Here is a 72089-nt window from a genome sequence, read left to right as displayed (position 1 = left end):
ACAGAGAACATATAGAAGATACTTGAAACACATAATGATGGGTCAGACGCACTTAAAACTGCCAATAGTCAATTTTGTTCTGATGTCCACAGCAGATATCATAAACAGTGCTCTGGTCCCGGAGTTTATTATTAGTTTGGGTGGAAAAAACTGAAGAGAATTGTTCTTCAGGGCAGACTGATAGCAATGTGACTTAGCACAGATATGAAGCTGTGGTTTATAAATCATTAGAAATAAATTTCCTATATATCTCAGACATATATGACTTCATCAGTCACTGAAGTAACAATGATGGAAAGGCATTTTATAGCCGACCATGGTCATATTCTCTGAATGTACATCCTGCTCAGTGTTTTATCTCCCCACCCCCAATCAGGTAGATTTGACTTTTCTCAATAAAGAGAAAGTTTTGATACTTTCTGGCTCAGTAGCTGTTGATTATAATGCACCACGTTTCATACCATGCATCAAAAACATTTTTCAGCATTTCTTTTGTCCAAAAATGTGCAAAGTTGCAGTTTGTAAAAGAAGAAGCATGTAATTTGTCATTGTACATGGGGTCACCTCACAGGGTCCAAAGGTTTTGCTGGAGGGCATTTACTTTTTCACACAAAAATACCCGATGCCAGTGCTTAAAGAAACAGTAATAACAGTGGATGAGTAACACGGAAACATTAGAGAATGAATATAACAGCAACACTCTAATTAACAATATAACATTGTAAGTTTTCATTTTTAATTGCTGTGCATTTAACAGTGAAACGTTCCAGAATGAATGTAATTACAAAAAAGATTCTGGAATTAACATTATAGCACAGTAACATTCTAGTACTGACAGGATAGTAACAATTGAGGATAGATACTGAAACACTGTGACCTTCCCAAATAAATATTGTAACATTCCAGAAAAAACATGACAGTTACATTCCTGAATGGATACAAAACTGCAACATTCCAAAAAATGACTATTATAAAACTGTAAAATTACAGAATAAATATGACAACAGCATTCTACAATAAATATACCTAATTTACACCTTTAGATCAGTTGTACTGTGGCAGTCTGCTATTTAGCACTAATTAGCAGGAAAGCTTGCAGATGTAGTTTGTTATCCAACCTTGCTAATGTTAGCTAATAACTTAGCACTTTACCCTCTTACCCTTTATCCTCCAAACATGTTCTCTTCAGCTATACTCATCTTTTACACACAGTTTATGGTCAGTTAACTACAAAAGAAATTATAAATACAAACAAATCCAAGTTTTTCAGTGTACTGTGGTTATTCTCTGCTGCCTAAGTGCTGTACTGATGTTTTTGGTTCTTTAAAAAAATATACAGTTTATTGGTGTTAAACATTTTCATTCATACATTAATAATCTAATTAGCATGTCTAGGTTAATTATTCTGAAGTAATTAAACCACAGTTTCCACATCAGTCAAAGCTGTTAAATTATGAAGGATCAAAATCTGACTTTGTATCCGACCTCTCCACATCAAAGCAAATGGGAAAAGTTACATCAGATGTTTTGCTAAATATTCGTGCAAAAAAAAAAAAACTCTCAGAATTCTCACACTGCATATCTTGTGTATAATCAAGAATCGGTTCTTCGTGCCACCGTTTAGCTGTGCAACTGCGTGGTGACCCATTTGGAAAACCTCGAGTTAGATCAGATTGGAGTTCCCCGAATGCCATTCCCCTTCCACCGCCTTGACTGGTGTAATGTCCTACTCCTGAACAGCTTCTGTTTGTTGTTGATATATGTTTTTTTTCTTCTCTCCTTTCTGCTGTGTATTTTGCTGAAGCTTTAGACTCTCATTAAATCAACTGAGCAACTGCAAGCCTCTATAAACATCAAATCTATAAATTGCACGGATGGTCTTACGCTAGGTCTCAGACAGCGCTACCCTTTGATGAAAACTTCTGGGACAAAAACAGAAAAATAACTAGAGATTCTGAAGCAAGAAGAGAAAGTCTTGTTTTGACACTAAGATTAATTTACAAGTTTTCCCTCACTGGCAAAAAAAAAAGGGATGCGTTTGTGTGTGAGGGGGGTGAGTGGAAAAAGAGAGATGAGAGGAGCTTTTGATATTTATTAGGCCTGGACCTCACCAAAGACCTCTCCTAGGACTGCCGATGTGACAATTAAGCCAGGTTGTGCTTTGACACTGTTTCCATAGGCAAGTGGCCAAAGTATATCTCCAGTCAAAATATCCATGCCAGCTAACAAGCTTGTTCCCTCTCCATAGAGCTGAGAAGAAAGAGAGGCTGCAGCCTTGAGACATGAACAAAAGCGGGGGGGGCGGGGGGTGAGGGGAGTGTTGGAGGAGAGTATAAGACAAAAAAAATAAAATAAAAAAAGGCGATCCCCTCCCAAAATAGAGCCGCTGGAGTTTGCTGAAGAAAACGGTGTCAGCAAGTAGACGTGATCAAGGTGTTGTGTTCAGCTCCCCCGTCTGAAAACGTCCAACGCCGTCAAGGCCTGACACAATGCCAGATAGGAACCAGGCCCCTGGGTACGCTCTCACTCGCTTTTGTTCCGCTTTAATGACCCTGCCTTGATTCCTCCCATAATGCTCACAGCTCTCGCTACACCTTGCCTATTTAGCCCACAGTCATGTCAGCTCGCTTCTCCCAGTGCTCAATCTTCGCCCTCATTTCTTTTATTTTGCGTGTGTGGATGTGTGTGCGTGTATGCGTTTTCGTGAATGTGTGTGTTTGCTTGGAAATGCTGTTGTCTTAGAGGAGATCCCTGCTACACAATGGCCATCTAAACTCATTAAGAAAATTCCGTAAAGAGCCATTAACAAACGGGTTCTCTTTGGCCAGAGATATCAGGTCTAATTAGGTGACCGTTCTTGACAGGGTTGCAAAAACAAAAGGCGCACTCACATTTGAAAAGGTTCAGGTCCCGCAAAGGGCCTCACGTTTTTTTTTTTGTTTTCCCCCTCTTCCTCCTCCCTTTTCTTCATCTCCCTCCACTGTAGCTGACTAATGACTGTGGGTTTAATAACAAAAAAGACAGAAAAAAAAATACCTTTCTTCCCTGGGAAGGCGACGGGGAGAGGTTCGCCATTCGCCAAACAAAAGCCTTTCCACTTCGGGACCTTTTTCCCCCTCGCCAGGTGATTCGCTGTCCTCATTTACGAGACAATGAAGCCACAGACAGACTTATTGTAAACACTTTGCATGGGCTGTTAAATGGACTGCCATGCCAAGCCAGCAATCCAGGCTTGAGCGCCCATCTCCCGCCCTTCTCAGTCCTTCTCCCAGTTTTCAGTACAGTGTCGACTGCTGCCTTTTTTTTTCTTGTAAAGGAATTTGCTGTGGTGAATTTGGAGCAGCAATGTGGTTAGATAAGTCTATCCTGGTACAACAGCATCTGATATAGTACAAGTAATAACTCTTTTGCATAGATATCCTTTTAGGACTTTTAAAGCAAGGACCTTGCTTTTCATTTTTTTAGAGTAACACTGTGAATTAGCTTTACAATTTGCCAAGTTAAGCTTTATTATAAATCTCCACCTGTTTCTGGACATGGATGTCATGCAGTATAATCTGACCTGTCATTTGTCCATCAACAAAAGCTCAAGAGAAGTCATTCAGACTGTCCAACCAGCAGCCTAACACCCAGATCAGTTCACTATTATTATATTAACAGTTTCAATGTTTGAAACAGGCTGAACACTGATGGTTTTGGTGATTTCTGGTCGCTATCCAGAAAGTGAGAATTCTCGGAGATTTAGAAGTTTTTCGATTGTGCACAATGAGCTGACATTGTCCTAGATTTCAAACTGGAAACAACAAACGTAATCAAATCCATTCATTTTCAGAAGGTTATTCAGGTCCCGGTCACCAGTCTAAACAGAGAAGCTCAGACTTCCTTCTCCCTAACCATCTCCTTCAGCTCTTCTGGGTGATACTGAGGCATTCCCAAACTAGCCAAATCTCTCTAGTGTGTGCTGGTTCTGCCCTGTGTCCTCTTCCGAGCTGGGCATGCCTGAAATGCCTCACCAAGGAGACATCCAGGAGGCACCCTAGTCAGATGAACTATTTCGGCTGGTTCCTTTCAATGTAAAGGAGCAGCGGCTCTAGTCTGAGCTCCTCCCACAATGAGTTTCTGAAAGCTACTAAAAACAGACAGTTGGTGAACTGGTCTTTAAGTCTCAGTGGACACCTCTCTTCACCTAGACTTCAGCTTCTTGCAAATAACTTTTGCAACTCCAATTTTAGTCCCTGTTGCTTAAAATCCAATGTTACATGAAAGCAGTGCAAGACACTAAACAGACAGGAGTAGTCTGAGTGGTGAAAGTCAAAGAACAACTTCAGTGGTGCTTCTCATGACGGGACAAACTGCTCGTGATAATGTAAGCATGACATTTACATAGATTTATGAACTACTGCACAATGTGGCCTTCAAATCATGCTACTTTATCAGTACTGCAGTTCATTCTTCTCTGCGTGGGTAAAACAGGAAGGTTTTTTTCTTTCTGAGCAGAGGACAGATTCAGAAGTCGGGTTAAACCTGAGAAACTGTACCTGTGTAGGGAGAGAGGGTTTAAGTTGCATGTGGCCACCCTCTTCCCTTGCTCTTCTCCTATTGGCTGTCGCCACCTCATCCCTTCAAACGAGCCCCAGCATCAAGTTTGTTTCCTCCCGCCGTCCACGTCCGAATCTATTTACAGTCGGGACCTTTTGCAGCCTGAGCAATCAATTCACGTTTGAATGAAAAGATCTTTCACCGTAATGTGCTACGTACCAAAGACAGATGACCGTGACCTTTGTTCTGCTTTACATTGTATGTGACGGCGTAAAATATATCACCTCTATTTTCAGTGAGTAGCACAGCATAAATAAGACACAAAAAACTTTGACATGCTCTTTAATTTACCCGGACATTAATGGCTTTTTTTGAGGGGGGGGCTTGGTGTTCTGTACTATGATATACGTAGCGATCGCACCATGGGAAAAAAGGCTCGGTGTCTTTCACAGTGTTTGGATGTTTTGGGTTTTTTTCAGGAACTGCTGCAAACACTGTAAAAGGAGCTCCACTAACACTGAGTTTATAAAGTATACCACTCTGGGAAATTGCATTTTCTCTCACATGCTGAGTGTGTGTGTGTGTGTGTGTTCCTATCTAGCTATCTTTGTGAGGACCAAAATCTGCATTCTACTATACTTGTGAGAACCAACAGTCACTTGTGAGGACACACAACCCGGTCCTCACAAATATGAAGGTATTTAAAGGCATTTTTGAGGCTCAAAATGTGGTTTTAGTGTCAGGGTTACAATTAGGTTATGGTTAGGTTTAGGGTTAGGCATTCATTTTTAATGGTTAGGGTTAGGGTAAGGGGCTAGGTAAAGCATTATGTCAGTGAAGGTCCTCACTAAGATAGCTGAACGGGGTTGTGTGTGTGTGTGTGTGTGTGTGTGTGTGTGTGTGTGTGTGTGTGTGTGTGTGTGTGTGTGTCTTCTCAACCTTAAATTTTTCTTTATTCGTTTTCAGTTTTTACACCCAGCAGTCCTTTAACTGCATATTCTTCACTTATTTTTTTTGTCTTTTCCCATTTTAATCTCTCTTGTTTCACACCAGACTGCTTTAGATTAACATCTTTTAAGCTTCAGGTTGGCTTTACTTCCAGACAAAAGAATTTTCCCATGTTTACAACGGAGAAAGCAGCTACATTTAAATGCACACCAGCAATACAAGAGTAACATGATTAAGGAAATGGCCCGTGAAAAACTTTGATTATTCCACTGCCATTTTGCTCTTATCTAAAGTAAAGCTGCAATCACACCTATAGTTTGTTTTTGTTGGTCCAAACCGGAGTGGAAAACTTAATTTGAGTTTAGTTTCACACTGTCCAATAACAAGGCAACCACGAGTTGTAAATAAAAGCCATGTAGGTTCGAAATGTTGGCAGCGGAGGTGGAAATTAATGGCTGATATTTTTCTCCCTGGCTTTGCGAGCAGGCAGAGTGGCTTCTGCCTCCTTCTTCCCATAATCCCTCGAGTTGTTTCCTGTCGTTGGTTTGGATTACATTTTCTACTTCTAACGAACCACATCACAGTTCTCTCTGTAGAGGACTGGGAATTTGTCAGCCATCGTGGTGCCGTTTTTCTGTTTTATTTGGGTTTGAGCATTTTTCTCACCTAACATTAAAAACACAGCAGAGTTCATGAGCAAGCTCTGACCGCCCTTAAAGACCAGACGGCTTTCTCATATAGGCCATTCTCCCAAAAAGCCAGGATCCTACAAAAGAGCAGTTTTTGGTCTGATCTTCTTTGCACATGCAGGAGTGTTGAGAACTGAAAAGAAACTGAAGTATAAGTAGAAATAACTGCAGTTCATTTAATCTCCACTTGAGACTCTTACCACAACTGAGTCAGTCCCCATAGGGGAATGGCTGAGTCCTCCTCTTACAACAACTTCTGAATTATTTTTTATGAAACTCAACAATTTAAATTGTGTAAAGATGTAAACGTTGCCTTATTTGGTGCAGGGCTTCTTACACTTTATCAAAATCCTTCTAGAAGCAAGTCTCGCAAACATCTTGAAACCCCTCCAGGCATTTGTTTTAAACCATAGTCTCAATTTCAGCAGCCAGCAAGACATAAAAAATGGAATGCAAAAATGGATGCACACAGTCACCAGTCAAACCTCTTTAAAACTACTTAACAAGTCTGAATTCTCCTGCATGTGACTTCTACCAACATCATGGCTTTTAAGGAATGCCCACTGTGTTGGTGCCCTTTGGAGAATTTTTGATAAAATTATCTACCAAAAATTGTAAACTGGTGACCTGCACAGTGCGTACCCTGCTTCTTGCTCTATGACAGCTAGGATAGGATAGGTTCCAGCTCAACCACAACCCCGAATTGGATAAGTGGACAAAAATGGATGAATGGACGGATTACTGTGCAGTCAATTGAGCAAACAGCTTGTCCATACATACATCCTGTATGTTTCAGCTTTTGTGAAGATAAATGACATGTGAAATGACAGGATGTTTTCGTAAGGTGTTGTAGGTAACATGAGGACATCATAATATTTGGTATAATCAAATCAAATCAAATCAAATCACTTTTATTGTCACATCACATGTGCAGGTACATTGGTACAGCACATGTGAGTGAAATTCTTGTGTGCGAGCTTCACAAGCAACAGAGTTGTGCAAAATACAATAATGTAAACAAGCAAAATACAAGAATGGCTACATCTGAAACTAATAAATATATGTACAATATATAATAGTATATGCATTTCTGGATGTGTATACTAAATATTTTTCTACGTGTGTGTGTGTGTGTGTGTGTGTGTGTGTACACATATTTTACAAATTAAATAGAGTAAACAATAAATAAAATATATAAAATAAATAAAATAAAATATACAGAGTGAGACATGTGCAAAACAGTGGCATTACTGTACAGTATGGAGTGCATAATGTTAAAGTTCCAGTAGTGAAGCTGAGGTGTCTATGAAGTGTTCAGCAGTCTGATGGCCTGGTGGAAGAAGCTGTCTCTCAGTCTGCTGGTACGGGACCAGATGCTGCAGAACCTCCTTCCTGATGGAAGTAGTCTGAACAGTTTATGGCTGGGGTGACTGGAGTCCTTGATGATCCTCCCCGCTTTCCTCAGGCACCGCTTCCTGTAGATGTCTTGGAGGGAGGGAAGCTCACCTCCAATTATCCGTATAGACAAGGAACCTCAGGGACCTAAGATGCCAATTTTGGTTATTAAACTCGTCGTCTAGGAGAAGGTGGCAGACAAGGAAGCAAACACACAGGCATGATTAGATTTGCAGTAAGGTGCTACTCTGCATTTACTCAGCATTTGCTTTTATAACGTCTAGATTTTTATGTTAATTTAAAGTAATTCATTAACTTCCATCGGACTCACATTATATCTTAATCTTACTCTTATTTTGATGTTGCACTTGAGTCTTGCGTGGCCTATTTTGATTATTTTATGATTTTTTTCCTCTGTTATTTATGTTACACAAATAAAATAAAATAAAACACGGCATAATGTCCAGTAAGATATTTGGATCCAATGTTTGTGAATCTGTGATGCACATAATCTAATTCTGTCCAGAAATTCCTGGATCCAGATCCAGACAAACCTAAAGTGACTCACTTTTATGCCAAGGTGTTCACTACTTTTTGTTCAGGTTCATCAGTAGTGGTTTGATTAATCACATAACCTTCTTGGAGAAGGTAATGAGACACCACAGTGATGTCAGCAGGAATTGTTTTCCCAGAATATTCCAGACACAGGAGATATGACGCCTTTCTGTTTACCAGCTGAGTCCTGACTAGTAAACTAACCTTGATGTGTGAAATTGGTGGAGTTTCCCTCAGATTCCTTTGTGCTACTTTATTTATGGACTTTAAATTGATTATATACACCGATAAAAACAAAATGCTTTAGTCCCATTCCACATCCTGAAGCAAACAGAGTCTCAAAAACGGTGTGTTAGTTTTCTTTTGTTGTGCAAAATATTCATACATAAAACATGCATTCGGGCACACTATACATAACAAAAGCTTGACTGTAGAGGAGCACAGAAAGTACTGTAAATAAGGGGGATGTGATGTCAATGTGATGGCATATGAGATGAATACGAGTGTCAAATCTGTCCAGACAGTGACAATGATCTGACCACCACAGCCATTCATGATACAAACGCACACACACAAACGCTTCTTTGATGAGATAAAATGACTGCTGCCACACACACTTTTACTCCAGGAGATTACGGCTGCTTTAAAATTATGATTTATTTGGAGTTTATATTTCAATGCCTTTAAATAAGCAACATTTAGTTGCCGTGTTCTTTAAAAACCTGTTTTATTGGTTTAACGGTTGTTAATGTAGTGACGTTAAAGCTGGCCATCAGAAGCACATGACAGTAAACAACCCTGAGGTTAGCCAAAGGGAGCCATAAAAATATAAACCAGATTGTCTGTTGCATCATCCATCACAGTTTACAGACCCCCTGCAATTTCGGCGCACAGTTTTTCTGTGCAATGAAGGGATTGTCCCAATATTTTATGGCCCACTGGGTGGTTAGTCTTCAGCTTGATTAGTTTGATATTTGACTGATTTCCTGTCACTTGATCAATAAAAGTGTGTTAAGAACTGGAGGTAAGGAGTGTATGAAAAGTAAGAGACTTGCAACAATGTAGAAGCCAGAGAACACTGAGTGTCAATAAAATCGAGCAACTAAGAATGAAGAATGATGTTCCTTGACATTTGATGAGGTGGCCAAGAGTTTAGAGGATTATTTAGACAGCTAAAGCTTGTCCATTAGCTGTCATTAACTGCCGGCTACAATGCGATGTAAGGCAAGCGAATTGCTTTTTGTTTTTCTTTGAAGCCGTCTGGGATGTAGCAAGTAAAAAGTGAAGCTAATGTGGAAGTGACTTAAATCTGCTTTACTTTTAATGGCCAGCACAGTTGCAAAACCAAGTCAAGTAGACTATGAAAAAAAGTTCCCTCAGTTCCCCGAATTTGTGACTACAGTAATCATTTTCCAGATAAACTTAGTGTTACTGAACACAACATAGTGTTCATTTAGTAAATTATGGAGCCCAGGGTATGCTTTAGGGTGAAGCCCTTTTCCTGTTTCTCAGTCAAATCCACCTTTCACTTGTCTTGTCTGATTTCAAAATAACAAGATGGCAACAATTCACTAATTGGTCTGTCACACTACAGTAAAACAGTAACCTCATTGCCTGATTGACTGTTTGCAATTGTCAACCTATTGCAAATAGTTTTGACGACCAACTGATTGGCCAGAGACATAGCATGCAACACCTTCAACCTCTGAGGATCCAATTTCAATTAGACAGGTTGCCTCATGGGAGGCCAATTTGTGTGGGTTAGACAGGAATGTTTTTAGACCATGTAGACTCTCCAGACACTTGAGTAGATAGACCTGTTTTGCTTCTCATTTAATATCTAATCAGCCAGTCACTCAATGCGTTCAAGTATATATACATGGTCAAGATGACCTGATGAAGTTCAAACTGAGCATCAGAGTGAAGAAGAAAGGCGATCTGAGTGACACTGAAGTGGGATGTTTGTTGTTCTGAGTATTTCAGGAACAGCTGATCTATTGAAATTTTCCGAAAACCCTCTCTAGGGTTCACAGTCAATGGTCGGCAACTCTCTGAGTGAAAGTGCCTTGTTGATGGATAAGAACAGGGAGTCAAATAACCACTCATTACACCTAGGTATGGAGAAGAGTATCTCTGAAGAAATGACATGTTCAACCTTGAGCAGCAGCAGAAGACCAATGGATCCACATTGCCTTGTACCAGCGGTTTAGGCTGGTGGGCACTTTGGGCCCCTTAGTACCAAATCGACATTGTTTAAACACAACAGCATACCTGAGTATTGTTACTGACCATGTCCATCCCTTTATGACCACAATGTACCATCTTCCGATGGCAGCTTCAGCAGGATAACACACCATGTCACAAAGCTAAGATCATCTCAAACTGGTTTCTTGAACATGACAATGAGTTCACTGTACTCACATGGCCACAGTCACCACATCTCAGTCCTTTAAGACTGAAATCTGGTTGGCTGCACATCCATGATATGCAGCCAACAAATCTGCAGTAACTGTGTGATGTTGATGTCAATATGGACCAAAACCTCTGAGGAATGTTTCCAGCACCTTGTTGAATCCGTGCCATGAAGAATTAAGACAGCTCTGAAGGAGGTCCAACCCCATACTAACAAGTATGATCTGTAAGTATATGCATGTTTTGATTTTATTACTCTACTTATGTCTTGATACTTTGATATGTAATTGCACTTGATAGCTTATTTAATATTGTGTTCTCCTTCCAGTCACTGCAGATGGTGTTTTTAAGCATGGTCCATGACTAACACATGATTTAATATGTTGGAAATACTAGATTTTTCTAAATGTTACTCATTTAGACAACTAAGGCTGCAAAAAGAGTTCTCTAGCTGTAATCCTGCTGATTTTATTGATCTATAGATTTACATTTGCTTAATTAATTGATGTAAGGGTAAGCACGAGACATCATTAAAAAGCTTACAACAATATGCCAATTTATGGACATTTCTACAAAATAATATATGAATAATCTAGTTTTTGTGAAGATTAAATAACTTGATGTTAAATTGCATAATTCCACCTTTAAAATAAGTATATCATAGTCTAAACGCATAGAGTGCTGAATTATTCACATATTTTAATAGTCCAGCCTTGAGCTCAAATCATTGACGCCACATTCATGTTTAACAGGTGCAGTAAAACTTTATCAGTGAGAAAAAAAGGGAGAGACATAAATGTCTAGAGGCCCATATGACGATGATTCACACCAGATTTGCCCATACTGACAATGACTAATAGCTCCACTCAAAGCTCAAACCAGCAGCAGGAGTGTGTCTGTGACAAGTTCTTGGGTTGCTCAACAGGTGCCAGGTGAAACCTCTCCAGCTGTCTTCTCTCCCTGAGCTCCCATTGGTCAGGAATCTTTGGTGTACATTCCTACTAGCTACAAGAGCCGCGTGCGTCTCTCACTACCTTGGCTGAAAAGGTTAATGACCAACAGGTGCCAGTTTATGTGCTGCTAGCTCAGCTGTTTACCTTCATGGAAAATGTGTTGCAGGAGCAGAGCTTTGTCACGGTGGGACTTTTGACATGTGGATATGTGACCACACACTGTACACAGATTTATCTATTTTCATGAACATAAGTGGCCAGTACAGACCTCCAACCTTTTCTTGGTCAATTAAAGGGATACCTGACTAAAAACTGTCTGGGTATATCGCAGTAAATGTTCTTCACTTACAATTTAAAAAATATATATCATACATGCAATGTTGCAAGTCTTCTTTTAGTCATAGCCAAATCTTCAAATAATGAGATCAGGGCATCTAGATGTCATCCCTCAGGCTTTACTCCTTTATATAGTTAGTTTGAGACACTTTCTTTCCACACTTGGATTTTTATAATGTCATAGAGATTTGCAATCTGGGGCAAATGAGACCGGCTAAAGGTTACCCATATGTTGCTCTGTTTTTGATGGGCAGACAATCAAAAGAAAGCTAGCTCAAAGAAGGAGTAGCCTGTTTCAAACAGTGCCAATAATACCATAATGGTACTTCATATCATCATAATATGTCCACTTTTTTTCTATTTAGATTAAGTTTTTGCATCTTGAGCTATTTAGAGATCAGTACAAACGTTTCGTCACTCATCCAATTAACTATATATATATATATATATATATATGTGTGTGTGTGTGTGTGTGTGTGTGTGTATACATATCTATTTATATTTATATAGATAGATGTATATACCTGCTGTTCCTCTTTATTAGGACCAGTGTTCTTCTCCACAGCTATCCATGTTCCTGCTGCTCTGACTGCTGTACATGGAACATCAAATCTGATATATAAAATATACCTGAAATGTAAAATCTGTCATTCTGTGTTTCTGTGAACCTGCAGCCAACATGATATGACTGCGTGTGTGTGCAGTGTAACCCACCTACCTTCAACACACACACAATTCTTTCAGCATTTATTACTCTCCTGGATTCGTGAAACTCTGTTTGCAATTTAAGGCCACAAATTAGAAGCGTAAGTCATCTGTTTCCCATAATCCCCCCCCCCCGCCATCAGACCAGGAGCTGGATGACCCCCCATTTGCACATGCATGCACAGAGCCACACGTGGATTCATGTGGACATTCATACATATGCATTGAGCACTTTAACCGTGTATTTTTCTTCTCTTTTATACCTACACGTCTCTTAATCGAAAAAGAAACAGTTTAGTGAAGAAAAGAAAAAAAGGGTGGTTCATCATCGATTCATCTGTCTGCTTGTTTACTGCGTGACATAACACCCAATAGATGCCTTGTGTAAACACTTGTGATTCTTAATACACTGAGTGACTCTTTAAACTGTCAGGCTTCCAATTTAACATATTACAGACAAGCGCAGTAATCTGCAGAGGTTAATACTCTGTGTTTATCTGTGCCATGTGACTCTGAATGTGTGTGTGTGTGTGTGTGTGTGTGTGTGCGTCAGTTTAAATGTGTGTCTTTTGTTTGTCTTGACTGTTCTCATGTGCATACCTTTCTGCATGTGTAACAGTGGCTTTTTCAGGGTATGTGTGATAATGCAGCAGCTCTACATCTGTGTGTGTGAGAAACCCCGGCAAAGGTGACGTGTCCTACATGTTCACTGACAGCTTTATAGGCTCTGTGGCTCATGAGGGGAACAGGATTATGGGAAAGGAAGCACACACACATATAGAGACACACTCGAGCTGGCTATTGTCCCAGACAGTGCCGTCAGGTGAGGTCCAAGGTTCAGTGCTCATATTATTAACAGGAACAAGCTGGTGCCCAGTAAACACACCTACAACTTACTCAAGCGGAAAGCTGAATTGTTGAGGGTCAAGCAGGGCCGAAGGGGTTGAGTTTACCACTGTAATTATCGGAGTGGGCAACTATGTGATCTGAAGGGTCCAGAGAGGTTGACAGAGTGTGTTTGGCAGAAAGATTTCATGGGATGTCTAAGAGTGAGTGTCCAGAGGGGTTTTACTTTTTTAATTTCTTAGCTCTGTGTTTAGTTCATTTTTCCAGATGGGACATTTTATTCAGATCAGAATATGTCACGAGGACAGTCGAATGTGATATTCTTCATGCAAGATGGTATAAAAACATGCACCCAATCAACATCATTTGCACCTATATATGTGTGTTTCAGCCTTCAGAGCAAATTCAGCTAACGTTTCTTTCTTTTCCTTTTTCACTAATGAACTGCAGCTTAAAGTTAAATGTGATATTTTTGCATAATTATACATTTCAAATGTGTTTTGCTCAGTTCGATTCAACTACAGCTAACACATGATCTTATTTTTCCTCAGCTCTATAGTTCTCTTTTCAGCCAATGTGAACAAACCTTTAAGACAAGTATTGTGTTAGCAGTTTATGCAATTCAAGAGAAAGGGATACAATAATCCATGAGCAGAGATGGAGATCGATTCAGTTCATCCATCCATCTTCATCCGCTTTATCTGGGGCCGGGTCGCGGGGGCAGCAGCCTAAGCAGAGATGCCCATACCTCCCTCTCCCCAGCCACCTCCTCCAGCTTATCCGGGGGAACACCAAGGCAGGCCGAGAGATATAATCTCTCCAGTGTGTCCTGGGTCTGCCCCGGGGCCTCCTCCCGGTGGGACATGCCCAGAACACCTCACCCAGGAGGCGCCCAGGAGGCATCTTTGTCAGATGCCCGAATCACCTCAGCTGGCTCCTTTCGATGTGGAGGAGCAGCGGCTCTACTCTGAGCGCCTCCCAGATGGCCGAACTTCTCATCCTATCTCTAAGGGAGAGGCCAGCTGCCCTTCGGAGGAAGCTCATTTCCGCCGCTTGTATCCGCGATCTCGTTCTTTCGGTCACTACCCACAGCTCGTGGCCATAGGTGAGGGTAGGGACGTAGATCGACCGGTAAATTGAGAGCTTTGCTTTTACACTCAGCTCCCTCTTCACCACGACGGACCGGTACAGATACTTGAACTCCTCCACTTGGGGCAGGAACTCATCCCCAACCCAGAGTGGGCACTCCACCCTTTTCCGGCTGAGAACCATGGCCTCAAATTTGGAGGTGCTGATCCTCATTCCCACTGCTTCACACTCGGCTGCGAACCGTTCCAGTACGAGCTGGAGGCCTTCACTCGATAAAGCCAACAGAACCACATCATCCGCGAAAAGCAGAGATGAGATTCCGAGGGCACCGAAGTGAAAGCCTTCCGCCACTTGGCTGCGCCTAGAAATCCTGTCCATAAAAATTATGAACAGAATCTGTGACAAAGGGCAGCCCTGGCGGAGCCCATCACCCACCAGGAACGAGTCCGACTTATTGCCGGCCATGCGGACCAAGCTCTTGCAACGGTTGTATAGGGATCGAATGGCCGTAGCAATGGGCCAGACACCCCAAACTCCTGCAGCACCTCCCACAGGACACCCCGTGTCGAATGCCTTCTCCATGTCCACAAAACACATGTAGACTGGTTGGGCAAACTCCCATTCGCCCTCAAGTATCCTTGAGAGGATAAAGAGCTGGTCCAGTGTTCCTCGACCAGGACGAAAACCGCATTGTTCCTCCTGTATCTGAGGTTCGACTAGCGGACAAACTCTCCTTTCTAGCACCCTGGCATAGACTTTCCCAGGGAGGCTGAGGAGTGTGATCCCCCTGTAGTTGGAACACACCCTCCGGTCCTCCTTCTTAAAGATGGGGACCACCACCCCGGTCTGCCAGTACAGGGGTACTGCCCCTGATCTCTACGCAACATTGTAGAGGCATGTCAACTAGGACAGCCATACAACGTCCAGAGCCTTCAGGAACTCGGGGCGGACCTCATCAACACCAGGTGCTCTGCCACCAAGGAGCTGTTTAACTGCCTCAGTGACCTCACCTCCGGAAATTGGCGGGTCATTCCCCTCATCCCCAGACTCTGCTTCCTCCTCGGAAGACGTGTCACTGGGATTAAGGAGGTCCTTGAAGTATTCCTTTTACCGCCTGACAATTTTCTCAGTTGAAGTCAGCAGCGCTCCGCCAGCACTATACACAGTGCAGGTAGAGCACCACTTTCCCCTCCTGAGACGCCTGACGGTTTGCCAGAATCTCTTCGAGGCAGTCCGAAAGTCTTTTTCCATGGCCTCTCCGAACTCCTCCCACACCCGAGTTTTTGCTTCAGCCACTGCCTGAGCCGCATTCCGCTTGGCCTATCGATACCTGTTCAAGGTTCTTCAAGGTTCAAGGTTCTTTATTATTTGTCACATGTATAGTTATACAAGTATAACACACAGTGAAATGTAGCCTGACACGCTCCTCGACATGTGCAAAAATTGGGGGGGGGGGTGTGTAGAGGAAGAACATTATATATATATATATATATATATATATATATATATATATATATATATATATATATATATATATATATATATATATACACACACACATAGTATATACACTGGGTGAATGTGCAGTAGTAGCAGCAAGCAGGTGAATTCTGTACATTAATATGAATAGATATCTGACTATTTTACAGGATAGACAATATAAACATATTTAAAATTAAAGGAATTGAAATGTACATTGTGCCTTGGTTTAGTGTCTGGAAGAGTCCTGTCTCAGTCAATTATAGATGATGTGAGAGGGCGGGTGTGTGTGTTTAGGGCACGGATGGCTTGGGGACAGAAGCTCCTCTTGAGTCTCTCTGTCCTTGCCCGGAAGATGCGGAACCTTCTACCAGATTGCAGAAGTTGGAACAGTTTGTTGCCAGGATGGGACGGGTCCTTCAGTATCTGCGCTGCTCTAGTCCGGCATCTCCTGGTGTAGGTGTCCTGAAGCGGGGGGAGAGCAATCCTGCAGCAGCGTTCTGCTGTACGGATCACTCTCTGGAGAGCTTTTTGGTCCTTCACACAGCTGTTCCCGAACCACGATGTCATGTTCTGTGTGAGGATGCTCTCCACAGCGCCTGTAAAATCCTGAGGATCTTTGGAGAGACCCTGAACTTCTTCAGTTGTCGTAGGTGATACAGGCGCTGCCTAGCCTTTTTGGTCTGGACCTGAATGTGGGCAGCCCATGTCAGGTCTGAGGAGATGTGGACACCAAGATACTTGAAGGACTGCACCCTCTCCACTGGAGCTCCATTGATGATAATGGGCTTGTAGTCTCTGTGCTGACCCCTTCTGAAGTCCACCACCAGCTCCTTGGTCTTGCTGACGTTCAGCTGGAGGTGGTTGTCCTGGCACCACGATGCCAGATTCTTCACTTCATCCATGTAGGCCGCCTCATCGTTGTTGGAGATGGCACCCAACACCACTGTGTCGTCAGCAAACTTCACAATGGTGTTGGAGCCATGGGTGGCCACACAGTCTGAAGTGTAGAGGGAGTAGAGCAGTGGCGAGAGGACACATCCCTGAGGTGCTCCTGTGTTGATGGTGATGCTGTTGGAGAAGCACCTGCCCACCCTCACCACCTGAGTTCTGCCAGTGAGGAAGTCCAACACCCATGCACACAGACGGCTGTTAAGTCCCAGATCCCTCAGCTTTGTGAACAGTCTGCAGGGCACTATTGTGTTAAACGCTGAACTGTAATCAACAAACAGCATTCGCACATAGTTACCCTGTTTCTTGTCCACGTGGCTGAGAGTGGTGTGTAGGACGTGGGCGATGGCATCCTCTGTGGATCTGTTGGATCTGTAGGCGAACTGCAGCGGATCTGTGGTGTCTGGGATGGAGGAGGAGATGATGTTCTTCAGCAGCCTCTCAAACACCTTCATTACTACCGAGGTCAGTGCAACTGGCCAGTAATCGTTCAGGGATGAGGGTTTGCTGTTCTTGGGCACAGGGATGATGGTGGATCTTTTGAAGCATGTGGGGACCACAGACTTTGCCAGGGACGCTAGCTGGTCAGCACAGCAGCGCAGCAGACGGCCGGTGATACCGTCTGGCCCCGCCGCTTTCCTTGTGTTCACTCTCCTCAGTGCCGCTCGGACGTCATGCTCCGCGATGCTGGTCACCGGTCTCTCGCTGATGACATCACTGTCCTCGGTAGTCAGGCGGTAGATAGCATTAGCCGCCTGGCTAACCTCGAAACGGGCTGCCTCCGGAGTCCCACAGGCTAACCAAGCCAGATAGGACTCCTTCAGCCTGGTGGCTTCCTTCACCTCTGGCGTCCACCATTTGGTTCGGGGATTACCACCACGGCAGGCACCAACCACCTTGCGGCCGCAGCTCATCTCTGGCGTCCACCATTTGGTTCGGGGATTACCACCATGGCAGGCACCAACCACCTTGCGGCTGCAGCTGGTGGACTTCTATCGTTGCCATCGAGAGCATCCTGACCAATTGTATAACAGTCTGGTATGGGAACTGCTCTGCCTCGGACCGGAAGGCGTTGCAGAGGGTCGTGAAAACTGCCCAGCGCATCGCCGGAGCACCACTTCCTGCCATAAAAGACATCTACAGGAAGCGGTGTCTGAAAAGGGCTGGGGAAATCATCAAAGACCCCAGTCACTCATCACATGGACTCTTCACCCTCCTGCCCTCTGGGAGGCGCCACAGGAGCCTCCGGACTAAGACCACCAGGTACTGGAACAGCTTCTTCCCCACAGCTGTCAGACTCCTGAACTCTGCCTCCTGACATCTGACCCACGTTAAACTCATGGACTGAACATACACACACCCACAATGGACAACTGTACCCTCAAACACACAATAATAACATGGACTGAACCACCACTCACAACCACTAGCACTTTATATAGCCTCTGTAGAAACTATCTACACCCTCACTTATCTTAACTGCACTACTGTATAGCTCTGTGTAAATAATCATTCTGTACATTCGATAATCTTTAATCCTACAACTGTTTACAACTTGCATAGTTCCCATTTCTGTATAGCTGTATATCTCAGATTCTGTAAAGTTATTTATTTCATATTCTGTATAGTTTTTCATATTTATATCCTGTTCATAGCCTGTACATAGCTTGTACTCACTACAGCCTGTACATACTTATAGTTATAGAATATTCACAACATACTTCATACCGTGTACATTATAACATACCATAATAGACCCATTTCTGTAATATACTCACATATCTATATTATTGCTAATATATATTGTTATATATCTATATCACTAAAGCACTTCTGGATGGATGCAAATGCATTTCGTTGCCCTGTACCTGTGCATGTGCAATGACAATAAAGTTGAATTCTATTCTATTCTATTCAATGCAGCAGCTTCGGCAATGGAGATGCTGAACATGGTCCATTCAGACTCAATGTCCCCAGTCTCCCTCAGAATGCTGTTGAAGCTCTGCCGGAGGTGTGCGTTAAGGATCTCGCGGACTGGGGCCTCTGCTAGATGTTCCCAGCACAACCTCACTACGCGCTTAGGTGCACCGGGTCTGTCCAGCGTCCTCCCCCGCCACCTGATCCAACTCACCACCAGGTGGTGATCAGTTGACAGCTCAGCCCCTCTCTTTACCCGAGTGTCCAGAACACATGGTCACAGGTCTGGTGATACGATTACAAAATCGATCATCGACCTGCAGCCTAGAGCGTCCTGGTGCCACGTGCACTTATGGACACTCTTATGTTCGAACAAGGTGTTCGTTATGGCCAAACTGTGATTTGCACAAAAGTCCAATAGCAAAACACTGCTCGGGTTCAGATCAGGGAGGCCATTCCTCCCAATCACCCCACCCAGGGACTCTAAGAAGGCTGGTTACTCTGAACTGCCACTCGGCACATAAGCGCAGATGATAGTCAGGACCCGTTCCACGACCCTAAGGCGCAGGGAACAAACCCTCTCATCCGCCAGGAAAAACCCCAACGTACCGGCAGCAAGCCGAGGGGATATTAGAATACCCACCCCAGCCCGCCGCCTCTCACCAGGGGCAACTCCAGACTGAAACAGAGTCCAGCCCCTCTCCAGGAGACTGGTTCCAGGGCCCAAGCTATGTGTAGAGGTGAGCCCAACTATATCTAGCCAGTACCTCTCAACCTCACGCACTAACTCAGGCTCCTTCCCCACCAGAGAGGTAACATTCCATGTCCCGATTGCCAGTCTTGGCAGCCAGGGATCAGTCCACCAGGGCCTCCACTCCTAACAATACAGAGAAAACCCAACAAAACAGACACCCACCGGCTGTGGGTGATGGGAAGAAGACAGGACAAAAGACAGGCTGTGGAAAAAAGCCACTTCCTAGACCAGTTTCTAGTACTTAAAAAGATGAACAGGTCTCCAGTTGGGCCTCCTTTGGGTAGGACATGGCTGGAACGCCTCAACTAGTTGGCAGCATGCTGGTCAGTTACATGACCAAGCCACACCGGGGTTTTTTTGATATGGAAAAGTAGTGGCTGTACTCCCAAATAACTGAGCTCATCACCCTGTCTTTGAGACAGCTTCACTTTCACACTCAGCTCTTATGGCAAAGATACATCCATCGATCCATACATTACAACACCTATTATAGTGAAAAGAGAGCTGAACATCCATATACTTCAAAATGAATTTATGAAATATCTTATGAAATATGTTTATATATAGACATTGATAGAAAATCTATGCTGACTGTTTGGATTAATGCAAATCCAAACTTTAAATGTATCAGAAGTACATTTAGGTTTTGGACAGTTGATCTGTGATCTTTTCACTTTCCATTGTTGCTGTTTTATAATTAAAATTGGCCATTTTTACTGTTCCATATGTCTTAAATTCACTTTGCAAAACTGTCAAATAAATGTGGGAACTGTAAATTTGATTTGCAGATGTCTGGAAAAAAGTGGGAATCCCCAAATGCTTCCCATTTTCTTCTCAGTATTTAATAGAGTCCAAGAGGGAGCGCATACAATATTTCTAACCAGGTGCTTGATACAACTGGTAAGACTATTAAACAGACACAGTGTGGATCTGCGGTCCTGGGTGGATTATTCAGGGACATTTGGGGCTCAGCTGTTCATCCAACAACATACCAAAGGAGGAAGAACAGGTTGTCTTCTCTTTTTACTGTTGTAATTTTCATTTTGAGTGCCAGATCTGCAGATGTAAATGTAAGCTGATCTGGGGAACAAAAAAAAGCAAAAAGCCCCACATTATCTGACTAACAACATTCTCGCCATCAACGTGGTAACTTCACACCACACACTTCTGAGTACTGTAGACCATTACCGTAGTACTTGGGCATCAGTGATATCTGTCACCGATTCGACATAATGGCTTTAGACCCTGTCTTGTGGAAATCTACATCTCACCACTGTTAACCCCACAAGAAACAAGAAAAGCATTTGACTGCAGCAGTTGGAACCCTTAATTAGGTTGAAGTAGGTCTCTTTGAACCAACGGTGTTGGAGAAAAAGCAAAATGTGAAACATTTTCGGCCTCATTATAAGTTATCTAAAAGGCAAGGGCTCGTGATAATGAGGGCCATCCAGTGGGATGCGATGCGGTGGGAAGAGAGCGCCTAATTGTGTCAAATGGCTGGAAGTATTTCACTTTGAAATACGGGAGAAAGGGGGAGAAAATAAAGCAGAGATGCACAACACGGGCACAGAATGTAGCATTAGTGTCAGGAAATAAATGAGGGACCACAAAAGCTATAAGAGCGTGAATATATCCGGGTAATATTAAAGCTGATGTGTGTCGTACACTTTGTCAGAGTCCCACCTCTTAAGTTTAGTTGCAGCATTGCCAAACAACATACATCTAATTTAGTCCACAGTCCAGAGGCAAAAACAGGTCTCAGTGTTTTAAATGGAAACACCAACCTGGTATTTTTGTTTTCTTGTCTGGATTTAACAAAAGTTCATCATAATTCCAAGCAGTTTTGTTTTTCTAAGCAACCAGTAAAGGAAATAATAAAAAGTATTTCTTATAGGCTCATTTGATCAAATCAGTCATAGCAGGTTTTTCTTTTTTGTGGTTTTAATAAATAATTAATTTTTTCCCAACTTGCATTCATTATTGGTGAAAAGCTTAAAATCAACAACTTCTCCATGTTCTACTGGAGAACATAACGAATTTAAGTTCATTTCATGGCTAGTTTCTAGCCTGTACAGGCCAGTAGTCCTGCATTGAGAATACAAAGCAACGGGCTACGGGATGTTTTTTAGCTCAACCTTGTGACATACACCTGGTAGTTTGTTGGGATCGGGGTCATATCACATTCACACCATAAACGGACTGTTTATGGAGTTCATTTGAAAGTGTACTGAGACCACCTCCTCCAAAGAGTCTCAATGTGGTTGTGTTGGTCCGCACCCAGGTGTGATTACTGTGTCCGCTCCAGCACAAATGAACTGCGTGGGAAAACTAAACTAAACACTGCATGTGTAAAACCCCCTCAATCTTCACTGCTGGAGTTAACTACCAAGGAATTTGTGTGGCCACCCTGACAAAACTCCTCAGTTACTCATTGTCTATGAAGTACTAGTACTAGTAATCTTGGAAACCAATGGCTAGTCTGCGACTTAATCTCTGGAGACAACATCCAGGTTTTTTGGCACTCTCAGTGCTGTTTTCTCTGCCAGTCTTTGCATATGAAATCCTATATTGCTTTCCACATTTACTTTTACCTGTATCAGCCGAAGCATGCTCAAATATGATTGGTTAGTAGAACCCATTACCAGAACTATTCTGGTAAAATATTTTGATCATGACAATACCAATTCATATAGATTATCACAATGCAAATGTGTCCTTGAGGATTTATTTGATGTATTTCTGTGAGGCAGTGTTGGGCTGGAATCATTTTTTGGCAAATATGTTGTAAAATGTCTGTATTGCAAACATGCAATATAAAATCACAATTGCTCAAAAAGCAGCAGTCTATATGGAAGCAAATACAATGGCTGGCAATGACCTCCCCTCATTGGCGGTAACAGTAGCAGGCTGCACTAGTAAACCATGCCTTTGAACAGTAATTCCAAATCAAGACAAGAGGTTAAGAGGGATGGTGATGGGAGAGGGAAGAGAGGTGGGGGCTCATTGGTGAGATGAGAGAGGAGATGTCGCTCTGACAAAGGATGAATACCTTGTTTTCACTAGCTGACAGCCAGAATAGAGCAATCATCACCAATCTGCCTCGTCGGCTGATACACATCACAATGTGCCTCTTGAAAAGGCTCATTTCAGCGACAGGAGTTAAAGTGCTTCATACAGGTGACAGTCGATAGGCCTCGCCATCTGCATTTCAAAGCTTCCCTGTCTCGTCAGCACGAGTGTGGCCTCTCAGAGTCTTTGGAGGCTGCTGAATGTGATGGGACTGGCGAAGTTGGCAAAATCCTACTGTATTTTGTTTTATTTTACCCAGATAAGAACAACTGGGACCACCTGAGCTGTCGTAGCACAGTTTACGATTAGATGCTCTCAGAGAACTTAGCTATATGTGTTTTTTACAGGCTTGAAGTGAAAGAACTGAATTCACTCGTAAATATAATTGAATGTATCGTAACATAAAACAATCTGAGCATAAAACTGGCCATGCCTAAATGAATGGGGGTAGGGGCTTTTTGCCTATAATTGTCTGAGGAGGCACCTCATTATCATCCACCTGTTGTCCCAGTAATTCAAACAGACAGCAGCTGCAGAAAAATGTGTAAAAGTGTACTTGCTCTCATATTGAACCTACTGCTCAGCCTGCCGTTGATACAGATAATAAAGTTTATTTTTTGGTAGGCATTTTAGTAGCTATTCATAAAAATAAAAAATAAAAACACATTGCATTTGCAGAAGCTAGTCATTTTCTGAAATGAGCTACTTTGTTTGAGAAATCTGCCCAAGAAATCATTTAGTCATTGATATTGATCAACTTCTCTTACACCTTTTTCAGTTTGTGCAGTAAGGCCATGGTTGCCAGCCCCTCTGGTAATAATGCTCGAAGGAAAAAGGCGCTTAAATAAAGGATTAAGAGCTTGCTATTTTACCTCGCTTGCATACTGAACACGCTCAGAAGTCCACATGTGGCTCTGCTACGTATACAGAGCATAGTGAGTGATCTGCGTCCCAACTCTGCGAATTCCCTTTAGTTTGACATGAATCAAGCCTTATGTAAATATTCATTAAATGTATTCCTTTATTGGGAGGTGTTTCGCTCATGGAATATATTTCTTTGGATGGCCTATCAGCCTGTATAGCCTGTGTTAAATCTAAAGTAGCTTTCCACAGCCAATCCAAACACATTTGGTCATGGCTTTGAAAAACATTACCTCTCGCAGATATATAGTATTCCAGACCTTTGGGGAATACGGGTAAACATTAAACTGTGCAGCTCTGAGAAGAATGCAGCCGTGCCAGCGATGCTCTGGTGGAATTACTCTCAAATCCATGCGGTGGTTTGTTGAGGCTTTGGGATATTGAGCTTTGCTTGCTGTTTCAAATGCACACAGGTACTCATCGTGAATTTGGTGAAATCCTAGCCACTGGATTGTCGACAAGGCGGTTTCATTTGCATGACATACTGCACAGTGTTGTGAAAATTCAGGGTTTTATTTTTCATTTTGTCATTTTTTAGGAGGATTACACCTGGTGCAATGAGGAAAAGTAGCTATTTTGTGTTGCTACCAGTGGAAAACCGTAGCTGTTTAGAAGCAAAAAAGTTAAAATTTAAAGAAAGGACTGCTTTGCCAAAATTATATGAACTATTAACTCTTTAAGGTCCATGTTTTCATAGCAAGTAACTCTTTCAAACTTTTATTTCGAATAACAAAACAGACTTTGAAGGGGAAAATGTGAGGAGTTTTTGATGTATGTCATTTGGAATGGCTACCTTCTTTATTCCCTGATTGACAACACTTACTGTAGAAGAACAATCTAATTTAAAGAAAATATACATACTCTTATTACTAGAGTGACCATTGGGGTCATTTAGACAGGATTCATTTTAAAAGTGGGGAGGCCAAAAAGTTGTTGTTGGGTTTTTTTTTAATTACTATCTGAAACAGCAAAGACTGGGCACTGAACAATGGGTGAGATGATGTTTAAGCAGCCACTACTGATGGATCTAGTCATATCTCTTCACAGTTAGGGAAAAGAGCCATGAAAGTGTGCTTGTATTACACTCAAAATATCATTACAAATAATTTACTATGATTTAAAGTGGCACTTTTTTGTTGGTTAACAGTCTAGACGTGATCATTAATTAAGTCATCAGCTAATACAGGCTGACTTGGTACAAATAGGACAGCAAAGTTCTTGAAAACAGGAAAAATTGGTGGTTGCCTGATGATTGTGCCAACATTTCTTTGCTGTCTGCGACTGACTGCGAGTAGTTGCAGTGACTAACTAGCTGCTGAAAGGTTGAGCATACAACACCTTCAACCTCTGAGCAACCATTTTTAGGTAACTGCACAGGTTGCCTGATCTGGGCGAGACCTGTCTCCATATAGTCAGAGTGAGAGTCAGACTGATTGTAATCACTCTCAGAGAGTTTAGCGAAAGTTTGCATGTAATTGCAAAGTTTCTCATTTATAAACACAGACAGATTTCCAACATCTTCCAGTCTTTTTGAGTCAGTATGTTCTGATGAGTGCAACTCATGTCTATCTGCAATAGGAGACTCAACTCAATTGGTTGCCAGATCGTTGTATTCCTATTTGAAAGCAGGGATGTTGATTGCGTACATCATTTTGCAGCAGCTATGTGACTATTTGTGGGGGAATTTCTGTTTCAAATCTATGAAGCTCCGGCTGTCAGTATTAAATGTAAATTTCTGTGTGACAGATTTGCAACAGATAACCAATTTATCACAAGGAAACTTCATTTAACTGCCGACTTGACTCCATTAAATTGCAAACTAATAGCAGACTGACTTCATCTTACCAAAGTTGCTATAAAGATGGCAAGTGGCTGTGAGTGGTTGCAGAACTGGTTTGAAAGTTCTTTCAAACAGCAGCAATAATTTTGTTCATGTCACAGTCTCCAGCCACTGTTTTCCCCAGTGTGACTGTAGCACAACATCTCCTAGTTTCTGTGAATTTTCCTAGTTTGCTTGTGGTTAAATAAAACCCAACTCTAACCCTAAGTTGATCTTTGGTGACCTGGTGAACGTTAAGATGTGTGGAAATTTAAATATTTACCTTGTTTGTTTTGTTTGTTTTTTTCCCTTTCCTTGTCAGAAATGATCATTTCAAATTGTAATACTGCAATTCACAACTTAACGCTGAGATTAAAGATCAAAGGTCATACTGACCCTAACTCTGTATGATAATACTAGAACATGTTACATTTATTAAATTCTCCAAAATACAGGGTTAGGATTTGGGTCATCACTGATGATGACTTGGCAATCACAGGGTTAAATGTATTGCGTAGCAGGGGTGTACAGAGGCCTCTTACATCCGACGCCCTTGGTTAAACAAGCCAAAGAACGATCCAGCAGTTGCTGAAAGTTTCACTGAGATAACAAAAATATGAAATTTTTCAGTTCCACTTCTCACTCCACCTGGAATAGTTGTTAACCAGTCTAATACGGTTTGATAGCCCAAAACAAACACCACTAAATTACATTGTTGAATATCTCGTTCCACAGCCCCTCTGGTTGGATTGTCAGGTCTGGTTTGCTGTTGACGTTCTGGTTCATCCCAAAGGTTTAAGATGGAGTTGAAGTCAGAATCAGTCAGATTTTTCCACAAAAAGCTAGGCTAAAGTTTTTTTGTTGTTGTTTTTTATGGGCCCAGCTTTGGTCACAGGGGCATTGTTAAGCTGAAACAAACTGTAGTCACAAAGTTGGAAGAGCACCACTGCCCAGAATCTCACTACATTACGTTTTCACCTAATTGTGGTGTCTAGATTTTTGGCCGCTTTGGCCGATAGCTCCATATTTCACTGAAGTAAATTGCCCGTCTCCGTCAATAAAGTGGAAATAAATCAGAAATGTATGAGACATCACCTTCACTTTAAAATCCCAAGGAAAAACAAAACATCACATTTTGGCCCGGCGGCGATGAGCTTGGATTTATCCGAGACACCCAACAACTGTATAAATCTGAGGTCACACAGCAATCCCAACAGCAGTAAAACCCTTTTTTTTTTCTTAAACAGTTGCTTTCTGTGCTCTGGTTTGAGAGCAAACATGTGCAATAAAAGGGAAGAAAAAACAAACTCGTGCTCTTTTTTTGGTCCCCTGTCCGTTCTCCACCTGCAGCTCACAGAGCTGACATCATGGATTACCTCACCATGAGAACATGTTCACCAGGGACATGGCCTAGATGCCGACACTGGACGCCATCCCAGGTCGCCCTGGATGAATGCAGCTTGTCGCATCACAGTCCCTCCTTGCAGGAACCCTCCGGGTTTAAATCAAATGCAGCAAGCCGACTCTGTATAACTGACCATCATAAAGCGCTTTCACAAACGCGCCGGATATGTTGTCCTCCTGTGCTGCATTAATTCACAGCCAGGAGAGCTTTTTACAGTCCTCTTGTAAATGTAGTGAACTGATGTTTTCAATTAAAGCCAGCTCAGAGGTGAGTTTCTACCCTTGATGCATAAAACAACCTTAATAAGTTTTCATCGAGTCGTATCTCTCGAGTTGTTGGGAAGAAATATGTCCTGTGAGGTGAAGGCGCTGGAGGTCGGCCACACAAGAACAAGTCCAGCTGTGAGAGGAGGTGAAGGTTTGATGTCAGCTCTGGGAGGATATACTCCTCCACATGTCAAATGAACTCACAAACAGGCTGCTAGAGAGACACAACTACTTTTTGTGTTTGTTCAGGATGATATATGGAAGTGTGCGCACCTTTTTTCACACAAATCAGTCTGTCTTTTATGGCTTGGCCTTCTCCTATCTTTACACATTATTAGTATTTGGTCTTAAATCACTGTATACCACTGTTTCCACAAGTTGGTGCAGTTTCTAAGTACATTTGTACAATAGACTGGTTTTTAGGAGTTCCATCAGCCCTAACTTCGGATATTCTTCCTGGTGTTTTGAATACATAAACATAGACAGGTAAACTTTCTCAGAGAGATATTTTAGAAAACAAAAAACCCCACCATGTAACAGGACATTAAAACAACGGTGATAAATATTTCCTGTGCAGCTTTAATTGTATTTTCACATATCTTATCTCCATCCTGCTGCATGTCCCAGAACAAATAAAAAAACAACATTAAAATATAGAAACTTATTGTGCTCGTTTTGATGGAAAAGGTGGCTTCACACATGTCCCTTGGCTAAGTTGGCGTTCTTTGTTTGTATAGTGCTGTAGAAAGAAAGCCATCATTAATTACACCTTTGTCAGTGTAATTACACCTTTGATATGCATGGTTATGTTACTTGTTGCTGGCTAAAATGAAAATCTTTGCAATAACAAAAGTAGCTTGTAAAAATATTTGGCAAAGTGGCCAACTAACATTTCCACTCTGATAGTGTTTTGCTGGGGGTAACATTATCAGTGTCATCATTAGTATTGATGCACTGCTGCTGTTATGACGTCCTGGGATTGTTGTTAGCCAGGGATCATATCATGGATAAGCTTCTTTACTGAATAGACTTTCAATTCAGTATGACCAGAAAACTGTAACTGAGCCCATAAACTCAGAAAAATTAGGACTTCTCTGCAAGACTTTTTACCACCACAACTATCACCCAAGTTAAAAGTGTATTAAGACTTCAGATGTCTACAGGACTGAATGAACTTCTTTCAAAAATTGTGTCTTTTTATTGCAATACGTAAACTGATTTTCCGGCATCTTGTCTTTGCCCGCCATGCATTATTTATTTAAAAACACTTAACACAGAAACTATTAAAACCTAAAACTGAAACTAGCAAGCCCACTCTGGAAACTAACTGAAACTTAACTGAATTAAAAGCTAAAAACGACTTAAAAAAAAGAAGAAGAAGATAGATTTAACACATTTCACAATTGTTTTCCATCTTACTACTCTCTATATGAATCAAGCTAAAGTGGCCAGCTAGTTTAGCCTTGGCTGAGTTAATTTTTAGCTCTTGTCCCTCGTTTGGGTTATGCTGAATTAATAAGGGTAGGTCTGTTTTGTAAATCTCGGTCATACTGCAAACATTCTTCCTTTTGAAGAAGAATTATCTGTGCTGTGAAACCGCATGCTCGTTGGCTAGCAACTTTATAAATGACAAGTCATTGAACCAGCGACACAATGTGAGAAATGCTCAACCTGAGGTTTCAAAATGGGACAAAAGAAATCAGTGGGTGATGCTGCTGTAGCTATGGTAGGTGGCTAGCGATTCATCTGCATTAGTAGGTAAGCTAGTGTTAGCCAGAGAAAGATGACTTGTGCTTGATTTGGATCCCTCAAACCAAATTAAGCTTCTTACAAATACATGCTACAAACACATGAAAGATGTTGATTCTAGTTTTCTCTCACACTAATCTACATTTTTATTTGGCCATATTAGCTTGACTAGACAATGTTAATGTGGCTGATGTTAGCTAAACATTTGCTGTCATTTGACACAAAATGTTAACAAAAACTAGATCATGTTTGTGTTGTGCCAAAAGTTGGTAAATTGTCAATGCCCCTGATTAAAAGACCCATCTTTAGGCTAACAATAGCAGGTCTTTTTCACTCTAGGGATCTGAGGTCCTTAAATGACACGTCCTTTGGATATTGCTTGAAATTCAGACTAGGTCCTTTATGATAAAATCTGGAATTATCATATTATAGGTTACAGTCTGTTCACACATTAGTAAAAGAAACACAAAACTGCTTCACAGTCTCACCAAACCTTTTAAAAATAAGTTTTAAGTTTCTTTCCTCCTGTGAAGTGTATGTTTCACCACTTTCCAGAGCAGAGGGCATAGTGAGCTGGGAAGAGAAACACCCTTGAGCTCCTCGGTGCAAAGTTTCCCTGCAGCTCGTCACTGATTCACATGACCTCAGAGTGACTGATGAAGCAGGAGTTGGCTTTCGACAGGGCTGGTGTTCATCTATGAAACGTTGAAGTCACTCCTAATTGTCACGCTCTCGCAGCACTGTATTTCATATTTTATGCAGAGGTAAGTCTCAACATGATGCACTGAGGAGAGCTTTTTTTTTTTTTTTTTTTCAGCTTGTATGGCAAAAAAGCTTCTAGTTACTTTAAAGATTTGGGGAAAATGTGCCCAAATACTCAGTGTTCTGCTTGTCCTCCATTCAACAAAAGCAAAACTTAAAGTTGTGTACAGAGGTTTACATCCACTTATCATAGGCTTGAATGTCATGGTAATTTTGGACCGATAATGATCTTTTAACAATCTTTTAATAAGTGGTGCTAAAGGTTCTACAGTGTCTTTTAACTTGACAAGGCTTATCAAGTTCTCATTAGTGATTATCATTGACTACATCTAGTAGTTTCTCTATGCAACATAAAAATTACTTGTTTGACAGCACTCATTGAATTGATCAATAATCAGAACAGTGGGAAAGTCGAGGAACTCAGTGAAGATCAAATAAATAGAACTATAGATTTACACAAAATAGTCATTTCAACATCTGCAGACTCTAAGATCATCAGTTCAAACAATCTTAAGTACAAGTTTCAAGCTTGGCTAAAATTTCCAGCTACCAACGTAGACAAGTCAAAGGTCTTCTGCAGAAATGTTTTATGGTCAGATGCGAGAAAAACTGTTAAAGCTATTTGGCCACAATGACTAGATGTTGGAGGAGTAAAGGTGAGGCTTTCAGCACTGTACACGCTGTCAAACATGGTGGTGATAGCATCATGCTCTGGGGTTGTTTTGCTGCCATTGCACAAAGTAGATGGAATAATGAAGCAGGAAGACTACCTGCAAATTCTTCAACTTCACCTCAAATCAACAGCTAAACAGAAACTAGTTTAGAACAGGACAATGATCCCAAACACACATCAAAACTGGTTTTGGAACAGATCAAACAGAATGGCCTTACCAAAGCCCTGACCTCAACCCTACTGAAAATGTGTGGACTGCACTTAAAAGCCAGGTCTGTGCCAGTAAACCAAACAATTTAAATTAACGTCACAAATTCTTCCAAGAAAAGTAGTATAATATCAGCCAGAATTATACCAGAAGCTTGTTGATGGCCTCCATTGTGATCTGATGTTATGGTATACAATTATTCCACCCAGGAAAAAGAACAGTCCAAAGAAAACATTAAAGCACAAAATTACCCTGACATTCATGCCCATGATATAAACTTGACCACAAGTGTAAAATAGAGCCTAAAGAAATATTTAAACAGACACAATAACAGTCTTTAAACCCCCAAATTTCTATAATTTGTTATCCCTGAAAGCAACATCAATAGCCCAGTTTGTAACCCAGTTCATTATTTTCTTCAGACAAAATGATAATAACTAAATGACCCTCAGTTGGGTTCAGGCCTTTTTTAGTGGTAGAAAACCATTTAAAAACACCACTAAAATTGAGAATTGCATGTCACAAGCAACTTTTTAGGCTTCAGAGAAGCCGACATTTCCCTGATAGTGAGTCCCCCGCCTCCCCAGACAGCCAGAGTGTATTCACCTTTGATATCCAAACAGGCATCAACACACACAGTCTGTCTGTTTTGACTGCATTCATCATCCTGAAAGCGTGTTTCCACCATCCTGCCGTCAGCTTTCACCTCTGCAGCCAGAGTCAAGACTGATGTTATTACCTTATCAAAGGTGGAGGTGTCTGCAGCTCTGGGGGAAACGAAAGAGAGACCAGGAGAGAGGCGGTGGGAGGGGTTGATGGTTTTCTTTGACTGGCTGGCAGCCGATGGGACACCGGGCGTATTTATCCCTCACCGCCAGCTTATCAGTGGGGCCTGTAAATCTACCTGACAGGTCTTTACAGGTGCCGTTAATCCCGCTGATTCAATTCATTTTGCTAACTGCTCGGATACGAACTCTCTCCGCAGGGAAGATCAAACCCCTCGCCCCGTTCTCGGCACATTAGTTTGTGTTGTCCTCGTGATAGAAAGGCAAATCCACTCTCTCTAACGTGGAGATGAAAGGTGCAATGCAGCCTCCGTAGCCATCAGATTTATTCCTGCAAACATGTTTGTGGTTCTTTATTTGCTGCACACAGGGTTTGGCTTTTTCTAAATGCTATTTACAGAGGAGAAATTTGCAGCGGAGGTATGCCGTTTTTCAGCAGTGCCCTGTTACACCCTCGTAATTATTTGTACCTTGGAGGTGCTCGGTTTAACTCCAATCTTGTGCTCCACAGTTATAAAGGCGCTACTGTTTCAAGGTTCAATCATCATTTCTTTCTGTCCTTTCGGGACGTTTTTGCCAAAACAATACTCTGAATTGCCATTTTGTTTTCACTTAATTGTTTTGCGTTCTTCTTAGCTGGTGTCTGAGCTGTGGGTGTTAATGTGCTTATATTTGTTTGCGGGTTTCCCTGCATTCAGTTTGGTTTTCGTAACTGGAAAACGTGCTCTGTTGGGATCTGGCGACTGACCAGGCCAATGAAAAATATCCCTTTTCGTTTCATTGAAATTCAACTCTTTGGGTTGGTTCATCAGTTTACTTTGGGACATTATCCATTTGCATTAGCATTTGGCTGAACCTAAGCAGAGAGTATAGCTCTGTACACTTACGAATTAACTGTATTTCTTCTATCAACATCATTACTAAACACTAGTGACCTAGTTCCACTTGAAGCCATACACGTCAAGACCATAATATCAACACCGCCATATTCGACAGATAATATGGTATGGATCTCTGTCTCCTTCTCTTCTTTGCTATTCTCTTCACAACTTCATCTTGGTTTCATCTCTCCAAAGACTTCCTTCTAGAACTGGGCAGATCTATTTAGATGTTTTCTCTCAATGTATAGTCTAGCCTTCCTGTTCTTGAGTGGAACTGGTGGTTTACCCTCTATATTTTCATTCATTGAGTGGTCTCTTGGCTGTAGTGTTTGATATGTCTGATACCTCCTCAAGAGTGTTTTTGTCTTGGTTAGAAGTTACAAAGTTTGTATTTTCCATGGAAATAATTCTGTGATCACTTTAGTCATTTGGTACTTTTGCTGAGCAAGTCATTTATTATTTTCAACAATGTACCTGATTAATTTGGCTACTTTTTGGGACCTAATGATGGCCTCCCTCTCTTTCCCTGACATCTCTTTGAACCTCTTATTAATAGTTCCAGTGAAAAGCTATAAAATACAAATTCAACACTTTGGACCAACTTCAGATATTTTGTCGACTTCATCCATGAAACTACTTCTGAGCTCTGAAAATGGGCAGCTGTTTATAAAAATGCCTGAAATTTTTAAACAGTTAATGCAAAACTTTTGTTTAACCACTTAAATTAAAACCAAATGTCTGACATTCAATACAATTTTGATTAATTGATCTAAAATCCACAATGCTGGTGTATAGAGGCAAAATCTTTGTCCAGCAGTTCATGGGCCTATCTGTATTTCTAGTGAAGACAGCGTGGCCAGATGTCGATGAAAAACTAGGGTCAACATCTGCTGAGCATTTGATTTCTGAAAGTACCTTTGTTTGTTTTGGAGGAGTAAACTCAGGCCTGTTGTTTATCTAATATTAATTTGCCTGCTAATGCAGATGAATTTCCAGATGATTGTATAGAAGATTGCCAGTATAAATGATGACTGTACAGTTGCTTATTTGTTGGTTTTGAGGACAGGAAATGCTATTAATCATTTGTTAGGAGACTTTTCGGGGGAAGATGATCAAGCATACCCTAGCTTGACTCAGTGCTTTGCCTGGAGTGCATGCCCATATAGAGAAATCTATGACAAAAGTGATGTCAGCTTATTTTTGCACTTGTGTGTTTTCCTAATTATCCAAAATCCTTAGCCATATTTAACATTAAACAAAAGATAATAAGTCTACTTTAATACTTCCTTAGAGCTTGATTAAATTCAGAGGTCTGGAAACCAGCTAGGATGAGGTCGCCTCTGCGTATTGTTTTCTTTGAGATTTGCTATCAGTGATCTGTCAGACGGTGCACTGCGGTGTCTCAGTCCGTGTTCGCAAAGCAAGCAAAAACATCCAGGGCTCAATGAAATCAGGGAAACATGCGGATGACCTAAAAATAAATAAATAAATGAAAGTGTTGCAGGAGCAAGAGTTTAAGTTTTGCCACCTTTCTGAGCTTCCTCATTTCACTAACAGGATCCGATGTGGGAAAAACCTTTGCTATTCAAAGCCTGATGCTTCCATCTACAGCTTTACTCAACATTAATAAGGCAGCGAGTAATAATCTGAAACTTGATCGATCGCCAAAGCAGAAATTCCCCTTTTTGTGTCAAACCCGAAAGGCAGGAAAGCCATCATGCACATGTGGAGACCAGCAACCTTGAAGTCGTCTATCTCAAGGATACCTGAGCAGAAAAGAAACTGTAGAAACACATCGCTCCTGCCTTGACAGGATTTGCTGAGCGCAGTCATTTTGAGTCACTGAAGTACTAGCCTTTGTCTGCCCATCGTACCGTACTCTCACTTCCTTCCTAAATGCAGCACCAAGCTTCTTGTCAGTGATTCTCCAAGGCCCTTTTTCTGATCTTGAGAAGGCCACTGGCAGGGGGCGGGAGGGGGGGTAGAACAAGTGTAGATTGAATCTTGGCAGGTTGGCGTGTTTAAACGCAGAAGTCACCTCCGCCTGGCTTCCTGCTGCAACCATCAAGCACCAACCTTATCATTTCCTCGCGGTGATTAGGCCGCTTCCTGGTGACTGCGTCGCAGGTTCAAGTTCATTTATGTACAGCAGTTTCTCAACCTTCTGGTGAGTCATCAAATGAGAAGAAAAAGATCAAAACAATGACCTTTAAAAGTAAACATGACTTTAATTGCCCTTTTCCTTCCAACAAATTGTAATCTCTTGCATCTGTCTAAGAAGACGAGAATGTGAACCTGTACTTTGGACTCTCTCGAAAGCCTTTGTTTCGCATGCAGCCTCACCAAGTACGCACGCAAACTTTCTTTATTTTTGCAGCCAGTTTTTCTCACAACTTCCATGTCATTAGCATACATGTGAGGGGCAGAGTGACGGTGCTGTTAATTAAGCACTATCTACTAATGTGGTTGTTAATAATAAAAAAAGAGAGAGAAGAGCGTCCCACACAGCTCTGGGATTTCAACCTGCAACCTCGTCTGCTGCCAGGCCCTCAGCGAGCTGCCTTTTTCTGCTTTCCCTCCGTCTCTGATGGGACATCCTCTCGCCGGCTCAGAGCTGCGAGGGGCGTTTATCTCTGACCCGCAGGTTCGGCCTCGCTGTCTCAGCTGCCAAAACAGTCCCATTCAACATTGTGCTGAGTTCATCAATGCTCCGCTGACACAGTCACACACACACGCACACAGATATGCGGGCATGCTCGCACAGATGCACACTGCAAAAAATGTCCTCTGCAAATTGTTCGTCTGTGAGACTCGTTGGCATTGGGCTGTTTAGTCAGTGAAGGTGGGATAGACTGTGACATTTTCTTTATTTGTTAAGTTACATTTGAGCTTTTGATATTTTCATAAATTATTCTGTAACTTACTATCAACTTAATTACTATCTGTGGTACTTATAAAGTGCTTTTCCACTCTAATTGAGCACTCAATTAGGGTTATGGGTTTAGAGCTGGGTGGGACTTTATTCTCTTTCTTTATTAAAAGCTGCGTTCATGGATAATAACTAAATTACAGCTGTATCATATTTTAAAACTCCCCCCCTCATGTACGTTAATGGCGTGAAAGTTGTGAGGAAAACTGGCCGCTATAAAAAAAAGTTTTATGAGAAGCTTCATTCCCCTATTCTCACACATTCATGCAGCACTTTTAGTCTACGCCTGATCACAATCAGAATCAGGGGGGTTACTTATGTCAAATATGAATATGAAAGATAGAAAATTTAAACAATGCATAAAAAGGAACAAGTAAAAATAATTAAGTGTAATTTTAAATTTGGAAAAAGTTAAAACAATGCTATCTGCTGTATAGTGATTAGTAATATAGGAGTAATATAGGAGGCGGGATAAGTATTCTAAAAAATAGTCCAGGTGTGATAACGTGGAGTTTCCTGACTTTCTGCATCGTGGTTCAATGAGTCTTTTACTAAACATTGTCCAGGGGCTGTGCAGCACGAGTGTGAAAGATTGTCCTGTATTGACTGTTACTTGGACAACACTGTTTAGCATTCACTCACTCACTCTTGTGGGCAATTTGGGGTTCAGTATCTTGCACAAGGTTACCTATGCCTCATTTAAATGTGCCCGATCTCCTCTTTAGGTTCCTTATTTTTAGATCCCTCCCTAAAAGGTTTTGATTTGGGATGCTCCTCACCATCAATCAGTCACACTGAGCATGCCCTAACAGATTAGGTTAAACTTTTGTATTGTTATGAGATCCTTTATTTATCTTGGTACAAGTCAAATTGCAATGAAAAAAAAATCTATTTTTTAAGAGAGCAACAGAGACTGCAACAAATATAAACACAAAGTAAAGAAAGAAGAACAAGTGATGCACAGTGCAGGCTGGTTGTATGGAATAAAATGTCAAGAACAAGAGAGACTTCAAGAGCAGCCACCTAAACTCCTTCTGACACCTCCAGCTCCTTCTGTACATTATTCTAGGAATCAGACGCAGAATATTTAAATGGCTTTTTTTCTGCTCTGACTCTGAGGACAACCATTTCCCAAATATTTTAAAATATTTAACAGCTGAATGAAGCTGTTACTATCAAATTTCCCAGTAATCAAACTGTGTTTCAGATGTGTGGCATTGTGCACAGATTAAAAACAAGGGTGAGTAATTAGCTTTGAGAAACTGGGACTGGCTCTCCACAACAGTCCCAGTTTCTCATGCAGCCCCTTGGGAAAATTAACTGCTCACCCCTGCTCTATAATGTCGTGCACGTTGTCGTTTGACATTGTACAAGTGTATTCGTTAGGAAGATCCTACTTTTCTCTCACCTTTATGGTAAACATGTAACTACAATACTAATGACTTTTTCATCGTGTTTTGGGATTTCTTACATCGTCTCACATAATGGCCACAAACAATAAAAATCTTGCAAAAAGAAAAAAAAAATCCTGGAAATCCCCATCTAAAATTCATCCAAAGACCAAACAACAGTTTTTCGGTGGGAATGCACACAATCTCCAAGCCTGAAGGCAGTGCATCAGGTTAGGTACGTGACCGGGGGAAAATTGTTGCTTGACATTTGTGAATATGTCAAAGAGCTTTCCACTGTTACGGCAGTTTAAGGCCCTGCTTGCCGGATTTGCCTCCCTGTGACTTTGCATGAAATATGTCCTGCACTGTGTCAACACAGGAGCCCTTCAACTTTAAATTTCATTCTGGGTAAGAGAACAGTAAGTGCACAAGTCAAGTGACTCTAAGGGGACTTCCAGGGAACAATATGAAAATCTTCTGAGGAAAATGCTTTTAAGGGAAGATTGTGGGTTTTTTTCCCTTTATTAAGCTAGGAACAGTTGAGAGATGACAGGAGTGCAAAGACACACAGTGCATTCAAATCTGGGTCGCCTCGTTGCATATGGGTCACCTGGTTAACCCGGTGAGTTAAATGGCACCCTGAAAGGCTGGCTACATTCAAATCAAACTTTACTTCTTGAACTTAAAAAGCTGTAAAGCTTTAAATCAAACTGACATGGCTTTGTCACTGACAGTTGAGCCATAGATTATATAAAAGGAAAGTGTGGATATGAAAAGTGAAGCCAATGCAATGCAAAAATGGTAGCAAAAAGACTTGTGGTCTTATAAAGTCTATGGGCTCGACCTCACAAAACACTTTCCTGATGAGTTTATGAGCTCAATTACTGATTTCGGGTGAGTGAGCCCATAGAGATGGATAATCCAGTTTATACTCATGTCAAAGTAAGAGCCACACCTCCTATTTCAAATCCAATTACAACACAATAAAATGGCGATGGCAAAACTGGTCAACTCCAGTTCTCAGAATGAATGGGTACCATCCCAGGACAGCTACGCTGGTCTTTTTAGCTTCTACTGAAAATGAATCCCACAACTTCCAACTGGAATTACGCTGAGGACAGGAAGTTGGCAGGGTCAGAGAAAAACCTTTACCTACTTCCAGGTGAGCGACTGAAGCTATGATCAATGAGGATAACGAATATCACTGATTGACGTATGACCTGGTAGTAAAGAAATTAGAAGGTTACCTAGGCAACCAAAGCCTAGCATGTCCACGAGCAACCGGCTTCAAATTCCAGTGTGGACGCAGCTTTATATTGTCTACAGGTGGATCCCTACTGGATATTTAAAGCTATAGTTGCCTAGGTAACCCTCATATTTATTTACCACATCATTACCACATTATTAACATTCATCGGTCCCTGATCACCATGCTAGTTGCTTCCTCTGTGGATGCCTCTTTTACTCTTAATCCAAATAACAATTAAGATCCAACTATGTATTAATAAAGCTTCCACATGAATTTGTTAACCTAATAAAATACAGTCTCATATTCTGAATCTCGCTATAGCATAAAAAAAAGTCCTGAACCCAAATATAGACATATGTAAAAATACCTCACATTATCTATTTTTATGTGTTTACTGAAAACATCAGATAAATAGTTTTCTGTTAATCAAGCTGCCACTGATATAACATTTCACTTGTGTGTTAAAAAACAAAGGATTCAAGCTTCAGTATTGAATGCAGTTTATTTTTTATAGTGTACCCATAACTTGCACATTCACACAAAAACACAACAAATCCCAGGCAGGAAAGAACCGGACAACCTCAGTCCTTTTGGCTGGATATCTGGGGGCCTCTGTGACAACTCACGCCCCCTCCATCGCCTATACTGCCTATCAACCTCCGACAGGTCAGGTCCTCATGCACACGTTCGCCGAAGGTCCCCAACACACGACCTCTCCCCTGTCACAACTGTCACTTGACTTTAGCAAGCAGAAACCCCTTTTATCAGAAAACCTGAAGCTCGGCTCTGACAAAGCCGGGGAACTGCCAGAGACTGACCCTAGTGTATATTTAGCAGCAGCTTGGCAGTCGCCCATCCCAACTGTTGAGGCTGTCAGAGCCTCACATGCAGAGCAGCCTGCCCTCTTCCCCCACCTCACTTTGATTATGTTGAGAGGGAGTCACACAGAGTGGGCTCATTGTTCATTCAGTGGCACATAATCAGGTAAAGGCACATTTGTGGCATAATTATCCTGTTTAGCCCTGTTGAGACTCTTTGAAGTGTTGATATCTGAAAGTATGACGCAGGCTTCTGAAGGTTTGCTGGCAGTTTCAACATCTTGCAAAATTTGGTGTCCAACAAAGAGGTTTTGGGCTTCCTCCAGAGGAAAATCACTTGCTTAATCAGCTTTCTTTAAGTTCTGATTAATTTATTCAAGCATAAAATACATTTTATATCAGACAGCTAGAAAATTGACAGACTTCTGTTAAGTAGGGTCACACTGATGCTATGCCTACACTATATGCATACCAATTGTACTTAGGTTGGCTGACACCCCCCCCCCCCCCCAAAAAAAAAAAAAGAAAAAAAAGAAAAGGCACATTGTTGCCCAGGGAAATCCCTGTTTCAATCCTTGTTAACAAAGATTCCCAGATGTGACAAAGTTTGAAAGGCCCAACTCAGTTTTCAATCCAGGCAACGATTTTGAAATCTTGCATCGCTCGTTTAAAGATTTATCTGCTTTTAAATTTAAACTAAATGTTAATGCTAGATGAGTAAAACTCCTTCTCATGTACATTTGCAGATTCTCACTAACTTACAGACTCAACCTGTATTCAAGATTACAGTCATCACATTGGGTTTCTGTTAGTATCCACTCCTACCTACAGATGTTCACCATTCACTTGCCAGGTCATCTTGTTTCCTTGTTATTCAAGTCAAGTCAAGTCAAGTCTTTCCGGCTTTCATGAACTTTTGGACTAGTTTTTGTTTTGCTGTCTATAATTTATTGCCTTTATTTTATTTCTCTTTTATGAGCTCTGCCTGATTCAGATTAAAGACCAGATTTTAATTCCCTTTTGCTCTAGTAGGAAGCTCAGACCAGAATTTTTTTTAGGATATTCCTGAACGTGGCCTCTATAACTCTCGAGATATTTCACTTTAGATCTGAGTACCAGAACCAGCGACCAGACCAACATATATGATATTTCGCTAGCTATAACTAATGGCATCTGATCAAAAGTGATGATGTTTGGTCTAAAATGGCTTTAAAAGTCATGAGCTGACTGATTCATTTGATATATAAGGTCAACTGCCATCAGAGCTATCTCTTTGTGCACGTCTGGATGACTTGCAGCTTGGTGGATATTTTTAGCTCGGCTCCTGGAAGTGCTGTGTAAGCATACTTACCTATGCATTTGTAGTGGATCTCCCTTCTTGTGTCAAAATGACAAACATTCAACTTGAATTTCATTTTGGGGGAAGAGGACAAAGTCAACTATGGCGAACAGAGCAGGTGTAAGGATTGTGTCGGTCTAGCCAAAAAAACTTCAGTGTGAGCAGATGGACAATGTTTCCTCTGAGGTATCAGGATATTCACAGAACTTGAGCACAGTCCTGTGAATGTCCAAAAACAGCACTTCCCATTCACGCCCTTGACATGTTGCACCGTCTTCGGACCGGGACACTGTGGGTTCTTCCACTGAAAATTGCTTGTTTTTTCTCTGGTTTTGGGAAGAAGAACACACTCTAATCTGCAGTTTTGCTCCTAAATGTGAAGGTTAGGTCAGTATGAAACAGAACTAGACGTCTGCTCTCTGTCCAAGTTTGAGGTCCATGGGGAAATCACAGAACACGAACGTGGAAGCACAAGACCTCAAGGGAGCGATCTAAAAATAAAATAGTGCTGGAAAAAGTCCAGACTTGCACAACAAGTATTAAAGCACCCGAATTTTAATCTGGAAAGTTTGTTTGCTTATCTGTATTTGTTTATTAGTTTTTTCCTGCTGTAAAATTGTTTATAGAGAGATTTAAAGAGATTATTAATGACTGAGAGATACACAAAGTGGAAGATACACAATATAGTATTTAGCTACTGTCATGGATATATAAAATCAAGCACCTAGCTATTCTTTTCTTCCTCCTAGATATTCCACCATCAACTTAATTGATTTATTGCAAAGTGGAAGTGCTAGCAAGCTTCTAAATTTGCTCAACCTCTAAAGTAGGGATGTTTTATAAAAGCACGGCACGTCTTTTATAACCGAAATCTGACGGTTTCATCTTTTATAACCCTCAAAACCCCATAACCCTGCAGTCTTCTGATGAAGTGGGCCAAAGGAAGTTATCTAAATTAGACATTCAGCATCAATGCAAAATGAAGCAGGGCCCCATCACCTTTCGAAGCTTTGAGTGACTTGCAAAAAAAAAGTGTGCTATCACATGAAGTTTGCCACCACTTGGGCATTACCAGGGGTGGGTTGTACTTTTTTTTTTCATGCTTCATAATGTTCTTCATAACATCATAATGATATGCCCTTGTTATGCCCTGCTAATACCTTTGCTTCCCTTAAACCCCAAGTCAGCTCAGCTTCAGCGTGATCTCCCCAGCATTCAGGACTGTGTCATCTGCAGCTTGTTTTCTACAGTAAGAGTGAAAAAGGTTCCAGTGTTATTAACATACAGGCTTACCTTTGTTCCCATGCATGCTTGCATTATTCCGTGTCAAATCGATGCAATGTGATGTGTGGTTATTGTGGCGAGAGGAAACGCATGAGGTCTCCTTTGCTTACCTTCATCTCTGTAGCTGTAATACAATGAGCAGCAGTGCAGTGGTGCAAACTTTGAGCTTTAGATGATGTTCGTAGACACACATCTTTTAGCAAGAGGGGACGGTGTGAATTATTCAGCAGCGCAAGATGTCGTCTCTTCTTCCACTTTGCTTTTTTCTCTTCTTCCTCTGCTGTGCATGCTTTCCTATTTTTCCTCCTGATCTTTTTTCTTTTATGTCTGAGGTCTCTCTAAACTTCAAATAAACTGATTAATTTAATCTAGAAATGTATTCGTTATAATTCTTCTAACAATAAAATCTTAATTTGTGTCTTAAAGTTGGACGTCAGGCATTAAATTGGCACTAAATAATATAGCTATTTCCAAAACAAATGCTGCTTTTAAGGTGCATTAGATAAGCTGCATGTAGTAATAAACTAGAGGAAGTAATCTTTTATGAAGTGGAAGGTAGAAGCGCTGCCTTCGTCTTTTTCGGTGTGTTCACAGTCTTCCCGTTGAGTTACCTTGCAGGCCTCAGGGAAGTTAACACACACTGACTTTCACTGTATCCGAGCGCTCGCTCTGGCTGAGCGCCACACATTGCTTAGCGAGAATCTCAAATTGAACCTAATCGGTTCTCCAGTCACCGTGTTTAAATGGTCTTTCTGCCAGGTTAATGGGATTTCTGTTGAAAGGTCTGCGCTCGACGTCTAAAGTGGTCCAGACAATCGCAATGAGCTCCGAGTCAAGTGTGATTAACCCGCTGACCCGCCTGTAGCCATCGCGCCTCTGCTCCCTCTCAGCTCCACTGGAACTGTGTTCGAGTCAAGTCCGATTTACTTATTAGGATGTAAACAAGGACGCAATGAAACAAAGAGCAATGAGTAGAGCGGACAGGAGAACTTTATCCCAAGCCACAGGGCCTGCAATTTTTCTTTTTTTTTCTCTCCCCTAACACCTTCAGTTCAGAAAAACAAATTCTGAATCCAAGTCTTGACACTCAACAGCCATCTTGGCAATGCCTAGTTATTCTGAAGCCCCTACAGTATCTCAGTGATTGTGGACAGATGCTTAACTTTCATTTAAAAGGTCTTAAAATCAGATCTGAAATCTGTGATGAAAATTAAAAGTTTTCTAGCATTTGCCTAAAATAAGGCCAAAAATGGATAAGACTTTAACTATTTCATGAGTTCCTCCTCAAAACACTTTGGCTGGCAATTAATTATCAGTTATTATTGCTTCTTCAGCAGATCATCTACCTCCATCTCACCCTCCCACGCCTCACTTTCTGCCCAGCAGCTCCATCTTCACCTTCTTTGTCCAGTATAGCTACTATCCCTCCTCTGCACATGTCCAAACCACCTCATTCTTACCTCTCTAAACTTTGTCTCCAATCTGCTTGACCTGAGCTGTCCCTCTGATGTACTCACTTCTGATCCTGTCCATCACTCACAGTGAAAATCATCTTCAGTTTGGCCTCCTGTCTTTTTGTCAGAGCCATCATCTCCAAACTGTACACCATAACAGGCCTCACTACCATCTGGTAAACCTTCCCTTTCACTCATACTTCTAGCCTTCTGTCACACATCCACCTGTTTTTGTTTCTGCTGACATTCATTCCTCTTCTCTGCAGAACATACTCCACCTCTTCAGGCCATTTTCTACCAACTCTCTACACTCACTACATCTCATTCTTGATGATCTGCATGCTTGATTAGGCAAAGATTTTATATTAGATACCCTTAGTGACGCAACCCTCCCAGTTTGTCCAGGCATGTTCACTGCCTTGTGGTGCCAGTGGATGTGTTACCAGTTATTATTCCTTACTGTTCTTAAAATAGTTAAAGCAGACAAACCTCTAGCTTCAACCAGATTGCCTTCAGTTTTTAAAAATTTGCGTGTGCAAGGCTAATAAATAGGTAGGTTCTGTCAAGTATTGGCCAATGAAATCAAATGTTTAAATGCTCTCAAGTGCACAATTCGGCTCAAGTCAAATTCTGTCCCTGTAAAAAAAAAAAGCCAAGATATTCTTGCGTTACTGGTGTCTTTACACCTTCTACCTGTGGTTTTGCTAATAGTACCTGGAGATATAAATGCACTAATTAGTAACTAGTCTTACTATCAAGGTTTTGCAACTGACTTCCTGTCCAGTGGAAGACAGAGTTACAGAGACAAGCTACATGAGGCAAGCACTATAAAGATAAAGCCCATTTAAAATGAGTTTTCCATCTCTTCCAGTGGTGCATGTTGATATCACTATGAGATTATGTACAAGTAATTCCTGCGAGCCAAAGGCTCTCTTGGATCAGGTCAAAGAGAGGAAATGCCCTTTATATGATCACCTCAGGTAGGTGGAGTCCCTCCCACCTCCTGTTTGTGAGGGACAGCCAGTATGAGGAATCAGAAGATGGCTTCTTGTGAATCATGCAAAGCTACTGGAAAAGAGCTAATAAGGCCCCATTTAAACAAATGTGCTGTACTTTCGTAAGCTAATGATTAATTTGAGTGGTATAATGGGAATTATCAACAACTTTGCAGGTGCTTTTAGGTTTTGGTGGTTGCAGTGGTATAGCCAGCGCTCACCTCACCAATGTCAGTTTTGTGGTCAGTACCACAAGCACAACTTTAACTTGTGATAAACTTGAAAAATGGAAATTTTCAGGGAGGCAGAAATGAACACTTGAGTTGTCCTTTAAAAGTCTCATTCAGAGGACATATGGGACCATTTCCAATTCCCTTTTGCTTTTATGTTCCGGTATTTTATCATCTTATTTCTGGTAAACTTTTGTTGCTTAACGTATCGTCTAGTCTGTTGTCTAGCTATCCAGCCCTGATAATGGAGATTTTTCCGCATTGATCCACACGGAGCTTTTATGGCGGTAATCAACCGTTTGTGTGGGTCAGTGTCTGTAATGATTTCTCTCGTCTTCTGCCCCCTGACCTTCATGTAGTATAAATCTAAGTGTGTGAGTGTGTGTGGTGTATTATTGCTCAGAATTAGCCAGTGAACCGTCGTCGTACATGTCAGGGAGGCAGAAATGAACAGTGTTATCACCTCCGACGGCATCCCCTGAATGAGTATTCACTTCTTTCTGATTCAGTATGTGAATCAGTGAAGCATTGCTGCTCCTGCATGTGTGTGAGCACATGTTTATTTTACCTTTAATCAACAAGTGAAGTCTGACTAAATGTGACAGCTTTGTTTTCTGTTTGCTACCAAGAGAAGCCATCAATATCGGTCTTGACGCAGGCTACATAAATGTCTGACATTTGAGCTCTACCTTAGGCAATTTCAGTGCCTTTATTAAGTCCTGCAACTGTATTTCATGTTAAAGATTAGCTGAAGATTAGTCAGGGTGTTCCTGAGTAGCACAGTGGTTAACACTGTAGTATCACAGCAGGAAGGTCCTGGGTTTAAATCCACCATCTGGCTGGCTTCCTCCCTCTGTCCAAAGACATGCAGTTAGTGGGGTTAGGTTAACTGGTGATCGTAAATTATCTGTATATGTTAATATGAGTTTGAATGGTTATCGCTCTGTTTTAGCTGTGTGATAGACTGGCGACCTGTCCAGGGTGTACACTACCTCTTATTCTATGACAGCTGGATAGGCTCCAGCCCCTCTGCAACGCTGAATTACATAAGTACAAGAAAACAGATGAAAGGCTGGATAGTCCGTGTAGCGGGTGCGAAGTCAGAGTCAAAATGGAACTTGTTTGATAACTTTACTGCTGCACTTTAAAATAAATTTCCGTTCCAGGATTTTGCTTTTGTCAGCAATATAAGAATTTTTTTTTTTTATGGAGCCACATGATCCATAGTAGTAACTCCTAAAGAGAGCAGGCGGAAGAAGAAGGTCCATTGGGCCGTTTTGTGTAGATTTCGCAGCTGGCCAGGCCTGGGACTTAAACCTAAGCAACGAGAAGAAATTTTTTAAATAATTAAAAATTATTTATTAACAGCTCAAATTAAGTTACATTATAGAGTAGAGTGCCAACAATGGTAAGAAGTAAGAGAGGATCCTTGGAATGTAGATGCTGGTGGCGGTGGCTTGTCACGTGACAAGGATGAGGTGGGTCACATTAATGAGGGTCTGAAAGGCAGAATGACAAAGATCACTGAAAGTGGGATTATGGTGTCTATGTCAGGATGTCCGCTATGGTCCAGTCAGGTCTCAGTGATGATGACAGTGAGGATCCGTGATGATGTTCACATACCTGCTTGTTTTTTTGTGACCATACACCTAAATTGTTTTCCATGAAAGTAAGACTCTGTTGTCCATGGAGAACTAACATGACAATGGACCAACTCCACTCTGGTAGCACAAGTCTACTGTACTACAGCAATAACCACAACCAGTCATGTCAAAGCTGTCCAAAAATACAAAAAATACTAAGGAGGCTATGGGATTGGCCATGTTTTGTTGGTTTGCTTGTTTGTTAGTAGCAATAAACTTTTTAAGCTGATCTAGACCTGAATCCATTAATTAAAGGAAGGATTCTTTTTCAAATTAACAAAACTGAGAGAAATCATGTTAATAATCTCTAGTAAATATGACAGACTAATGGATTAATGAGGATCCAGTTATCTTGGGCTTCTGAATTGCACATTAACAACACTACCTGGACCAAAGAGTAGAAAAGCTTCTTTTCCATCCATAACTGCAGAGGTTCAGGCCCTGACAGCTGACGGTGGAGTCCTTCCCATTTGAGGCTCTAATTGGGAGCTTTAATAATGAGATTTTTTCAGCATTAACATACCTAATATCTATTCCACCAAGAGTTAAAGAGATCAGGTAATATCCCAGCTCAAAGCCTATAAACCACTTTGTCAACCGGAAAGCTAAGACACACCTACTGTCCATGGAAAATTGCCATCATTTGTTTTAATTGAGCACTTTTTGATGTCGCAGTCACTTGTCAGTGGATATCTCGTTTGGGAGGAAATCTTCACATGTTCACTTCAAACGCTCCAGGCAAAGGATTTCCCCTCCCTTTTTGTCAAAAGGAGCTTGCTTTCAGAAATTGGGGTTGATTCTGTGACAGCTACAGTACATGTGTGAGAACTAGGTCACACAGTATTTAGAATACTTATTTATCAGCACTTAAAGAGGTTACTCGTGCCCACCTAGTGTGATTGGAAAGTGTTATTCCATCAACTTCTGTAAGTGAAGGGCTTATTTCAAATATTTTTGACCAGCTTAATAAGATGGTGAAAAAAATTAAACATGACGATAATTTTTTCTCGAAGTTCTTGGTGATGATAATAGGTGACATACAATTGTATTCCTTCCTTAATCAAAGAATGCTCACTTCCACACACATATTTTAATCTTGGACTCTTCTAAAGTACCAAGCTTTGGTGCAGCCCCTCAATTCATCCACTCTCTTAAACAACCAGTTTTAACCCCTCCTTGACTTGATCCATGATTATGTTTGGAATCCCTGCTGTCTCTGACATGCATGCAGAGGCAAGAAAAAAAACAGTCAAAAAAGCAATCTGATACGTGGGCTTTTGGCTATCAGGGATTATTTGAACATATAAAGTCATCTTTTGAAATCTGAAACCATCACCTTGAGGGTGCAAGCAATAAGACGAATGTTAGCCAAGTAGTTGGCTAGCATTTTTGGTAGCCAAGTAGTTGGCGCTTTGCATGTTTTTAAATTATGGCATATTTAAATGAATAACTTTCGCATTTAAGAAAATCTGTGATGTGTATGACTTGAACTTGGATCCACAGCTGACCCATTCAACCTCCAAATCTGTTGGAAGTGAGGTCTTTTTGCATTTAAAAAAAAGTGTAAAATATTACTTTAGTGTGCACAGACATGACTCCTGTGTTCATGAGAACACACAGATCAAAATTTGTGTTCAGTAAATGAATCAGGAACACAATAAATGGCAGTTTATGACTAGTTAATGAACTGCTGTGTTGGTGAAACACTCATAAACTGCTGTGATGCTGCATTGTGTAGTAAACCAGGAAACAAATAATATTGACAACTATTAACAAAAAGTTCCATTAATATTAAATTGAGACAAATATTTCAGAGCCTGAAATTGTGACAATACATACTCGGTAGACATTCTTGCTTTAAGCATACAAGCTGATGTGTTGGAAAAAGCATAGGCCTGATTTATTTGTGCATATCCTTTCTAAACCCAGCTCCAGGATTCCCCATTTAAAGCATTAGGATGTTTCTGCTCCACTGTAGTCCTGGACTGAAGCTGTTTTAATTCTCCACAGCTGAACTCCGCAGCTTCAGTATTAAAAGGGATTTCAAATAAAACTCACGAGCCAAGTCTGCTGTATTCACTTACTAATGTTAACGGTCGTGCCTCGGGAGTGGCTGACATAATATTTGACGTGAGATGCCAAGTGTGAGAAAGTGTGTTTTGTTCTCCTCAGGGTGTGGAGGTATTAAACCAACTGGCTGGATTGGACTGGAGAACCTGTTGACTGACGGGCCAGAACAGATGCACAGGTACACACACACACACACACACACACACATTATGTACAGTGCATGATGATACTGTGTTTGCCTTTCATGCCTCATTTTTAGATTGGCAAACCAAAAACCATACACAATGTGGATTTTTTTTAAATATTCTTCCTGTGTAGGAATATTGGAGGCTTAAGCAATAAATTTTTTTATTAATGAGTTTTGCTCAATATTACCTTCCTTACATCATATTTGACCACAGCCACGTTCTTCCTATACACCCCATGAGGCATGAAGCAATCATTTTTAAGTGAATTGTAAATGAAATGTAGAAAATCAGTGGTTGTTTGAACATCAATCAGTAAATAATCGTAATTAAGGTACAAACATTCGGTGCAAACTCAATGTATACCAGTCAACTAAATTTCATTTAACCAGATCCCATTCAATTTAACATTTCACACAGAGAGTGAAAAAATGTGAGTGAACGCTCAGTGCATCATGGGAAACACTCATCATAGGGATATTGCCTTACCAAAAAGGAAAGTTTTAAGTCTAACCTAAAAAGTAGAGAGGGTGGGATATGTGACTGACCAGGTTGGAACATGAATATTTTTCCCTGGTGACCAAAAGTTTTGATAACATCCTCTAGGCCTGTGTGACTGGGCCTAAATTAGCTATAGAGAACAAACCAGTTTTTGTACCAGCTTACTTACTTATTTTTGTTTATTTCTGCTGTACAGCATATTTTAGCACAGGTGTCTATGTATATCTACAACTGTGGCTGAAATACTATATCCATGAATATCTAAATTGCTCGCTTCAGCCCTGAAGTTTTATCCTGAACTAAGAATGAGCCAAAATGTCATCACTAACTGCGATTACCCGTAAAATTCCTGTGCACAAAACCGACACGCACAGACACACACGCTATTTCCCAACAGGTGCAGAAGAAGATCAAGTTGCAGCACTTTTTCTTCCTCCCTCCTCCTCTTGTCCTTCCCGCCTCTCTCTTTCTCAAATTAATGCCAGTGAGAGCGGCTTTAGAAACATTTCTGACGTGCTTGTGTATGTGTGCGAGGGGGTGAGGAGGAAGGAGGGGGGGTTGCTAATAACCAGGCAAGGTACACTAATCTCCGATGGCAACATTTGGTTTACCTTAAGCTGGAGGGACAGCTGTATTAAAAGCAGGAATTATCCTAATCAGTTCAAACTCCATCCTCCTCCCTCCCCACCTCCCTGCTTCACCTCTTTGCATATAAAACTTCCACATTAGGCTTAAGAGTACAACGGCTTAGCTGCTGTTCGCCCTACATCTGTCTTCCCTCTGTGACGACCAATCAGAAAGGTGGATAGAGGAATGAAGGGAGGGAGGAGAGACGGGGGGAGGGAGAAGGTGGATAAAAAAAATGAAAGATGGAGAAGAGTGGAGGGGAAGACAGTATAGGAAACAAGAGAAGTAAAGGGGAAGAGGGAAGGAAGGGAAAACTGAGAGTCGAGGATACAAACGTGGAGAGCTTAGTGGTAGTTTTGAATATCTAGTTGTATCTTCTACTCGTTTTACAGTTTGTGTGTTGAGTTGTTGCAAATAAAGGCATGTAAAGCCATGATATTTTCTAAAGAGAACCGGACAGTCTCGGTCGTTGTGTCCTTGGGCAAGACACTTCACCCGTTGCCTACTGGTGGTGGTCAGAGGGCCCGGTGGCGCCAGTGTCCTACAGTTGTGTTACATTATGCTTTATTTACCTCTGTGTTAAACAATGAATATTGCACCCATGGCACTAATAATGCATTGTGTTGATGGATTAATCAGACACATGTGAAATTTAAGTGTTTCGCTCATCTCACTCAATGTATCTCCAAAAAGTAACAGTAACTGTTTAAATTCAATTGTTAGATATGTAATCTCTAAATGAATCTGATTACTTAACATGTTGCTTTTGTGTAATATTTAGTGTAACTATTGCCTTTTCAAATTCATCATCCATTCATATTTAGTGATGAGTGAAACAAATTTTGGTGACTGTAATGTTACGTACGGGCTTATGATAATCATTACAGATTGAACAAATGGGAACGCGGAAATATTACGTTCACAGGGTGATGATGAGTTTGAAACTCAAAAGAACTGTGTTTTATCATACATCTTTCTTAAAACATATAGATGTTAATAATGGCTGCATGTGTGTTTATTGGGCAAAGTTTCATACAGATTGACTTACCGGTTAAGGAAGAGATATAATGTATGCAGACATATAGACACTGATTGGCTACATATTAAATATAGCTTATGCCGAAAGGTTGGTGAATAAAAATGAAATTCTCTAAAGAGGAACAGAAATATAATATGGCAAATAAATCACCACATGCAAGAATCACGTGCCTGAAAAATGCAGAAATTTAATGCATGAAACAAATATAAAGGCCATATTTCCTGTACTGTGCTTGCCACTATTTTAGGTTGGGCTGTTGCTCTTTTAATTGCACAAGCTCTTCCTTTGCAATGCTTTAAAGGCACATGACTCAGAGTAGCACAATAACTTGTCCTAATATGCTGGATTATAACAGGAATAAATGCAAAAGCACATTAGTTTGTATTTTATTTAGCAGACTTTCTGAAAAGAATGCCGTGCATTTGAATTGAAACTCATGCATATTTTACAACTATTAATGGGTCAATTTTTTTCTTTCCTACAGCATCCTTTGGTGGTTGAATTGACGCTCTGGCATTGGCGTAGGCACTGAAAAAGGAGCATTTTGCTTATGCTTCTCAACTCTACATTAATGGGGAACACTGGTGCATAATTACATCATTAAAGTGACATGTACTCATACCATGACTCTTAAAATATGAAAGTATTGAAATAATCCATTTAAAATTCTAAGGAATTTATAAATCTTTACCTTCAATACTTTTGTATTTTATCTTCTATTCTGACCTACCTTTAGGTTCAAATGTTCACAAATGGTTTTAGGTGTAATTAATTTATGTACGTATTAAAAACTTCCCATTTTAGTAATTTTTTTTTTTGGGGGGGGGGGGGGCACTGTGATTAGTTCAGGTGCAGTAGGAAGCAAGATAAACTCTGCCCTTAAACAGTTTTTCTGCATATGAGGTATGTGTATTTCAGACCTGCTCTGCAAACAGCTTCTATCTGGCTTTTTTTTTTTTTTTTGCCTCTCTCCGAGGCCCTCGGCACCATAAATCCGACTGATTACTCCGCACCCCTTTTGCTTGACTGAACCTTCACAATCAGCCGTGGCCGCCAACAATGAGGCCCTGATGAATCAAACATCCATGGCATTAGTTTCACCTTGCTGCCCCTTTCCCATGCGCCACCGCCTCTTTGTCAGGCCCCGGTTTGATGAGAAGGACTACTGACACTGGCTGCACCTATTGATAGACAATTCTGTAAAGACAGACCTCAACAGCCCTACCAATCCACAAATGCTCCTCCCTCTTCTGCACACACCACAATTCTTTTACCCCCAAAAATAGGCAACAAAACTTGACTGGTACACCAAAACCCCTGATGTCTGTTTTGCAGGAGGCCTTGTGTTAAGGTTTGAGCTTTTGGGGTGCTTGATTGCACTGTCCGAGTATTTGCCAGACTTTTATGAACTGCCCCTACAGTGCACACAGGCAGCATTAAACACATTAAAACTTAATAGATAATGATAATGGACTCAGAAAAGTAGTTTGGCAGTGAGGCATTGCTTTATATAAAGGCTAAACAATTCAGCCATTAATAAGTCTTAAACCCCGATTTCTTTTCCAACTCTAAGAAAACCAACCTGTACTTGCCCTAAAAAATAAAGCAAAGTAAAAGATCAAATCTTACTCCATTAAAAGAAAATGCAACATTCAAAATTGTACCACAAACCATAGATGTACACTCACATCTTTATCTTTTATAAAGTTCAAAAGTTTCTTAGTGTAAATATCAGCCAATCACATGGCAACAACTCACTGTGTTTAGGCATAGGGACATGGGTGAGCACGAAGTTCAAAGTGAGCATCAGAGTGGGAAAGAAAGGATTGTTAACAAACTTTAAATGACTGAATGGTGCATGGTTGTTGGTTGTTGGCACTTCTAAAAAATAGCCGTAAATGGCTTGGTGACGCCAGAAGTAAATTCATACAGGCTCACCTGAATTGAATAAGAGAAGATTGAAAAAATATTGTCTCATCTAATGAGTCTTGATTTCTGCTGCAACATTGAGATGGTAGGGTCGAAATTTGGTGTAAACAACATGAAAACATGGATTCATTCTGCCTTGTATCAAAAGTTCAGGTTGCTGCTTGCTAGATTTACACCAAATGTTGTTATATGTTAAAATTTAAGTACCGTACATGGACATGCAGTGTCAGAACCAGTTTATGCCTTTATCCCATTATCCCCTAATGGTGCCCATATTCCAACACTTTAACTGTTTCTGGCTATGGTTATGCTAGGGTAAAACCAAAAGTGCAAAGGTTAAGCTGGGAGCTTCTCTCAGTTCATGGACCTCTTTTGTTTGAACCTCCAGCCCCATTTCCCTCTGATAAAAAGCAAATCTTTGAATGTGAATATAACGTATATTTAATACTTGTGTGGTTTTAGTCAAATTTGGCACCGAGCTTCCTCAATGAGCTTCTTAGGTTACACGCTCCTGTCCAGAGATGGGCAGTAACGCGTTACTGTAATCTGATTACTTTTTTCCAAGTAACGAGTGAAGTAAGGGATTACTATTGTAAAAAGGGTAATTTGATTACTGTTACTTTCCCGTAAGCACGCTGCGTTACTAAAACCGTGATTTTTTTGCGTGTCTCATGCCAAAGATGTAAGCGAGTGCCACGTTCGTGGCAACAGCTGTGTGCAGATCAACAATGGATAATATAATGAGTGCGGGAGAGAGTATGAGCATGCAGCGTTTAAAGCGTGGAAGTACTGACCTTACTTTGAGTTTGATTCTGTAAAAAGTGACAAAAACATTAGTGTCTGCTGTACAGTGTGTGAGAAGAAAACTTCTTTTTACAGCGAAAAAAACCCCTAAACTTCTGAGCAAGCACTGACAGTACGCTGCTACGGGAATGTGAAATTCCAGGATCCTTCCACTGAACGCTACGACACCTGCACCAGGGTAAACCTCCGCCTGCCCCACTCCTGCTATACAGGTGAAAATAGAGCAACAGGACTGCTGAGACTTTGATTTTATTTATTTTCTGCTGTGTTTCACTTGCATTTATTTGACAGAAAATAGGTTTAAATGTTAAACAAATTTATTCCAGTCAGTGAATGTTGCATATAATTTAATGCTTGCTTGATGCATGAAGTTAAAAGATTAAAACTAATAAAATAAGTTTTAAAAAGAGACTTTTCCATTTGATTACGTTTTATATGATGGATTATGCAGAAAAAATAGAATTGGGCTGAAAGATCTATTGTTTTATTACCTATTCAGGTTGTAAATCATTTTTTTAAAAGTAACTAAGTACTTTTGAAATTAAGTAATCAATAAAGTAATGGGATTACTTTTTGGGGGAAGTAATCAGTAATTAGTTAGTGATTACTTTTTTCAAGTAACTTGACTAACACTGCTCCTGTCAGAGCACTTAGATCTGCTACCCAACTTCTTCTGGAGCAACCTCGTTCTTGGCTGAAGCCTCGGGGCGACCGTGCATTTGCTGTAGCTGCCCCAGTCTTATGGGACAATCTTCCTGCTGCTATCCGGGCGTCTGACTCTATGCCACTGTTTAAATCACGGTTAAAGGCTTATTTATTTAATCTTGCTTTTCCACCTAGCTAATATTTGGTGTGCTTTGATACATTTTTATCCGTTATGCTTTGTTAAGTACTTTTATGTATTATGATTGCCATGGTTTTATAATTGCTACGTGCTAGCTCCTTTCTCTTTTCCCTCCCATCTCCTTTTTCCTATCTTATTTTGTCAAGCACCTTGGTATACCCTTGATTTTTTTAGTGTGCTTTATAAATAAAGTTTATTAAACACCTACAATAAGTAGCAACACTGATGGGTTAGATAGAGCTAAGTACTGCAACAGTTACAACCTTGGCTAAATTTTTTACTGCTATATTTTCAACTTTCCAACTTATTTCATACTTCCTGTTCATAATCGTTTTCTCCTTAGACTAATTTTAGCTAATGTTTTCTTTAGTTTGGTGAACTTTGTCACCACTCAGTCCATACTGCCTGACAAATTTAAATATTTATCACCCGCATTTTCTTAACCATTTAATTTGGTTATTCATATTATTAGCTATCAGTTTCAGGTGGTAGCCTGTAGTTCTAGAGAGCTATTTTCACAATTTGTTTATTTTTTGACTGTTTTTTAATCAGTTTGAATTTATTCCTTTTGCCTGTATATTTCCACAGCTTTTCTGTTATGTGTAGTTTTCTCAAAAGCTTTTATGTCTGCTCAAGTCCAGTTAAATATGTTGTCTATAACACAGGTGTTTTTTCTACCTGGGTTTCCTCTTCAGGGAAAATGAAGTCTTCGCTTGGTGAAAACCTGATTTCAAACAGCAAGTCCTTATTATCCTCTGCAGCCGGCACAGAGGTGAGTTTCTATACGGGTTTAAGTGGTCCTCTGCCTGTTTCTATGGATTGCCTATACCCTGTGCAGCAGGCAGCTCGGCCATGCTGCGCCATCATATCACTAGCAGAAGATCAAACTCTAAATGTACTGTGAAACTGTTTGGGGCCACTAACAGCGAGCACACAGCCTGGTGGAAATGTGTGTGTGCGGGGAAGCGACGAGAGCGAGAGAGAGGGAGTTGCTATAATGCTCAAGGCTGGTTCTAATGAGAGAGAAAGAGAAATGGCGTTCACTGTGAGCAGCGAAAGCTCATCCAACGTGCTACCCACAATGTTTTATTCATTGAGATATATTTGATTATATTTGAATTTAATTGACATTTGGAGATAAATGAAGAGTTTCGTTCCAAAACGAGACATCCACTATTTAACAAACTTAACACCTCTTCTTAGAAAGTGATGACTGGCATGGAAGTGAAATCATATTTAAAGCCTATTGTTAATTGTATTTATTACCTGAGGATACATTTTCTGAATAACAGTGAATATCGCGATTGTTGAGAATTGGTTAGTCTTTTTAAAATCTGTTATAGAAAGCAGCAGTATATTTAAAATAAATTCATCCAACTTTGCCAACAGATACAGTAATACAAAGAGCCATTCTGCATACTCTTTTTTACTACTTTTACTTTTGGTAGCTGTAATGTACACCTATGTACCTACTCAAAGATCTTTAAAATGTACTCACAGCCAGTGAGCTATTATTTCAGTCTTTTAAGAAATACATGAAACATTTTTACGTAACATAACTTTTCCATATGTTATTACTCCCCGTACTGAAAGTAGTAGCGCTGATGATATAATAGGTTGTTGATTTTTAGTTGATCAAATTGTGCCTAAACCCAAGTTTATGGTTAATAAATTGCAGGAAAGAAAGACACTGTATATGGGACATTCAACATAACTGTGAAAGTTAGTTTGGTATTGAAATAAAACACAATTTATCCAAGAGAATGATAAACTGAACTGACTAATTAAAGTTGGTGCCTTAATCTAACACATAGTTGAGTTTTGGCCCCTAAACCTAGCTCCCAAAGAAGTAGAGTTATTGGTGCTTAAACCTCATTGATTGGTTCAGATTAAATGTCTAAACCTAACTAAGTGTTTTAGTTTTGGTGCTTCAACCTCATCGAGTAGTTTGGTTTTTGTGCCTAAAATTAACCGACTAGTGTGGCTTTTGGTTCATAAACATAACCTAGCAGTTTAGGTGCATAAACCTCAGTGATTGGTTTGGTTTTAGTGTCTAAACCTCACTGAGTAGTTTTGTTTTTGTGCCTAAAGTGAACTAGTTTAGCTTTGGTTCATAAAGATAACCTAGTACTTCCTGGCTAGGTTTGAGAACCAGTTTTTGTGACTAATCTATCCGAGTGGTCTAGTTTAGATGCTTAAGATGTGGCTCTTGATGCTTTGTAGTGGGGTCCAGTTTGGTTTTGTGGTAGATGAACTGGTTCAGGATATCTACATCACAAAGTTCTGCTTAACAAGTCCTCTAAAGCTTCAGAGGTCTAAAATTATTGTATAAGTAGTAAAACAACTAGTATACGAGATACTTGCACTATTTTGACCCATAGTTTGTCCCTTGCAACATGATATTTGGAAAAACTTCAGGGTATTTTCTCTTTAGAGAGAACTAGGCTTGCTTTTTGCACCTATTTCCAGATTTTATGCTAAGCTAGGCTGAACAAGTCTTGGCTCCAGCTATGAACAGATATATTGAACTTTAAATATTAACAAACAAAGTAATTTGTTAGAAATATTGAGGTTTGACCCTTTTAGTCAGAGGTTCAGTCATATTTCTTATGACAAATTGTATCTGGCATCTTATGTGAAAGAAAGGTCAGCAGGTACATTCATGGGAGGCTAAACTAGACAGATATTTCAGGACATCTAAAGCCACCTTTGTGCTATTATAAAATGATGCCCAGTCTACATTTTTTATATATTTTCCAGTGTTCCATAATGTATTCGGCAATTCATCCACTATTTTCTGTGCTGCAGTTTGAAGGTTTCAGAAACAGCACAGGAAACATTTAACAATGTTGCTTTCATTTGATTTCATTTTTTTTTCTAACCATATAAATGCTGTCTCTTCCTCTTTCTTTACTGCACCTCTCTAATTTCTGTATGTGTGGGATAAATCAGTCATGTTTCTCTCTTTCTCTCTCTGTCTGTCTCTCAGTAATTTCTGTTTCCTTTCCTCCCGTGGAGGCGCTCAGCAGGTCGCTTCACATCTCCACCATTCCGGATGGAAAGGAGATAAAACACAGGTAAATATGCAGGGACGTGTTCAGTTAACCAGGCGGTGTGTGCGTGGGGGTCGGCAACTAGTTAGGAGGTAATCTAAGTGTGTGTGCATGTAGACTGGACTTTGCCGAGTTTGTGCACAGCAGTCTGTGCTTTTTTCTCCATCTACAGTATAAAGAAGAGTTAAGCTTTGTTAGTAAAACTACTACTAAAATCAGAAATAATGCTAGTGTAATGCAATATATTTGTTTTTAGTGTTCTTGTAGTCCAAGTTTTACCTGTTTATCGACTCTTTCACCTGAACCAACAGAGGAAAAGAGTGGTACCTAAGACACCAAAGATGATTTAGGTTAGAAACGTGTTAAATAGTCATAAAAATGTAATCTATTCTTGTACAAGGACAGAAATTGTCTATTTTTTACATTACATTCAGCATGACCTTCAAAGTATTTCTACTGGAGGAATGTGATGTAAAACACATTGTTTCCATTGTGCTTTTCTGCTCTTACTGATTATTAAAGACTGATAACAGTAGGGATGTCTAATTGAGCAGACTTAGTATCTAAACGCAAGCAAATGGTTGTGGTGTTTTTACCTAACTTCCATACCTAAACCTAACCAAGTAGTTTAGTTTGGTGGATAAACCTTAACCTGTAGTTTTGGTGTATAAAGCTAATGTATTAGTTTACTTCAAGATATTAAACCTAACCAATGTTTTCTAGTCAAACATCTACACCTAAGTGATTGGTTTCTGTTAACAACGCACTTTGGTTTTGGTGCCTAAACCAAATTTATTTGTTTTCTGTTGGTGAGTAAACCTAACACAGTAGCTTTGGTGAAAAAAACATAACCAAGTGTTTTGGCTTTGGTACCCAAACCTAATTAATAACTTCACTAGTCCCTAAACCTGACCCGGTGGTTTTGTTGAATAAACCCTGTGTGAGCAACAAAACGACTTCCTCTTCCACCAGCCGCTCCAGCATTCAAATTTGGACTTTTTGACCCTGAAAGCATAAAAAAAATCACTTCCTGTTAAGATACACAAATCATATAAGACTGGGCAAAAAATGATAGTTATGAAAAAAGAGGCAAATACCTATGCAGGAACATGAACCTGTTAAACTTTTTCATAGAATTCATAGAAAGTGTTAGAAGTAGTAGTAGTAGTGGTTAAAAACTGCACCATTATCAGAAGCTGAAGAAACCTTTAAAGCGCCCGTGTAGCCTATCAGAACTTCATGTTTAGTTATTGTTTTGCCACTGTAAACTTTTGACAGTGGTAAGTTCAGTGTGTCACCTTTGAGCATGGTGCCATGAATGAAGACTGCAGTTCGAACAATAGCCATTGAAAAACAATGTGACCGGGCTCCTTTATGGAGAGCCTTTCATGTGTTTAAACACCATAAAGGTCCTGTGTGGAACCCTGTGAAATGGTACTTGGCAGCAGCAAATGGATTGTTGAGGCTTACATTCGGAGCGCTGTTTTGAACAGTTTCTGTTGCATGTACGCAGACATTTGGAGTTTATCCATGGAATGAAAAAAGAAAAATCCCTTTTTGTTCGGGATGATGGCTTCCCTTCAGTCTCAACATGTGTCCAGCCCAGTGAGGTTTAAATCTGCCCACCTGTCCACACACTAATCCTCCCAGCCTTATTACAAAACTGTGCAATTAATTAAAGGCTCAATCGCCAGGATTAGTAACCTACATTCAACCTGATACTCATATCAGTATCTACAGAAATGATGTTTGCAGGGATTTAGGGAGGGAGAAAACGCTGAATTTAAATGTCTCGAATAACATAAAATCCACAAAATGAGTGAACAAAAACAAACCAGAGGTGGGTTTCATGCAGCAGCACTGCTGTTCTCGTTTACAGTGGCATTACAGAGATTAAGATTATCTGTGCTGTATGTTTACAGCATAATGAAGCAGGTCTGATATAATGACCATCAAATCTGGATTAGGTCATTCACAGCAGAGGAGGGAATTTATTCCGGTGATTATTGTGAGCGGGCTGAGCTCCACGACAATCCCAGGCCAGGCTGACGTATGCCTGAACACCACACACACACACACACACACACACACACACCTTTGGATACACTTATTGACTTTGTAACTAGATTGTTAGATTTTCTCAGGAGTGATGAAGAAGATTCCCACCTTGGATTTCTTCCTGTTTAACTCGTTCACATGTAGAAAATCACACACACACACATTCACACGGAAGAGGTGAAGCGTGCGTGTGCATTTATGTGTGTGTGTGTGTGTGTGTGTGTGTGTGTGTGTGTGTGTGTGTGCCGTTACAAAAGCAGGTTATGGCGGCACAGAAATGACACGGTGCAACAGATGATGGGCATTATCCCATCAACCTGCTGTTTCTGTACACTCTCTGTCCCCTCTGTGTTCTCTTTGAAAGGACAGCAGGAGTGTGTGTTTGTGCATGTGTGTGTGTGTGTGAGAGAGAGAGACATGGATGAAGGGAGGGAGTCCTTTCACACACACACACACACACACACACACACACACACACACACACTCTGCACCTGTCACAAACAGCCTGTCAGAGGGGAAGAAAAGAAAGTTCAACCATGAGGAAGAACTGAGGGAAAAGGGGTGTTTGTTTGAGCCGATTTGGGGTTTATAAGGCCATAACTGACTGCATGTGTTGCTAAAATTAAAAAGGTTTTTGAATTCATAATTCAGTAGGTGTGGGCAATCAATCAGATGTGATTTTCAGTTAAAGCAACATTTCATTGTCTTCCAGGAATGATCAAAACAGGATAATCGACATAAAAAAAAGGATAATTCTGTGTTATTAATCCAGCACATCCCTTTTCAGTACAGTGGTGACTTTGCTCCCTTAATGTGTATTTATTCATTTATTTTTAGTTGACACCATCCAAGTGTGAATTTTTAAAAATCTAAACGGCATATCTCATATAGGACGTGCTGTTGAAGCTGCTTCAGCCTGCCTGCAGTTGTGACACGTCTGCTGCTTTGCAGCCCACCTTGCCATTCATGCCAGCTCTTGCTGTTATTACAAAGCGTAAACTACATTTGTTGTATGGAAATTGGAATTTTCTCTTGAATGTAGGGTCTTGATTGAGTTACCGAGTTGTTTTTCCAACTAGTTACAAATAAAGGCTTGAATTGTTTTGGCAACAAAAAATTTCGACTAGCCAGTATTGTTCAGATATAGCAATGTGTTCTAGCGTCATGATGGATCCTTTGGCGTTGCTGCCTTAAAGTGGTCGCTGTTGCATTGTTGAATAACCACAGATAACAGTGCTCTTTTAAAGAGTTGCAAAGATTTGTTGAGTAGAGTAACTCAGTAGGAACCAGTAAGGAAACAGCAATTTGCTTCCTGTTTGGGAGATTTTTGTTTGTGCTCATTTTCCATTGCTTGGTTTATACTTTACCTACTATACTTTCCTTTTCTTTCCGTTTAGCTTGCTGGTTACAATCAAAGGCAGAGTTCAAAATTAGTCTTTGGCTTAGTAAATTTGTACTACCTTATTTGACAGAAATCTGTGCTACTTCCAATCGCTTAATCTTGGGTAAATAATACTCCAGTTAACAAAACTGGATAAGTAGTGGGGTGGCTGTGGCTCAGATGGTAGTGTAGATTGTCTACTAATTAGAAGGTGGGTGGTTTGATCCTACCCGTGGTTCTTCCTTCCCTTAGAAAAAAGGGGGTTGCTTTGAAATGGCAACCCCGGCTGGTGTCCATAGACTTTGTCTAAATCTTTTAAACAACCATTTTAAAAAGAATGAGATTGCAATTTTATTCCACACAATCACAATAATTTAAGTCTTGCTGCTTAGATCTTATATCATTGACACTGCCACGTTATTGTCATTACAAAGACGAGAGTGTTAAGCTTTTGGCAAAAGATTTTGATTTGGGTTCAAAATTCGCCTCTTCACACCATGTTAAAAAACAAGAATGTGACCCTGGCAATAATCATCAAATTTTACAAGCTGTCCCACTGTTTCCAGGGAGTTCTGAGTGTCACCAACGCCAAGGGACACCTCAAGGGTATCTTAAAGTTGCCAGTGACTTGGAAAAACGTCAGCATTTGACTCCATGTGAATGGAGATGGAAAGGCATGAGGACAGTTGAATTAAGGATCTCTCACAGCAGGAGGAGCGACGAGGATCCTGACTGATGGACATCCTGGTCTTGATAAAAGACCAGTATCAGCGCAGCATATCAGCAAACACGAGAAGATCTGCATGCGTACGAGTATAAATGTACCTCACCAGAAGGTTAAGTTCACTGCCTGTAAATTGCCCCCCCGCTACCCCCTCTGTCACCCCCCCGCCACTACCACCACCACCGGACAATAGGCTCAGCAGTGGCCTGGTGATTGCCTCTTTTCAAATGGAAATGCCGGTTGCCTCTCTTCTGCCTGGTTCCCCTAAGCAGTGTACAAATTACAGTTTACAAGGCATGCAGGAATAAAAAAAAAAAGATGGAGTAGATAGACTGAAAAAAGAAGAAGGTGGGAGGGAGGGTGAGCAAAAGCAGAATATCTTTTCTCCCGCTATGTTTTTTTCTTTTTTTAATTCGGCAAAGTGACATGTAAATTAGCCTTTAAGTGCTCCACTTGGGGACTGCGATCGTGCCCTAATTGTCACAGTCAATTGTGGCCAACAGTCTCTTCAATCCAGGCAGCTTTTGACAACAAGCACGCTAGGATCAAAAGACGAATCATCGACTCCCCTCCTAACACATACGCCAACACACGCACACATACAAAGAGAAATAGAAGCGAGAGGTGCGAGTGATGGTTTTACTCGGCGAGGACCAAACGTGGAAGGAAGTGTTGAACACAACAGCAATTTGCTTCCTACACCAGCTTATATTCCCCAAAATCCTTTGAGTGTCAAGATAACAAACGCCATGGATGACAATGTTGGAAGGATAGTGCGTCTAAAATGAGCAGTGGAGGTATACAGTGCATCCAGCAGAGCGTGAACTGACTTTCTACGAGTTCCTACAGGGCCATAAACTTTAGCAGAGGATGAAACAGATCTGTTTGTCTGAGGCAGCTCTGAAAAATAATGCAAACATCTGAAAGCCCAAATGAGCAAACTGGGAACTCTGTGAAGTCTTATCGAAGAGGCCAAGGGTTCAAAGCTGACTTCTCTGCAAAGTTACCCCACAGTTGATGGCAAAAAAAAACAAACATTCATTTGCTGCAGTCTGGTTTAAAGTTAGTGATCCTTTGGGAAGACACACATAAACACACTCAAACCAGTTGTAGTCATGTGGTCCTAGGCAATAAATTAACTGATAGTGAGTTTGGACAGTTGTAGGTGATATTCTGGGAATCAGTTTGTTTTACTGAATTACTTCTGTGGTATAATGTGCTTGTTTTACGCTTTACTTCACCGATAACACCAACACCCTAAACTCTAACCCTTTGCTATCATAATATGTGGCGTTTAACTAACACACATCAAACACGTTTTCCAAATAAAGTAATTTTCCTTCCCTCCAGACCTTTTGGGGTTAAAATTAGGGGTTCAACCATCCAACGCACCAGACTCACTCACCGTGAAACTAGAAAAAGTGCAATGCAAACTGATTGCCTTCAAAGAAAAATTGCGCCTCACCACCAAGTTTTACTTACACCAATCAGGCATAATATCATGACGACCTGCCTAATATTGTGTCGGTCCACCTTTTGCTCCTAAAACAGCTCTGCACCATCGAGACATGGACCCTACTAGACCGCTGAAGGTGTGCCTGGGTATCTGTCACAAGGTATTTGGAGTCCAAGTCAACACCCAAACTTGGTGTTGTGCTACTCAAACCGTTTCTAAACCACGTTTGCTTTGTGGCAGAACATTATCCTCCTGAAAGAGGCTACAGCCATCAGGGAATACATTTTCCATGAAATGGTGTACATGGTCTGCAGCGATGATTAGGTAGGTAGTACGTGATAAGGTAACATCAGACCAGGCCACATTCTTCCATCGCTTGCTCTCTAATATATCCCACCCACCAACAGGTGCCATAATGAAGAGATTATCAGTGTTAGTCAAATGGTGTCCATTTCTGGTTTGTATCACACATGTTGCAGTTTCACCACCACTTTGGCGAGCAGTTTGTGACTCCCTTGCGTCTTCTATGCAAACAACAGGTGACTGTGGCTACGTCCACGCTAATGCGTTTCCGTCCACACTGAGACGGCGTTTTCGCTGATGGAAAACGCGTTTTGAAAACGCTCTCAAAAGCGCATACATTTGGTAACTGTGCTTTCGTGTTGCAGTGTGGACAGCAAAAACGCAGACTTTCTAAAACGATGATGCATGTTAGTCATATGATGCAGTCATGTGACCTATTAAACTAAGGCTACGTCCACACGTACCCGGATATTTTTGAAAACGCAAATTTTTCTATGCGTTTGCACCTTTCGTCCACATGTAAACGGCGTTTTTGGTCACTGAAAACGGAGATTTTTAAAAACGCCTGCCAGGGTGGATATTTTTCGAAAACTCAGTTTTTGCATTTACGTTTGAACGAGAAAAACGGAGAAAATGCAGCGTCCAAAGGTGCGCGCCTTTTTTGACGTCACACTGTGCGCCACATTATTGTTTCGGTGAAATGACTTTTTACAATACTGTTACTGTTAATTGTACTCTCTGCAGTGTTTAAATGCTTACATATACACACACAGTTTCTGTCCCTCCACACATACGACTCGGTTCTGCTTCTATGCCCCAACTTTGTTTACTTTTTCCCACCGAGGCTTCTAGACTTCTGATTGGCCAACATTTCTGCACGGTTAAGAATATATCGCCACCTGTTGCTTTGGCATGTTCCTAGCAGCGTTTTCTTTTATTTCTGCGTTTACGTGTGGACGGGATTATTTTTTAAAACGAAAACGGAAAATCTCTGTTTTCAAAAATACCCGTGTACGTGTGGACATAGCCTAAGAATAGCGGAGGGCATTATACAGCAGTTGTTTTGTTTGCTCTCAATTTTGACTGCCCTATTAAAGATTAATATCAGTCGGTACATGCTCCAGATAGCTTTTCTTCAAATTCTTTAACTCTCACTCGCTTTTGCTACTTTGTACTTTTGTGTTACTTGCAGCAACAACTCCACCTCATTGTTAGTCCATTTAAAAAAAACTCTGTGCTTTTCCTCGACCTTTTGGCGCGACGTTTCAAAGAGGCAGGTCGAATCTTCTTGCGTTTCACGTATGCGCAGTACTGGAACGTAAGCGTTTTTTGGCCGTTTCAATGTGGACGCACAACTCTGTAAAAACGACTGAAAACGCTAGTGTGGACGCGGAGCGTTTTCAGATGAAAAAGCCGTTTTCAAATCTATTCGGGCTAGTGTGGACGTAGCCTGTGTCAGACTGCCAATGTCTAAAGCAATCCACAGGAGGTTTTTGGTCCAGTGCAATCTACCTCATTTTAATAAGTTTCCCCTAGCAACCGTTTGGGGAATATAGAGGGCCTGAGTCTCTTTCCCTCTGAGTCTTTTTCTTTTTCCGTGAGTTGGCTAAATCACAAATTTCCATTCCTGGAGGCAACACCAGTTCTTAAAAAGTGGCCAGCATCCAACCCTGGTTGAGAGGATGGTTAGCTACTGTGCCAATCTGAAGAGAGTACAACGGCCCTCCAAACAGTTAGTGACAGAGCAAACTGGTTAAAAAGAACTCGTGTCTATGTATTTATAATCTGTCAACTTGGCCTATTTAATGGAAGCTAAAATGTTATAGCACCTAAAAGTAAGACTTTAAAGAGAATAAAAAGTGAATGTTGCTCTAAAAGCGAGTAAATGCCCCATAGACCATTGAAAATAACAAAACAGAGCATCTAATTTATTGCTAAAAATGTTTGCCACCAAAACCCACCCAGTGTTTGGTTCAAAATTGATTGGTTTGATTTCAGCCAAATGTGTTTACTTTTTAAGATATCTTGCTAACAAGCAGACAGGGGAAAAGCTTTAAAGGCTGATATTATTCCACCCAAGACTCATCCACTTCATACCCAACAAACTTTTAATACAGCTAATCATTTCAGCCTTTTTAATCAGTCCACATATACTTTACCTATTCTTGAAAAAGAAACGATACTAAGGAAAATTTTTAGCTGCAGTTGCATGTATTTGCATTCCTAGGTGTTGCAATATTACGTGGGATTGCAGGTCTTATTTTTCGCCTTTATCCATATGTTTAGAAACTTTTCCTCTCTGAGCAGTGCTTCTTTCCTCTCTGAGTGAGAACTCGCCGAGAGCCGGACAAGGTTTCTGCAGATGTAAGTTAGATCTTTTAATTCTATCCGTGCGTCCTGAGAGGATGTAAACTCATATACGGAGGCAGATATTAAGAGCACACCGATATGCAAATGTCTGTCGAAATTAGAGCTACAACAATTATTCAAATGTTTGATTAATTATTCATCGGAGACGCCGTCAATTATTCATTTCGGTGAGCGATAAGTCGTCTCTCTTTTTCTCCCCCTTCATCTCGGAGTGAAAAGTTTTCTTGAGGGATCTATCAGAATCCCAATCAAAACCATTTTATTTGCGAAGTGCAGTAAACGTGCAGGATTTGTTTTGGTGGCAGCAGACAGACGCTACACTTTAAATACTGTCTCTTTGTGCTTGTTCAAAAATGCTCAGAGCGTTTCTGATAATGGTTTTTACAAGAAATAACTGATTTCTCTATATCTCTGTTCTCTATATCTATATTCCTTAGATCTCCATATTTCTATTTTCTCTGTGATCTGCATCTTTCTGTCTATTCTTTATTTTTCCATCTCTTCTTTCTATATCATTATCTCTATGTGTCTATTCTCTGTATTTATATTCTCCATATCTCTCTATATTCTTTCTATGTAGTTATCACTCCCTTTTCTGTATCTCCTTTAAGGTCTGCCTCAACATAGCTGTTCTCTATTGAAATCAATCTGTTTTCTAATGCTACACTGCGGTGTAATTATCTTAAACCACCCCTCCTTTCTTTACATTTTGCTAGGATAATGGAAAACAGATGGGCTGGTTTATTGACATGTGCAAATATACGTGTAAATGCAGCATATAAGGCAAAATCCAGAGTTTGTACAATTCTAACAAGCTTGAAATTCAATATTTGTTGTGACCACCTTTATTCTTCAGCACAGTCTGAACTCTCTTAGGCAGCTTTCTTGTCATTTCTTTAAGTCATCTTCAGGAATAGTTCTCCAGGCTTCTTGAAGGACATTCAAAGCTCTTCTTTGGATGTTTCTGCCTTTTGTTCTGTTCTCTGTTCAAGATGACCCAACACTGCTTCAATAATGTTGAGGTCCAGGCTCTGGGGAGGCCAATCCATGACTGATAGTGCTCCACTGTGTGTTTTTCTATCCAGGTATGATTTTACTGCATTGGCAGTGTGTTTGTGATCATTGACATGATAAAAAATAATGCTGTTGACAGGATTGACCAGATTGTATTGCATAGCGAATCAAACCTGATGGTACTTTCTGTGTTCATAATTAATTAATTTTGACAAGATCGCCAACACCACAGACCCAAATGTAGCTCAAACCATGACAGAGCCTCCATTGCATTTTACAGATGGCTGTAGCCACACACTGTTGTTCCTTCCTGCTGATCTTTGTACATACTGATGATGATTTGAACCCCAAAATGTCAAATTTGGATTCATCACTCCATCAAACCTACTTCCACTGATTTTCAGTTTAGTGCAATCTGCAGTCTTGTAATTTGGCATACCTCAGCCTTTTCTCCGTGTCAAGAATGGCTTCTTGACAGCCATCCTTCCACAGAGACCATTTCTGATGAGGCTTCAGTGAACAACAGATGAATCAGTTGAGGGTTCAGATGGATCTCTTAGGTCCTGTGTCAGGCCTTTGCTGGATTTGTTCCTGTTTCTTAAGGTCGTGACTTTCAGATACAGTTCACCTGCTGTAAATAGTAGTTTTAGTAGATAGTAGTTACTGTAGTTTTTTTTTCTTCTTTTGTCTTCCACATTTCCAGTTTCCTCAATTTTTTAAGGACACACTGCACACCATGAGAAGTTTTATATGACAAGTTTTCAGCCAATAGCTCTTTGGTAATCACAAAAATTGTATTTTAAATTTGTCAAACTGTGTTATCTTTGACATTTTTCATAGATTTAACTGAAAAATGACTAACTAACAAAATGTCAAATAATTCATAGGTCACTGCTTAACAAACTAGAATTCCTCTGAAAATGGTGAATACAAGAACTGATCCAAAGAAAAACTTTGAAATACCTCGAGGAAGCCTGGAGAACTATTGCTCAAGACCACATTAAAAAAATGACAATGAGGGGTTGGCTCAAGACTTTTGCATAGTACTATACATCTACTCTAAATGTCAGTTACATCCAAGAAAATAATACATACATACATACAGTTATGTACTTGTACACTGAATATGACATATTTAAAAAGCTCACGTTTGACTTTCCTAAATTACAGTTTAACAAAAATTAAATAGTCCCGATCTGCTGGGGTTTCTTTACTCTGTTGCTGGTTAACCTTTGTGTCACGTGAATATGACAAAAGATGTCAACGTGTGTCTGGCTAAAATAAAAGTTTTCATTCAGTTTTCTTTCCCACACGGTTGCTTTTTTCCCCTCTTTTTTGAAGACTGTCCACAGGAGAAAAGGGCACAGGATGTGTTTGTCTTTCTTTTTTTTAAAGTGGCTCAGTCGTGGTCATTTGTAGAAGACTCTGCTCGGGTTTTCAGCTAACAAGAACAGCATGAAAAATCAATACTTTTTTTTAGTGCGAGCATTTGTTTCTGCACCAATCAGCTATGCAGCGATCTTGTTCTCTCTGCGAGCTTTCTTGTCCAACTGAGAGAGATCAGAAATGCTCAGAAAAAGAGCAGTTTTTCCTCCTCTCGCCCTTTTTCTTCCTCACGGCCAATGTAAACTAAATTCATTTTGCATGTTTGAAGAGTCCTCGCAGATCACACGCTCCAGCCTTCGCCTCTCGCTCTTTAATTGTCCGTCAATCTCTGGAGTTGTTGTGGTGCCGGGGCTCTTGCGGTGGCTATCACAGAGCCAAACCCCGTCGAGAGATTTCCAGTTTGATGTTGCAGAGCTGGAAGAGCCACAAACGAGTGCAGAGAGGAGCCAGAAAAGGAGATGTGATCTGGGATACTTCTGTCGTGCATTCAAACCCTCTGAACGCCAACAACAACCGTTATTTTAATTGAAAAGAGGCGAAGCTCGCTTTCGGGGCTAAAGCACAAACTGTATGCTGAGGCTTTAACACTCGAGGGGCTGAGCTGCAGCCACTTGACAGCTGTTTTGAATTGTAGAAGTGCATTTTCAAAAATGTCCCTCCTCTTTTTTTTCTAGACCCACTTTCTGGTCAAACCAGCTTTGTTTGATTTTCTACATGAAGTGGTTATAATTGTATTTACACCAGCTCCCTCCACTGCAGGCATGTTGTTCAAACTCTGTCCATCCTCATAACTTTGTCTAACCTCTGTCTTTCTCCATATCGCCATAAAACAGGAGTGGAGCAGATTTGAAGTTTCTAGCAGTTTAACTCGACACCTAGATTTCCACCCTGTGGGCAAATCTGAATCATTGTGATGATCGCCCAAAGATAATAAAAAAAATCCCCTCTTACTTAATGTCTAAGAGATGTCATATGCCCTTGACACATGAGCAAAGCGACACCACCCATCACATGAGGTGGAGCTGGTGTATATTACTGTCAGACTTTGTGGTTATATCACAACTGAACATTGAGCAGTTGTTGATTGAAACTCTGCAAGTGCCCCTTAAAGTCTCCATGCTCATAAAGGAGGGTAGGTTTTAAGAACAAATGCTGCTTAATGCTACAATCACACAGGCAGCGGCACGACCACAATTATGGCGGCCGAGTGCAATGAACTTGTGATCCTGACAAGTCCTGCAATGACTTGTGGTCAGTTGACGTCCTCAGAGCAACCCTGGTACATCAACTCAGTCGTAAAATACGATGGAGTCAGCGTGCTGTCAGTTTGTGATTGATCAAATTGGTATTTAAATGTAATTGTCACACACACACACATATATTCTTTGAGTCGCTCTTTTTCATGATTCACACCACTCAGTGCCTAGTTGCCAAGAAGTTGGTGTTTTCTATGCAAACAATGTTCAACAGAAAAAATCTGCTGTCATCAAAGCAGTCACGTGACATCCTCCTTGCAACTGATTCGACTCCCAGGAACTGCTTGCCAACTAGTTGAGGAATGGACGGTTTTCCCTAGTGACCAGAAATAAATGGTAAATGGACTGGTGGGTGGATGCAGCTGACATTTGACATCCAATTAGAGGATGACCTGCACAATCACCTGAGCTACAGCCACCCCAGGGGTTGCAAAGAGGCCCTGGTATGTAGTTGCACATATTATACATAAAGCACATATTCTCACACATGGTTAGAAAGTAGGGTTAGGGTTAGTCCTAACCCTACCCTCTGGTTTACCCGAGTTCTAGATTGATCAGCAGCCTGGCTCACTGTACTATCATTCATCGATCATTGATCAGTGCTTCAAATGTATCTTATTGGCGAAGAATTCGCGAAGAATTCGTGGCAAAGCCAGGTGTAGCTATGGCCTCGCAATCATTAACAAGGAAAGCCGACCCTAACAGCACTTACGGATTAGGTAGGATTATGATGGAAACCATGTTTATCAAATGTACAATGATTCTGTGTAGTTAGACAACTGTTTTATGGCATGTTTTAAAATTCAGATTTTTTGCATAGCCGGTATAAAGAGGGTGGCTATCACCTCTTCGTTTGAAGAGTGAAACCAGTGCACAAATGTGCAAAAAGCAGGAGGGTGACTCCTCTAGTTGTAGAGAAGCCTGAAAAAAACAGGCTTACTTCTCACTTACTTACTTTCCTAATTAGTTTTTAGGGTAATTTGCTACTTTCTAGTCTAATTTACTACAACATGATAATAATTTTGATAAAGTATGGTTTAAAAAAATAAATTAAAAAAAGATTGTTTTAGGTCAAAAGTTGCAAATGTGTGTGATGTGTTTGCAAACCAATATGGTGATAGAGAAAAAACTAAATAGTCTGTAAACCAATGAGAAACGTTACAGTTGCCATTCTTTATATACCGTCTATGATTTTTTAGTTATGTGTATTGTCACTCATATTCAAAATAGCAGTTTTTAAAGGAGTGGGGGATTTTCTGTACAGAACTGAACAGTAGTTATGTTACTGGGACATTTGTACTAATGCTACTTCGCGATTACCCTGAATTTCATCTGAATCTCTCATTTCTCCCTGGGGAGTTTCGGCTTCCCATGTCGGACAGAATTCTTTGTAAGGCTATTTTCTGCTTTGATGTCATGAACCAAACTGAGAGGGAAACGCTGAATCATTGTTTTGCTTGGAAAAGTGTCAGATTTGTTTTTGGCAATAATTAAACTATTAACTGTGGGCACGAAACAGCAGTTTCAGCAGCTTCAAGCCAAATGCGTCAGCGTCGGGATCGTCCTCCGTCTTGACCTTTGACCTCCATCGTGTCAGTTGTGCGTAACTGCAGATAGCGTTGAAAGTTTCGCCCAAATCTGGGCATTGGCGTCGACTGACAGCGTTTTCTCGGCATCAGCTCCACTCCTTAATGGATGGATATCGGTGTGTCGTGACACTTGCAATTCCCCGACTGAGGCGTCGGTGCCAAAACGAGCTCAGCTTTGGCCCGAATGTGTCTGCTGTCTGGCATCTTTAACCTGATCTGTAGTCACATAAAACCTTTCCTCTCTCTTCCTCTCTCTTTGATGTGTCATCAGCAGTGAAACTCCTCTCGGCGACCCAAAATGAGGCGTATCACCCCCTCACCGTCATCCTCCACGAGGCTGATTCTACAGCTCTCGCGGTGCAGATCTGAGCGGCACAGGTCAGTTTTAGATAACAGACACACCCGAATGCATCACTGTCATGCAACACTCTTTTATTTCTCCCTGAAATTAAACCATAAGAGAACAGCACGCACAAACGACCACAATGAGTATTCCCCTCATATTGTAACAGGTTTGGTTGAGCTGCTTCTGCTACTGATGATGCTGCTGCTGCCGGACTGGGCATAGATTCATCACCGCTGCGTCACGTGACGCTCACAGTACTAAATTAGGCCAATAATCAGGGACGCCTGGCGGCTGAGTTGTTGAATGCACAGCATGTACATGCAACAGTCCCGAGGCGTGTTCTGCAATGGCATCCTTCTCTCTCGCTCCCTTCTTGCCTTATTTCAGCGTGCAGCAAAAACCAGAGACGCACACAGACACGTTGATCCCTGCAAATATATCCCTAGCACATTGTGGGCCTTGTTAATAACCACACGCACACACCGGCGGTGTCAGATGGCCAGTGATGTCGGCCACGGAGAGGGGAGAGCGGGCACGGCTGTAACACAAGCGACCACACCAATCAGGGAGGAGACGGGAGTTGTTTGGTCATTTAAGGTTGGAAACAGGTCGACGTAGATCCTGGAGGGTTTTTTCTTAGTTATTTACACTATTCCAGATTAATTGATGTGATTTACACCAGAGCGAAGGGTGCAATTTGCAGGCAAAAGCGGGGATGGAGTGGGTTGTAGCACACCTGTAATCCTCAGTGTGTGACCCTAATCCCAACCATGTCTGAGACAAATGGCATCTGATTTTTTTTTAGGGGGTGTAAATGTAAAAATAATATAAATAATAATTTGTTTTAGTTCCCTGATTGCAAAGACTGAGAAGAATAATTTTCAAAAGCCCACTCCCCCCAAAAATCAACTTTTTTGTGAGGGTTAGGGTTTGTATTTTATTCAGTTAGTGCAGATTATAATATTATATTTTTATTATATTAGGCACATTAAGACTTTATTTTTTGCTTCCTCCTTGTCCGTTTAGCGTGAGTGCACACCGTTACACTGAGAGACTGGAGAACACCACCCGACACGAAATCAGGAAGCTTCCAGGATGAAGATCTAGCCGTCTTCTAATCGAGAGGTCGGAGCGTCCCCGGGCAAAAATACTGAACCTCAGACTGCTGCTGACAGATCCCTCATCGTGTGTGTGGGGTGTGTGAGCACCGAGTAGAAATTAATATAAGTACAAACACATTTACACTGACAGAGGTATGCAAATTAATATTTTCAAAGGACAAAATCACATGCAAAGTTTTTACAAACCTAAAACAAAACCTTGATTGATTGAACAATTGGAAGCCAGAGGAGAAGTAAATATTAGCACATATGTGTGTGTGTGTGTGTGTGTGTGTGTGTGTGTGTGTGTGTGTGTAGTCTCTGTTTTCTTTCAGAGAGATTGCAGATTAAATTTTCACAAGGCAAAAAAAGAGAAAAAGATTCCATGTTTGTAAAAGCTTTTGAGAATAAGGGTGGGGTTTAAAAGTAAGCTGTAAGAGGATCACTTCTCAAAGGATACCTGCACGGACAGAAGTTAAGCCGCAAGTGCACGAACGTGTCTAACAGGTCAGCTTGTTACAGACGGACTCCCTGCACGCTTCTTCTAGAGCAGGAAGTTCGCAGCATCGGGTGAAAGTAACACCGAATAGCGTCTATCACAGATTCTTCTTTAATT

The 72089-nt window shown here is 40.9% G+C and overlaps 1 long non-coding RNA gene across 2 annotated transcripts; it reads left to right on the top strand.

Annotated features, from left to right (window-relative positions):
* Nucleotides 1-29383: 29383 nt before the first annotated feature.
* Nucleotides 29384-71831, top strand: LOC309699965. Of its 2 annotated transcripts, XR_014274539.1 has the most exons (6): nt 29384-29561; nt 47611-47686; nt 54133-54209; nt 56427-56514; nt 70299-70405; nt 71400-71831. It is a non-coding gene; the product is annotated as an uncharacterized lncRNA (long non-coding RNA). The 2 variants fall into 2 exon arrangements; XR_014274540.1 differs by lacking the exons at nt 29384-29561; nt 47611-47686 and adding an exon at nt 52753-52805.
* Nucleotides 71832-72089: the final 258 nt, after the last annotated feature.

The sequence above is a fragment of the Aulonocara stuartgranti genome, assembly GCF_965226115.1.
Source record: "Aulonocara stuartgranti genome assembly, chromosome: 23".
NCBI classification, from domain to species: Eukaryota; Metazoa; Chordata; class Actinopteri; order Cichliformes; family Cichlidae; genus Aulonocara; species Aulonocara stuartgranti.
Note: the sequence above shows the minus strand (reverse complement) of the source record. Positions and strands in the feature narration are given on the sequence as shown.